At 36.8% G+C, this 72,089-nt stretch overlaps 3 protein-coding genes, 1 long non-coding RNA gene and 1 pseudogene across 5 annotated transcripts; 3 read left to right on the top strand and 2 right to left on the bottom strand.

Annotated features, from left to right (window-relative positions):
* Positions 1–11,615: 11,615 nt before the first annotated feature.
* LOC132302884 (uncharacterized) lies at positions 11,616–21,306 on the bottom strand. Its single transcript, XM_059799876.1, has 3 exons — positions 20,801–21,306; positions 14,113–14,319; positions 11,616–11,988 (listed from the first exon to the last, which is right to left on the bottom strand). Exons 1-3 carry the CDS (start codon positions 21,278–21,280, stop codon positions 11,845–11,847), a joined length of 831 nt encoding a protein of 276 aa, XP_059655859.1. The 5' UTR covers positions 21,281–21,306; the 3' UTR covers positions 11,616–11,844.
* A 2,475-nt stretch (positions 21,307–23,781) lies between these two features.
* Positions 23,782–34,956, bottom strand: LOC132302870 (guanosine nucleotide diphosphate dissociation inhibitor 2). Of its 2 annotated transcripts, XM_059799868.1 has the most exons (14): positions 34,803–34,956; positions 34,564–34,686; positions 31,698–31,760; positions 31,521–31,604; positions 31,294–31,401; positions 31,000–31,172; positions 27,559–27,670; positions 27,363–27,443; positions 27,115–27,177; positions 26,896–26,997; positions 26,541–26,665; positions 25,220–25,430; positions 25,051–25,125; positions 23,782–24,023 (listed from the first exon to the last, which is right to left on the bottom strand). In XM_059799868.1, the coding sequence occupies exons 2-14, from the start codon at positions 34,648–34,650 to the stop codon at positions 23,973–23,975; spliced, it is 1,335 nt and encodes a 444-aa protein (XP_059655851.1). In that variant the 5' UTR covers positions 34,651–34,686; positions 34,803–34,956; the 3' UTR covers positions 23,782–23,972. The 2 variants fall into 2 exon arrangements, with proteins under 2 accessions (XP_059655851.1, XP_059655845.1); XM_059799862.1 differs by lacking the exon at positions 34,803–34,956 and having other exon boundaries at positions 34,564–34,795.
* Positions 34,957–52,732: 17,776 nt separating this feature from the next.
* Positions 52,733–56,597, top strand: LOC132302858 (TATA box-binding protein-associated factor RNA polymerase I subunit B). The gene is made up of 4 exons (XM_059799847.1): positions 52,733–53,605; positions 54,222–55,052; positions 55,214–55,347; positions 55,885–56,597. The coding sequence occupies exons 1-4, from the start codon at positions 53,032–53,034 to the stop codon at positions 56,503–56,505; spliced, it is 2,160 nt and encodes a 719-aa protein (XP_059655830.1). The 5' UTR covers positions 52,733–53,031; the 3' UTR covers positions 56,506–56,597.
* An 858-nt stretch (positions 56,598–57,455) lies between these two features.
* Positions 57,456–60,913, top strand: LOC132276092 (myosin-binding protein 1-like; annotated as a pseudogene).
* Positions 60,914–61,856: 943 nt separating this feature from the next.
* Positions 61,857–67,583, top strand: LOC132302866 (uncharacterized). The gene is made up of 4 exons (XR_009480948.1): positions 61,857–62,469; positions 63,999–65,147; positions 66,502–66,607; positions 66,741–67,583. It is a non-coding gene; the product is annotated as an uncharacterized LOC132302866 (long non-coding RNA).
* The last annotated feature ends 4,506 nt before the right edge of the window (positions 67,584–72,089 follow it).

Here is a 72,089-nt window from a genome sequence, read left to right as displayed (position 1 = left end):
ATTTATGTGTATCTACAAAATCCTATGACCGTATGCTCACAAATTTAGCGTAAATAGCGTTATGACTCCATGTTATTAAAACAATAATTGGTTGATCACACACTTATGTCCCAACTAAACCACATACCAAATCCCGAATAATTAAAAAAAATAAAAATAAAACACGTATGATAAACACAATAAAATAAAATATACTCCTACTTAGGACATCGTTCTTTCTAGAAAAGAGAGTCTCCTTTGAAATCAACCTTACTAGATTGTTTCAAAATTTCCTTTTATAGTTTCGTAAATAATCATTCAATCTTGAAACATATCCTTTAAAACATCGCTTAAAAGCACAAATATTTTCCTAAGCAAATACCAAATGTTTAACCCTCATCCTCCTTATATGCGGAATGTAAACTGTCTTACTTGACTTTATAAATCGAATTAGAACGTCACAACATAATACCAATGCCTTTTTGTATGTGATCTAAAAATTATGTATTTCGTTCTGATAAGAACACATCCGATCCCCAAACTCCTGAACAATACTTCTTATATACCTCTTTTAGAGATGATAAGAAAGATTTAATTATTTGTAAATTGATCAACCCCAATTTTACTAATAACATTCGCTATACTACTAGCAATTCAGATCACCTCGTACAATCATCCGTCTTCAAGATTTAGTACCCTCTCTATTAGATACACATAAATCTCCTCCATTAGGATCCTCTTCGGCTCCTACTCCTTACTTGTCTCCTTTTTGAGATCAACTGAAGTCGTGTTGGTCCCGATATGCGGTGACCTATCACGTACACCTAAATCCTTCCTTGGCTTATACTTTTAAAGTAACGCCAAACGAACCTAAACCGTCAATCCTTAACTCTGCCTTCTGGCAACGAAATCGATAACATACTCTTCTACTCCTTTGGGTCTTTATTGCTTTCGCCTTGAACCCATCCTTTTTTCTAGTGCCAACCATTCTATGACTACAGAATATAATTGACATCAGCAGTCCTAACAAACCGTAAATAGAGTACAACGAATCCTAATACGGGCTCTAAGTTTTAAAAGACGCAACGCGGAAGTCACATAACGAAAGACACTTCTAAGGACACTTGAACCTGGAGTGCTCTGATACCAACTCTGATACCCCCAAATTTCCGAATGCGGGTTGGCCAGGCCCACGCCCGAATACCCGAGGATATCAAAACAAATTGATAATAAACGAACACAGAGTACAAAAGAATAAAGAAGAATAAATAAAATGCTGACAAGAAACTAAAATGATAATCTAATAATAAACCTCATAATATATTTCCATTAATTAATAAACTCTTCTGATACAACTGATCCTCCAAAATACAACTCGGGAATCCATACTGTGTGGACCCCTAAAAAATCCAAACTAAACAAATGACAGTAATCTAAAACAGGAAACTGAATCATAAAGGAACTCCTATGTAGCATCGGAAGAATGAAGTAGACTGATCCCCGCTCAGCACGAACAACCTCTACTCGTGACGAACACCTGAAAAATAATGGTGGGTCAGGCCCACAAACAAGTTCTACTCTACTATAGTCCAAGCAGAGATCCGATACACGTATACATCCTAGTCAATCCAACAGTAACTAGTAGTCCGTATATATATATATACACACTATAGGAACCTCACTAGACTATAGGGTTGTCTCAAGCTGAATAGTAGGCAACATGCAAAACGCACATATAGTGGGCATGAGTACCTAGACCTACCAGGGTACACAACTACACTATATCTAGGTACACATCCCTGGCGATATACGCGCCCTAACCATTGATCCTGAGACTCAAGCTCATATCATGGCACCATACTTATATATATAAAATCTAGTAACCATCCTATCCAGTATAAATTAATCCTCCATAAGTCATTCAACTTGTTCAGCTGATCTGACTTGAATATAAGTAGGACTTAACATTTTAGTTAATCCATTCCCTTATATAATAAATTAATCCTCCATAAGTCATTCAACTTGTTCAACTGACCTGACTTAAATATAAGTAGGACTTAACATTTTGGTTAATCCATTCCCTTATATAAAATAGGTAGGACTTAACTGATAAGTTAATCCATCCCTAAAATGCCACCGTCCCATACCGGTGCATTAAACCACACAATCCAACAATTGATGTAACAATTAAGGAAATACATCAAACATTCCATAAATAACTATGATAAATATGATATCAAGTTATCACATAATAGGAATGACTTATTATTTTTTTAAATTTCCTATATCATATGTACTACACAAACTGAATCTTATACATGATGATATTTTATTATACCGTTAAATAAGGATTCTCTATATCCAATTCATCCTACACATTTAATCTCAATTGCTAAAATATTTTAAAAGATTAAATCCATTCGTTTGTTTAAAACATTCAAATAGCAAGCATCATTATGATTGAGTCTATTTAAATTTATTAAAACCCAAACCTAGTCCCTATTTAATGTTCAGGAATCCTAGGCATGTTTCTATGTTCCATCATTCCACATATATGAAAAATACATAATTTAAACATGTAAAAATTCACATAAGAAATTAAATCAAAATCATGCATTTTATCATTCATAACACAAGAACAGATATGAACCAATTTCATAAAACATATGTTCTAACCCAATTAAACATGCATAATTATTTAATTTTATGTGTTTAATAAATCCTAGAATTTCCTAGGCATGTACAGAAACACGAATCAAAGGGAAAGAGATAGAAGAAGAACTTGCCTTAAACTTTCAGATTGAAAGTTAAACTTCTTCTTCCTTGATCTTCTCTCTAAAGGGTTTTCTCCTCCTTCCTTCCTCTTTCTCCTTCTCTCTCTAACTCTCTCTCTCTAGAATATATTACGTGATATATTTTCACTCCTTTTTCAACCTATAGTTGTGTATTTATAGGCTAAATAATAACCCTATTCCTTTTTCCCAATCCAAGTCAACTTAATAAAGAAAAATAAAAAATAAAAATATTAAAAAGGTAACTTAAAATATGTTACGTATATAATCTATGTATATCCTCATTAAATAAATAAAATATATACATCAGATTATTTATTTATACTAAAGTTACCATAATATTAAAAAAAAAGTAACTTAAAACATGTTACGTATCCTTATTATATAAATATATAAAATATATACATCAGATTATTTATTAATACTAAAGTTACTATAATATTAATAAATTACTTTTCTTTTTATATATATGTATATACATATATATCTATATATATACATATAGAACTATCTATGGGTAATTATCCATACCCATCCAACCTTCTATCCAAGTAGTCCATGGGACCCAATTAGTTAGCCCATTACCACTAATCATAACCATAAAATAAAATAAAATAAAACTTTTAATCATTTAATTTACAATTAATTACAATTAATCAAATACATCATTTAAGCATACAATCTAATTAAACAAATAATATAAATAACACCTAGACAAAATACAAATAACACATAAATAAGTAGCCAATTAATCAAGTAACACTTAATTCAATTAAACACATAAACAATTAGTCAAATAATCAATTAAACAATTAAAAGAATACAATAAAAATAAATAAATAAATACCGAAACTATCCTTTTAAAATTAGGGGTATTGCAGGCACTATGAGCCGAACGCCAAACACTTGCTAAGAAAAATAAAAGGCCAAGTGGCAAATGGCATTCTAGCCAAGCGCCAGGCACCTAAGCAAATAAGTGGCAGTTGGCACTATGAGCCAAATGTCAAACACTTGCTAAGAAAAATAAAGGCCAAGTGGCAAGAGGCATTCCGGCCGAGCGCCAGGCACCTAAACAAATAAGTGGCAGCTGGCACTATGAGTCGAACGCCAAACACTTGCTGAAGAAAATTAGAGGGCCAAGTGGTAAGTGGCATTCTAGCCGAACGCCAGGCACCTGAGCAAAGTAAGCGGCAGTTGACACAATGAGCCGAACGCCAAACACTTAAAAAAAGAAAAAAGAAAAGAAGGAAATTGACACAAAAAGTTTGATCAGAAGTCGGCCATCTCATTAATAAGGTACAGAGTGTTACAAAAAATGAGGTGTAAAGATGGCGAATATGCCAAAGTCAGTACATTTAAAAAAAAAAATAAAAAAAAAAAAGTTCTAACTAAGAGGCGTTTGCTTCGTCGGCCTCTTGGTGATGTTAGGCTACCTCCTCGTTGTTGGTGATGTCGCCATCCTCACAAGGTGGAGAGTCGAGGTGAATGACAGAATCGTTCTGTTGAGTCCTACCCTCAACAGCGTTGGAAGAATCATTCTGTTGGGGGTTATCTTCAGCAGTAACGGCAGATGGAGTCAGAGTGGACAAAGGAAGAATGTCCAAAGTCAGAGCGGCATGAGGAGTAGGAGTAATCCGAGAAGACGCAATCTCCTGACATTCATCAAATATGCCCTCGACAGCGGTGGAGTCTGGATCGGTATAAACACCAGGAGGGTCAATATCCAGGTCCTTATCAACATCATCAGGGGTAGAGCCAGTCTGACCCTCATCCGGGACGCGATCGGCGTAACCCTCACGGAACCCCTGAGCATATCTGAGAGCTCCAACTCTAGAGAACCGAGCATGCAGAGCCAGCATACCACCATTTACCTGCTGATGGTATCAAATAAAGCGTTGCGCTCGTCCAAGGCCCTTTTCTCAAAGGCCATCCGAGCGGATTGCTCCTCACTCAGAAGGCGCAGCAGTTCTTCCTTCTCGGCCCTAAGGGATTCCCGCTCGGTCTGCCAGACGCTCTTTTCAAGCTGCAGAGCATTCCTCTCATCCTGAAGAGAGTCAGTCTCCTTCCTCAGCAAATCCCTCTCTTTTTCAGTTTTACCAAGTTGAACCATCAACCCTGTCTTCTGAGCAGCTAAATTATCATTCTCCTTGTTCGCCGCGCTAAGGTTGTCAGAAAGCGCGCGGACCTTGGCATTCACCTGCTCAACTTGCTTCTGCATAGCCATCATCCTGTACAAGGTGTTAGAGATATACAGGACAACTGGTTAAGCCGAGCAGATAGTTAAAAGAAAAAAAGTGTCAAGAGTATGTAAAGATTTATTGACTAAGGGGTCGAAATTACCTCCATGGCGGACAAGGGGAATCGGCTGAACACCTCCCTCTGAGACAGACCTTTGGCTACCTCGATGTCCTTGGTAGTCCACATACTCCTGTAGTAAGCCATTGCGGTCTGACCATCTTTGAACATGGTCTCAGTCGGTTTCACAGACGATCCGTCTGTTCGAATGAAGCGAGGGCTCCATGGCGCCGTTCCAGAAGCGGAGGCATGCCCAGAAGGGGTGGGGGGCCTAGCTTGGGGAGGTCTCGCCAGGGATATCACGTTCAGCCCAGAGGGCCTAACCCTCTGAGACAAAGGAATATCATCAACGCTGAGGGCACTGTCAGGTTGATGCCTCTTTCCTCTGGCCTTTTCCCGTGCGGAAGCAGCAGTGGAACCAGGAGGATTGTTGACAAAAGGGGCAACGTTCGGACTGGCAGTCGCCGTGTTGGCGATCGGGTCAGCAGCCGTGTAACACCCCCACATTTTCCACACATAAGTTGATCAGGCTTATACACGAAAAACGAGGGATATCAAAAACAACTGGCAATATACAAGCATGGAATACAAAATGATGATAATAAAAGAATTTAGACAGGAAAGGAACACTAAATAATACAACATCCATCCATCCTTTATTTAATACAGTACTTCATTACAACTTGGAAATCCTATGTCAAGGATCCCTAAATATAACCCTGAGAGTTCAACGTCAAAAGTAAATAAAAACTGAAACTGAAGTAATACATAAAACTTCTACCCTGAACTGGATCGTAAGAGTAGATGAGTTCGGATGGTGGTCCCACACTGCTAACCTCAACCTTGGAACGGGTACTGACCGTATCCTAAAATAACAACAATGGTGGGTCAACCCCACGAGCAAGTCCTCTCTACTATGACCCAAATCAGAGAATCAAATAAATTAATCATTATGAATCGGTTGAGTACTATATCTGTATACATCCTAAGGGAACTATCCAATGTATAACATGACCTCAACCAGAATAAACGGTGATCACTTAGACTCACACTAGGTGGTTAAGTGTCGTCTTTCCCTACCCGGGAAATCAGCTATTATACATGGTGCACGGTACTGATAACACGGACTATAACGAACTACACAGTGTTAATACCTCTCAAAGTACTGATGAATATACTGAGCATACAAATTAGGCAACACATGCCAGTAATATTAATAAATATACCGAGTATGTCAATTAGGCAACACATGCCAATAATATTAAACCACATACCCCGACAGCCACACATCTGTCTATAGCAACGAATGCATAAGGTATAAATGAGTCTAAACTTATTAGCCAGCTCACATGGTTCTATATGGCAACACATCCATATAATATAAATGCGACATTATTTGAACAGTCCATTTATTCTCTGAAATGCACACAGCATAATAATCATGGTTTATGTACGATTAACAGTATAAATATTCCATAATATATAATGGGTTATTTATATGAATAAAACAAAGCACTAATTAATTTAACATTAATGGTTATTACAGTTTAATAAAATAATACCATTAATAGTCGTTAAATTAATTACATATGTTTACTAGCGATTCGCACTTTAACTGATACAATTAATATTTAGAAATATTAATCGGACAATTATAATAGTTAACGAGAAATAAAATAATAATATAATGTCCCGTTAATTCTAAAAATGCCAACCCGAGGCCCCAAAATGTATAGTGAAGGTCCTGGTAATGACAAAACAGTCCCTAAGGGTATTCTGGACTTTTCCAGCAGCTGCAGAGGCTCTTCACGCGCCCCCACGCGCCTCCCAGAGCTCCTCACACGCGCCGCCAAGCTTTCCCACTCTCCCACGCGCGTCTGGCATCAGCCACGCGCGCGCACGCTCTCCCACGCGCGTCTGGAGAGTCCCACGCGCGCGTTGATGGCTTCCTGCTGACGTGGCGTCCTCCGGTTGGTTGGCTGCATCACCTTTCCTACATGCGCGCCACACCGGATCAATCCACCTATGCTCCTTTCATCCTACGGCTGATGATTAGCGCGCACCATCATATGGTGTCCCGCGCTACACCGAATCAATCTAAGGATTCACAACCCATCTAACGGCTGCTGATCCATGCGCATGCTTGTTACAATACACCGCAACACACCAGATAACTCCGGTCACCTTCCTCACTGCCGGTGGCCGGAAAACTCGCCAGAGTCTCGCCGGAAATTACAGAAAACTCCCGAAAAATTCTAGAAAATTCTAGAAAAATCCTTAAAGCCTTATTTAATTATTTTTAGCCATTATTATTTTCATAGGACATTAAATAAATATATACCATCCTATATAATTAAAATTTCACAAATTTAATAAACTAAAATTCCTAATTTATTAAACTCCTTACATGGTCTCTTTGCTCTAAAATAATATAAATAAACTAAGCAATTAATTTATTTATTCAAAGGGGAAAAATAGATAATAACTTACCTTTCTGGATTTAAAATAAATCCGCCGGTTGCGCGTAGTCGGGTAAATTCCCTACACCGGTCCAAGCTCCTTTCTTTCTCTCTCTTCCTTTCCACACTTTTACAATGGCTCACTAGAATTTTGCTCTTCTACTTACGTGAGTTTCTTTCAAATTGTAACTAACTAACTAATATATACTAATTTATATAATATATATAATACAAATATCTAACTTAAACATTAACTTTCAACATTCCCACCTATATGGCTTTAAGACAATGCAATCTTAATCAAGATATTTGATCCACTATTCTACCATAGTAAATGAAATTCTATCCTAATATTTAATTTTCCACCATTACATTGATTTAATACTATTATTATTATTATAACTATTATTATTATTAATAAAATTTTATAATTATTATTATTATATTATTATTATTATTATATTATTAAACTATTATTATTATTATTATTATTATTATTATTACATAAGAATACATTATATCATTATAATACTTTATAACACAAATATAATATTTTAATTAACTAATAATGATTAATATAAGCATAACCAACAAATAAAATTATTAATAATAATACATGCATAATTAAATGAATAAATTTACTATTTTAACATACATAATTAATGTACATGCACCATTAAATGAACTTAATATAACAATGTAGCATGCACAATAATAGGTAAAGGAATCCACACATAATTGAATTTAAATAAACTAAACTCTTTAATTAATTACGGGGTATTACAAGCCGTCACGGATGGATCGGTGGAAGGAGTGGTATCAGAAAGGGTAGCGGAGGAAGATGCTGAAGCCGGTGAGGAATTTGATGCAGGGGTGGTAACAGGCCTGGGGGCAGTTTTCTTCCTGCCGAAGGAAGGGATCTGGAGTTGGCTCATTGTCTTGCCGAGGACTGAGATGTCGAGGAGATTATCTGAGGTGAGAAGGTCCGAGCAAGAGGGAACGTTGGTCAGAACGTACCGCTTCAAGTAGTTATCCCTATCCCTGCACACACTGTAGCTCAAGTCATCACAAGGAATGCCTAAGGAATGGCACAAGAAAGAACAAAAACGAGGAATGCAAATCTCGCAAGGATTGTCACTCTTATGGTTTTTATATTTCTTGTAAAAAGAGACAGAGCACTCTCCAAAAGCGCTCGGGATAGGGAAATCCTCCGCAGCTGGAGAGAACCAGGCTCCCCTAACCCCAATAATGTTTTTCCTCCAACCTTTCTCAGATTTGATCTTATCCGTGCAGATAGACCTCTTCTCAATGGGGAAAAAGTGGTAAAACGGTTCGTCAGTTCTGATCTTGCTGACCTTGTGACAGAGGAGGAGATCTACGAGGTCCAGATCCAGACCTCTGTCACGAATAAGGAGTAGCATAACGGATAAAATCCTAAGGAAGTTGGGGTTTACTTGTAAAGGGGAAAGATTAAGCTTGTTAAAAACATAGCAAAAGAAAGGATGTAAAGGAAATCTAAAGAGATTGAGGTGGAGAAGTGAAAACAAGGCCTCGCCGGGAAGAAGGCCAGCACCGGTTCTAATATTCACTTCCCGGGGGCAGTTTCTAATTTCTACATCGTCAGGAAGTTGAAGTTTCATACGAAGAACGTCTAGATCTACTGTCATGGTGAGAGTGGATGAGGATTCCGGGGAGAAGAAAGAAGTCTTCCAAAAGAAAAATGCAAATGAAACTAACCTTAGAGAGTGAAAACGGCAGAGAGTATTGCAAAGCCACTGGAAGGAAGATCTTTCGCAAGAGATCGTCGGAGAGGATTCAAGCAGCAAAAGGTGATATGGAGACGGTAAAGAGGATCGATAGATAATCAATGGAGCTTATAAAGACGAGATGAGCCCAAGAGCCGAGGAGTCAGGAAAGCGATAGGTTGTCTTTTTGAATCTCGAAGCGCCGACCCCTAGATCTAACCGTCCATTCTCCCACACGATCTCCTCGAGCCGTCAGGTCATCATTAGCAGCCTCTAATAATTACCCCCTAATCAATAAGGGGTAATTATGGGGACAGTTGAGGATGCGGCAAGTGGCATGGGCCGGATATGGATCGCGGAAACGAGATCAGGTCGAATGATTGAAGTAGGATCCATGCCAAAGCACCCTGGAATGGGCCCAACGTGGGGGGTCCACCGAGGAAGGTCAAGCCCATTGCAAGACCCAGCCCAGAAGGAAAAGAGCTTTTGGATATAAGCCCAATGTAATTGGTTAACTGCAAAAAAAGTCATGGCCTATAAATAGACCATGACGAGTGGAAAGTGGGGAGAGGCTAGAGAGAGAGAGAGAGAGAGAAGAAACGAAATCTTGTATCTTCGTAACCAGATTAATATATAAATCACTTTTATCATCGTTTTCAATAATAAATACTAGTTTAAATGGTAGGATTTCTTTTCTAACATCTCTTTTCTATGAAAAATATAACATTTATAGTAATATTCTTTCACTGGCCTCGTATATGGGTAATAATGACTTCTTGAGCTTGAAGATGATGGCACGTTTGGAAAAAATGAATAAAATTTTTGACACAAACAAATAAAATATATAATGCCACAGAAAATAAAAAAGGAAAATCATAAGTTATGGAGATGGTGGGGTATGCACATTCTGTTATGGGCAAAATAGGAATAAAAAGGGTAAAATCGGAATTTCATATTTACTTTTTGTCAAAAAGTGGTCATGGGTTGGATCACGGGTCTTCGAATGATGGATAGAGAAACTATTATGAGTCTCTTTACTTAAGATATATATTGACTAAAGCATGGACTTTAACACCAGGTACAGTGACCACAGAAGCGAAGCGAGCAGCAAGATCGGAATAATAAGCTGTGTAAGGGTAAGGGCGGCTAGTAGTGTTACGCTTTCTCGATAGAGAATATCTTACTTAAACGAATAAAGTAAGAAGAGCTTATTTGCACATTTTTAAAATTTATGGAATGAAATGTTCCTTTTAAAAAAAGAGGGATATATTGTGCACATAACCTATATTATATGGGGTTTCTACACTTAAGCTATTTTCTTTACCATTAGGGCTCCATTTGTTTGGATATAAAATATTTTTTTATTTTCTAGTGTTTGGTTATCGTAAATACTTTACGAAGATAAAAAATAATGAACTCTTACATTTTTGATAAATTATTTTACATGTCTCGTCCAATGAACTCAATTTCGACTTTAATTTTTGTCAAACATCAAAATATAACTATATATATATATATATATATATATATATATATATATATATATATTACCTGAAAAAAAAAAAAAAAAAATTTAAAAATATTTTACGTCAAAACAAACTGAGTAAAATTACGAATGAAATCACAAGTGGCTTCTATCCTCTTCCTCTGTGAGACTACTCCAATCACATCTATTAGTGCCTTTGGTTGAGTCTGCACATGTTTTGGAAGCCACACCTCTAAATTTAGTGGTTTGTAAGCTAGGAATGTCGTAAGATCTAAAAGGGTAGTCTGAAAGTATTTTGGTGAAAGTAGTTTGCTGCCTAATATGCTTTACGTGATTTTAAGACTAAGAAGACAGTTGCCAATTTGAGGAATCTATAAGAATACATGTGGACGTCAAATTCACAGCTACTATTGAGATTGAAATAATGGATGCTGGAAAAATAACTAATTTAAGAAGAGTAGGGGGACAATTGTATTTTCAATCAGTTACATGAAAGAATGACAGTCCCATAATAAAAGTTCAGTCTACCAAATATACCAAATATGAGTTTGAGTCTAGGATAGCCACTTAATGCTAATAGTCGGAATGTACCCAATCTACCCCTCCCAACGAGAAGATATTCAACTGTCCATATCCGCGTGTACGACACAAACAGCTGTGATGTGCCTAGTGCACCGGGCACATTAAATATCTTTTCCCTCCCAAGACCCCCAATTAAATGAGCGCCAAACTAGATAATGGCTGTTTGTGAAATTGGATAGGTAAGAGATCCAATGGATAAATAATCCACAATGAGAGAATGAGGAAGACTAAATAAAGCTGTTCTAATGAAGTGCTAGGTGATTGTAGAATACACAAATTTATAAGAAAACTTGAAAAGTCATCGATAAAATCGGTTATCTTAATCACACATGTTTAGAAAACCGTAGCTAAAAATGTTGAAATCAAGGTGACAATATTAAGAAAAGATAGAATAAGAAATTAATGCACTAATAGAAAGTTAGACATGATGTCAATTGGAGATAAAAAGAAGAGAATTTTGTCTGACGAGGTACAAAGTCGCAAAAATAGCATGAAGTTCAGTTTGATCACGATATATTTGCATTCTTCAAGGATCCGGATACCACCACACCTGCAGATGTTCGCATGAAATGCATGTTAAGTGCAGCAGCACAAGAATCATCTGTTTTTAGATGAGGCTGCACCAATTCCCAGATCTTTTTCTTCTGAATCTGCAAATTATCAAACAGAAGACCAATTAACCAAGCAGGGCAATAGGATGACCAAAACGTCTAATACATCGCGAAATAAAACATAAATTATTTGAGACCAGTTTTATTCCCCTAATATTTTCATCAAATTTAGGCCTTTTTTATCACAGGCAGAACAACTAAATAAATCTACACAAAACTGTAAGCCAGATTCTTATGAGACAGAACCTTTAGTTGACAAAAATCAACATTTGCATAAGTTGATTACTTATTTAGGAGACTAAACGAAAGATATAGAGAGAAGAAGAGAAATCTACAAATGGGTTTTAATAATTTCAAGAAAGCCTATGATATGGTACCTAGAGATCTAACATGGAGGGTTTTAGAAAAGAAAGGAGTCATGAAGGGATATATTGACACGATAAAGGAAATGTATAATGGTAGTTAGAACACCTTAGGGAAAACAAGTGAATTCTCGATCACTGTAGGATTACGTGAAGGGTCAACATTAAGCTCGTACCTTTTTGCCTTCTGACAAGACACATCAAAGATGAGATTCATGGTGTATGCTATTAGCAGATGATATTGTTTTAGCCGTTGAGACTAGAGGAGTTAATGCCAAATTGGACGTTTGGAGAGAAGCTTTAGAATTAAAAGGTTTCATATAAGTAGAAGTAAGATTGAATACATGAGGTGTAACTTCAGTAAATCTAGAAATACAAATGAGGATGTAGTGGGGATTGAGAATCAAGGGGTACAAGAGAAGTGAACATTTTTGTTACTTAGGTTCAATTATTCATAATGAAGAGAAACTGCAGATGAAGTTAATCATAGAATCAAGGAAACAACATATGCATTAAGTGAGTGTAGCGGAAATGAGAATGTTGAGATGGGTTTGTGGTAAGACTATAAAGGATAGAATTAGAAATGACCACATTCGGGAGATGGTTGGAGTAGCCAAAATTGGAGATAAAATGAGAAAATCGGTTAAGATGGTTTGGACATGTGCAAGGAAGACCTTTAAATGCACGAGTTAAGAAGAGTGACATAATCAACATTGATGGTAATAGCGTAATACTAGGGGAAGAGGAAGACCAAAGTTAACATAGGTAGGGTTAGTAAAGAAGGATATGATAGCATGTGGTTTGACTGAGGCTATGGCCTTAGATAGAGGGGAACGGAAACATAGGATTCATGCAGCCGACCCCAAGAAGTTGGGAAAAAAGGCTTTCTTATTGTTGTTGTACTAAGTAGTAAGTAGTACGTAATAAGTTTGATATTCAGGGAAATTTCACACATAGTAATCCAATGTTTTCGTAGTTATTTAAAAGCATCTTTAAAGTTTGAGGATGATATTTGGGAAAGTGGAATCAACCTTTTCTTTAATCAGTGATTTAGGGATAGACCAACTATATAACAAGGCCTAATGGAGTCATATCAAGGAAGGCAACAATAGAAAAGGTGGCATTATATGTTAACAAAGTTCACCAGCTTATTTCAATCCAGCATGCCACATCTCATCATTAGCTTCGAGTACTAATTCTAGGTATTTAAATCAACAAATAAAGCAGCTACTCAGATGAGTAGCATGAGAATTATGTAGAAGAATAAATAACAAGTTTCATAAGCATGCATAGTAAACTCAAAGTCAAATGTCTGATAGTGATACAGGGGCTTCCATATGTAATCAAACTTCATATAGGAATGTATCAATTTAATTTGATGCAGAAAAAAAAAAATAAGTAAATTGAGACAATGATACCAAAAAATCTCAGGAAATATTAATATCCAGTTTCTGTACTCAAAAGGTTTTTTATCTAGGATACCTACAAGAATACAGACACAAACTTTGCTATCTGACAAAGAAATAGGAATAGGGCCCAACACAAAGCATTCACTTGTTGAACACATAACAGAAGGACTAAACTTGATTTCTTTGTTACATGACAATAAAAATGAAAATGACAATCGCCAATTTTGCATAACCATAACCATTAGTACTGTTATTTGTCTAACAATAAGTATATGTCAACCCAAGGCCTTTTTTTTTTTTCTTTTTGAATAGCTTCTAGTTTATTAGCACGCGCCCTCTTATTTTTTCTGTTTTCATTGAGCAGTCAAAATTTGAATTCATTGTAGTCTTACCTGGTTAGGTGAGGCAGCCTCAGGTAGATTCTCTTTTTCATCTTCAGAACCAAACCATACTCTTTCACCTGTAACTGAACCTTCAGGAGGCACTAGAAGCTCAACATTCTCATGTGAAGCATCAGAAGCAGCCATAAGCATTCCGTATGACTTGATACCACGCATATTTCTTGGCTTCAAATTAGCAAGAACGATTACCTTCTTGTCCTGCAAGTTGATATTTGTATCAACACCATCACATGAATCATTATCTCAAGATTTCAAGTTAGAAACAGTTAACAGCTAAAGATTTACAAAATATTAGCCTTCTCAATATCTCAAACCCAAAACTTAACTTCAAATCCAAACATCTCATAGGGAACAAAAAAATCTTTACAAAATAAAAATAAATAAAGGTAAACAGGTTGAGCAACCACACGTGGAAAATTCCAGAAAAAGAGCCATTGATGCCCAAAGCAAAACAACCCAAGAACCTATATCAAGGATGTAAAGATGATCTAACACACTCAAGGGATCCAGGACCCTCTTAGCCAAGAAGTTCACTTCCCCATTGCTTAACCTACAGATCCAAGCAAAGTAAACACACATGGCAGGCAACATTTCAAACTCACCCGATCAAGTAATCATAACGGCAAGGATCCCTTTCTTTCTTCTTTGCTCAGCCTGTAATAATAATGATCCCTCCACCAAGAGATGGCTCACTTCAAAAGAGATGCTCTGTTAAAGAACTTTAAGCATAAATAAGATGCAAGAACTTTGCGTAAATGAGATCTTCTTGACCAGTTGGCTTCAAATAGATTAAGTTAACTACTCTGTCACGATCCCTGCAAATGCCATCTCCAATTTGCCTAGATTTCCAACTGAACAATAATCAAAATTAGATCCAACCACCCGATAGGAGATGGTTTCCATACAATTAAGAGCTTAGACTTACAGTAAGAACTCATGATCATCTCTCTTTGAGAAACATCCTCAAACTCCTTTGTAAGAGGAGTCCACAAGGAAGCCAAAAAAGTCACTCCATCTCACATATGATTTGATCTGACATATGATTCATACGTGAGACTACTTTTAAAACATACAATCATTCTCTCCATCTAAATAATCCAGAGTTCATATGTTAAAGGCGGTGACAATCTATGTGGAAGCATATATATATTTAAATTGCACCAAATTTTTTATTTTATTTTTCTTAAATCATCCCAATGATGGAAAATAAAATTTGCCATTTTATATTTAATATAGATATATATACGGTATCAAGCTCATGTTAGATTGAGTTGCCTAAGACCTCTGCCTAAGCATAGCCCAGTTTAGGTCAGTCTGAGGTTTTTTGGCCCACGCCTGACCCGAGGTTTAAGAAAATCTGTACAAACCCAATCAAAATTCAAGTCGGTGTCAGGTTGAGCCCGACCGACTTATTATCCTTAGTTTTGACTATCTCAAACTGTGTATTACCCAAAGCATCTCCACTAGTGTTATGAGAAGAATCATCTTGTTGAAGCAAACCACTACCTCATCCGAATAATCTGTGATGTTGTCGCCCAAATATGGTGCCGGGTAGCGTTGCGACCCGACGAACTGTTGGATGGAAAAATTTTGACCCCTTTTTTGCTCATGGGCCGTGGACCCTAATTAGTCTCTTGTAGCCCAATAAGGACGCTTAGGGTTTGGAGTGGGGGAGAGGGAAACTCTGAAATTCGTACAGAAACAGAGTGAGGGGCTGAAACTTATAATCTCCGATTTTACACATAGTGAAAACTTTCGCCGGATCCCAACCGTGGACGTAGGTTGTTGCCGAACCTCATATAAATCTTTGTGTTCTTTTTTTGGGGTGTTTACTTTTCTGTCATGATTCTTAGTTTTATCTTGAGTTCATTGCATTTGTCATAACATAATAAAATCCAGACTTCATCTTCCATAATCCTCTAAAATATCGCATCAGCATACTCTCCCGCAGTCTGCTAGGAATTGTTAATCAGATTAAATGGTTTCATGTACAACGTAAAACACAACTATAAATGAAAGGAACCATGTCCTGATGGAAAATTTTTGACCCCCTTTTTGCTCATGGGCCGTGGACCCTAATTAGTCTCTTGTAGCCCAATAAGGACGCTTAGGGTTTGGAGTGGGGGAGAGGGAAACTCTGAAATTCGTACAGAAACAGAGTGAGGGGCTGAAACTTATAATCTCCGATTTTACACATAGTGAAAACTTTCGCCAGATCCCAACCGTGGACGTAGGTTGTTGCCAAACCACATATAAATCTTTGTGTTCTTTGTTTGGTGTGTTTACTTTTCTGTCGTGATTCTTGGTTTTATCTTGAGTTCATTGCATTTGTCATAACATAATAAAATCCAGACTTCGTCTTCCATAATCCTCTAAAATATCGCATCAGCATACTCTCCCACGGTCTGCTAGGAATTGTTAATCAGATTAAATGGTTTCATGTACAACGCAAAACACAACTATAAATGAAAGGAGCCATGTCCTGCTAGACCTTTGGATAATAAAGAGGTTAGACCTTTGGATAATAAAGAGGTTCAACAATCTCTTCCGAACTCCAACGTGCTCAACAAACGCATAAATGAGCCTTCTAAATCACCCAATTCCCTAGCTTCTTAGGCACATAAATTGTGCACCCTTATATAACAATCCATTTTTCAAGCTAAATTTTGTACGACTGTACACTATATGTTCCTTAAATTTCTCAATCTTAGCTTTGAAATCCACATCTTTCTCGTATGACTCTATAATCTACATAGTCGATGTGACATAATGGTTGCTACCAATGTGCAAGTAGCAAATTGCTAACAACTTTAGGATGGGAAGAAAAGCCAGATTACTCTAGTATGTTTTTAAATTGTCTAAACATTTTAATTATTTATAACCAAAAAAAAAAAATCGAGAGATTAATTTATATTGAAATGAGGCTTACAGTTTGCCTTCTAGGTAGGGGCGGAGCCAGAAATTCAATTCAGGGGGGGGCACAATGTAAAAAGAAAAAAAATTCAATGAATATGAAATTACAGATTCTTCAAATCATTAGGGAAAGAAGAAAAAAATTTACTACAAAATAATATGTCAATCAATGAGTAATATAAGATAGATAAATAGGAAAGAAAAATGAGAGAACTTTGAAAGGAAAAAATTAAAGTTTGATTCAAAAGGGAAATTTAAAGAAAATAAAAAGTTAAGAGAGTAAAAGAAATTAAACGAATTTAGAAAATAAAAAGAGAAAATAAATAAATAGTTAAGAGATAATTTTAGAAAATAAAAATTTTAGGGGGGGCATTATATACAATTTTTTCATAAATATATGTAAAAAAAAAAAAATCAAAATTTACTATATTAGCCGGGCATATACTGGCTTTGCCCCTGCTTCTAGTGTAAAAGAGCCCTTGCCTAACTTTCACCCGTACAACCATGGAGTATAGACATGAAAGACCTCATCCAGTGTTCAGTAATTGGTTATGATCCAATGCACATGTATACTTATTATTGTTTTTCTATAATAATAAAAATGAATAAAAAATATGATCCAGTGTACAGATATAATTTGACTCTTCATGAGGCGTGATGATCCACATTAAGGGATGCATGAAAAAGGAAAGCTTTGTTACCATACACTGAATTCTAGTACAGCTATGACACATGATCTACATCATACTCCCCCAATTGAAAAAGGCCATCCTCAAGTTGGTGCGCCTTGAGGAATCCCAAGGGTTTGGTTAGGAGGAAACAAACTATAATAAACTTTTCCAAACAAGTTAGTCAAATGACATGAGTAAAGCAATCCAAAAAAAAAAAAAACACCGTTTGTCTGTTGTGATGCAAGGCATGTAACAAAGCACATAAGATTTGAGCTCTGAGAAATTGATAAGAGTTTAGGCCCAAATCTAGGGGTTAAAATCCAACAAAAATGAGAAAAGAACTCACACCAATAGCCAACATACTCTTGATTATCACATCAAGATATGGTGGAAGAAAACTCAACATGACGCGAACACATTGACATGGTACTTTGAAATAAGTCACAAACATGGCAAGGAAATGACACAAATTTGTCTGTATATGTGCCTATAAGTATGTGCAAAGTGCATATATTTTCGTACACATTATTATGATGGCTCCTCTCCTATTCCATCTCATCCCTCTGACAAAATCTTCATGTACCTTCCTTACCAATGGAAGAACCAGGATTTCACATGAAGGAAAGGAAATCAAGGCTTGATGAATAACAAGTCAATGAACTTTTTCAATTGGAATTATTAGAAAAAAATAATGAAACAAATAATATTATTGTGCAAAAAAAATTGTATTAGTAGTGAATGAATTACCAAATTTACCCCTAGTGGGTCCACAATGATGCGATGGTTTACTTTTTATAGGTTCAATGTAAGAAGAATACATTGGTAAGATTACAAAGACAGTACATTGACTTTTCGAATGGGACACTTATTTTGGGACGGATAAAAATGGAAAGATGGACACTTATTTTGGGACAGAGGGAATATATATTTATGCGCATATACATGTAAGGGTTATGATGGGAAAAGAATAGGTCAATTTGCATCGTTTTCCTTAACAAGGCTAAACAAAACTAAAACTATCTAGGGATAACAATAAGCATAAGTGACTTATATCATCAAGATTGAACAGAGAGACAAAAACAAGCCAACAAGATCCAAATACTGTGTTTCACCTTGCACACATGATACCCTGGTGTGATAAGATCAGACTACAATGATAATCATACTTTAACAAGACTTCAGCTTCACTCGATGTAAAGTAGTCCACTGTATAACAGGCTAGTTCAAGGTGCAAATGTTTGTCTTCAAAGAAGATAGGCAATTTCTCCACAAAAGGGTGAAATTTCATTAAACAGTGTTAAATCCTGCACTGCGTAGTGGCACCATATTTTAGAATATTTTAATAATTTGTGTCGCTAGCCACATTTACAATCCTACAAAGCATATGACAAATCAGTCCATTCTATGATTCTATCACTATAACCAAGAGACACATTTCCACCATGAAAGGACCAGTTTTCACATAAATTAATCATACCAAACAGATAGTGGGTCCACAATGATGCGATGGTTTACTTTTTATAGGTTCAATGTAAGAAGAATACATTGGTAAGATTACAAAGACAGTACATTGACTTTTCGAATGGGACACTTATTTTGGGACGGATAAAAATGGAAAGATGGACACTTATTTTGGGACAGAGGGAATATATATTTATGCGCATATACATGTAAGGGTTATGATGGGAAAAGAATAGGTCAATTTGCATCGTTTTCCTTAACAAGGCTAAACAAAACTAAAACTATCTAGGGATAACAATAAGCATAAGTGACTTATATCATCAAGATTGAACAGAGAGACAAAAACAAGCCAACAAGATCCAAATACTGTGTTTCACCTTGCACACATGATACCCTGGTGTGATAAGATCAGACTACAATGATAATCATACTTTAACAAGACTTCAGCTTCACTCGATGTAAAGTAGTCCACTGTATAACAGGCTAGTTCAAGGTGCAAATGTTTGTCTTCAAAGAAGATAGGCAATTTCTCCACAAAAGGGTGAAATTTCATTAAACAGTGTTAAATCCTGCACTGCGTAGTGGCACCATATTTTAGAATATTTTAATAATTTGTGTCGCTAGCCACATTTACAATCCTACAAAGCATATGACAAATCAGTCCATTCTATGATTCTATCACTATAACCAAGAGACACATTTCCACCATGAAAGGACCAGTTTTCACATAAATTAATCATACCAAACAGATAGTGGGTCCACAATGATGCGATGGTTTACTTTTTATAGGTTCAATGTAAGAAGAATACATTGGTAAGATTACAAAGACAGTACATTGACTTTTCGAATGGGACACTTATTTTGGGACGGATAAAAATGGAAAGATGGACACTTATTTTGGGACAGAGGGAATATATATTTATGCGCATATACATGTAAGGGTTATGATGGGAAAAGAATAGGTCAATTTGCATCTTTTTCCTTAACAAGGCTAAACAAAACTAAAACTATCTAGGGATAACAATAAGCATAAGTGACTTATATCATCAAGATTGAACAGAGAGACAAAAACAAGCCAACAAGATCCAAATACTGTGTTTCACCTTGCACACATGATACCCTGGTGTGATAAGATCAGACTACAATGATAATCATACTTTAACAAGACTTCAGCTTCACTCGATGTAAAGTAGTCCACTGTATAACAGGCTAGTTCAAGGTGCAAATGTTTGTCTTCAAAGAAGATAGGCAATTTCTCCACAAAAGGGTGAAATTTCATTAAACAGTGTTAAATCCTGCACTGCGTAGTGGCACCATATTTTAGAATATTTTAATAATTTGTGTCGCTATCCACATTTACAATCCTACAAAGCATATGACAAATCAGTCCATTCTATGATTCTATCACTATAACCAAGAGACACATTTCCACCATGAAAGGACCAGTTTTCACATAAATTAATCATACCAAGCAGATAATGCGAATCGAATAACATATAGTTTGCAGATACATTTTACCCAAAGAAAATACACAAAATCTCAAAATTTGAAACCCATAACGATTAAAAGCCACAGATATATTTAAAAGAAGTTCTGCAATACAAAATTACATATATATATATATACACACGCACCTGGAGATGGTCAAGAGGGATATAATTGACAAGGCCACTGCAGATGATTCTGGGTTGGGGCTCACCCACATCCACCTCTTCGACGTAGAGGGAATCAGCTTCCGGATGTCTCCAGGCTTTGAGAATGTGTCCAACCCTAATGTCCAGACTGTTCGCCGCATCCTTAATCATTCCTATATCATCACCATCACCAACACTAGAAGATGAAGACGACGACGTTTCTGGGACAGATGAAGAATCAACTGCAACATTCTGAGAGGTCGTACAAAACACTCTTCTTGGCAAAGAAGGGGAATGCGAAAGCGAGAGTACCATCGAAATCCCAACCCCATTCCAGTTAACTGCCTTTACGCGGGAATAACAAGAGAGAAAGGAGGCAGGAAGCGGCGGACGATGGCCACCGGAACCACCACCGGCGCCACGACTGCAGCGGGAAAGGAGGAGCGCGCCACCACCTTTGAGAACGTTGGTTGACACCATCGCTCTGCAAATTAGATGGTACCAAAATGATGATGCCTCTTTCTTAACACGGGATTTGGGATGTGAGGATATTGCCACGTCAGCACTTAGATTTTTACATTTTTAAAAATAAAAAATATATATTTAAAGATTTCCAAATTTTCATATGGATATTATTAAAGTTAATTAGGTATTAATCCATGATGTTACATTGATACATGACAAATTTCTTTTTAAAAATAAATAACATAATTTCAGCATCTTATTTGTTTTCCAAAATTTGAAGGTTGAGATTCAAATTTTTACTAGTCTATTTATTTGTGTAATATTACTTTTAAAAATAAATTAAGGATAAAATTTAAGTCTTTTCGCAGGTGCAAGAGTAAAATTTAAGAGCGTGTGAAAGTAGCAAAATTTAAATTTGGTCACGGTGGAAGCACCTTTAGAGTGATGTACACTTCAATGCTATTATGTGTATAAAATGTTTTCAATATTTTTACATATAATAAAAGGTCATTATGTAATTTGTGAAAGAATAAAAATACAATTTATAAGCACTATAAAATGTGTTTGAGCTATTAATAAGCTTATTTCTTTTATGTTAGGAGATGCATAATATTAGTAATAATTAAAATACAAAAATTGTAGCATATTTTTTAATTTTAAAGAAATGAAACCTCGAATCTATATATTTATTCTCGATTCTTAAAGAAATATTGTTTAAAATTTCATACATGATGAAATAAATACTTTTAAGAATTATAAAATAATAAATGTCTTACATAAAAATACATTAAAAATAAAAATATATGTATAATTTGTTTACAAATATATATGTGTCTATACATTGTACATAAATATTTAATATATTTAACTAATAAGTGATCATAATAAAGCAAACAATAATATGACATAGAACTTTTTATTCTTTTTACGTAGGTCGTTTTTATTCAGTATTAGGTATATTTTAGCAATTGTCTTTTATAATAAATGTCACATGTAATTGTCTATAATTGAATGAATAAGAATTTGTTGTGAATTCAATAATTCACAAATTGAATTTGTGAATTGGTCAAATTGAATCCGCAAATTATGAAAGGATTTGCTCTCAGAGTGCCTATTTGCATGTAGAGCATGAGAGCGGCACTTCTCCAAAGAAAACACCTCATTTGATTTTTTCAGTCACAATTGTTTAAAATGGAGTACATTTTTAAGATAATTGTTAATGGCGATGTAATTTTCTTTTTTTAGAATTTAAAAACTGAAAAGAAATTTTCTAGAGCATGAATATACAAATAACTAGTAATCCAACAAATGGGCAAGTAAAAAAGCAAATTCATGGAACTTAAAAAAAAAAAAAAAAAAAAAAAAAAAAAAAAAAAAAAAAAAAAAAAAACCCAAGAAAAAAATTAAATGAAAAATGAGGGGTCGGAGGCTTTTCTTTTCTTTTCTTTTCTTTTGGTAAAGGGAAACGGCAAACAAAAGCATGGAGGAGATAGAACTTATGTCCCAAAAAATTTCTTCCCAGTATGGGAGGAAAGAAAGCAAAAGTATTCTCTTCTCATTTTCTTACATTTTTGTCTACCAAAAACCAATTTAAACTATGGATGAGTTTAGTAATCAAATCATGCAATATCATGTTCCTTTCGGACCAAATCTATTTTTTGCTGGTGATACAACAAAAAAGCTGAACTCGAAAACTAGAATTCCTCAACACAAAGGAAAAGGCTCCTTCAATTTAAAACTTACCCTTTCAATTTTCCATTACCTAGTTCCAGACGGAGCATAATTCCCATTTCACATGGTGGAATTTTGGTATGGAGCAATGTCTTGCTTAGTTTGTCAATCTTCTCAAAAACTCAAAACACGTGCCTTTTTTAAACTCAAGACGGTTCTCCCAAAACAGACCCTTCTAAGACTTAATTTTCATTAAAAAAAAAAAAATTCTCATCAACCAAAAATTTTTATACAACTTTTTAGGTTGCATCTAGGCGTTGAATTCCCATCCACCATCCATTACTTGCAGCATGTCATGCCAAATGACCTCAAAAAAGCAATGCGACAAATAAATTCCTGAGGCAATACTTGCATTCCAAAATGAGCCTCAAAATTTACTCTACTAATTTTATTTTTATTTTTATTTTTTTTTGTATCTTCTTGTTATTATAAGAGAGTACAAGAAGATTTTCTTGGAGTGCGAAACACAAATTTCCTAATTTAAAAGCTTAAAGTCCACTATCTTTCAAACTATTAATTTTTTAAACACTTGGCAAACCAGACTAGAGGAACAGTAACACACTTAACACCCACTACTACTTCTAAGCCAAACATCCAAACAGGGCAGGTATTGCAACCCAAAACCCTTAAGACATTCCTCTCAAGAGAGTGCTGGCTCAGATTCCTTCAGCTTAGATATTATTTTGAATTTCTAGTTCCTGTCATGGTGGAATGACGCATGCCCTAGCCAGCCTACATGGTAACAATGTGCATGCATATGCATTTCCAAATACTACACTTAAAAGTTAACAAACAAGCAGCATTCGAAGACCATTTTTTATTACATTATGATATGATAATATATATGATTAAAAGAGAAAATCAAGTCAAATCCAAGCGCTTTTTGATTAGGTAAATCACACAGAAATATGTGATGTTTTACTGAATTTGGCAAGAAGGAAGCACAGGTACGTGCAAGCACACCCCATGCAACTTCTCATTCTTCAGCAGCACTGGCAGCACTTAGATCCACACTGAGGTCAAGAACCTGCACGTTAACACGTAATCAACCTTAATAATCTGAATAACCATAGAAACAATATTTATAGGAACTGCCTTTGTTGATTGACATGTTTACTCGAAAGCAACTCAACAAAATTTTGACCTATCATGGCCTCAATATAACTTTTAGGCACTTCTTATTAAATGCCTTTTTTACAGGAAAAATAAAATGCAATAGGTAAGTTGAAGATAATAGTTTTCTAGAAACTAATTCTTTCTTCTCAAAGTCAACTCTCCCACTAACTTCTCTTTGAAAGAGCTTCTTTTGCAATTGCAGAAAAATGATTTTAATTCTTTATTTTAGAATACTACATACAATACACAAATCTAAATGTTTTACAGGGAAGCTTATTCTCAATGAACAAAAAGAACTCGAAGCTGTCTTGATGTTTTCAAAAACAATGTTCTGGATCTAGTCTCATAGATCGCATTTTACAAGTTAAACTATGCATGAAACCAATGATCCAATATATCACACATAAGACAATTGCATCATCCCATCTTACTAGTTAAACTATGTCTGAAATAAGAGTTCACTGGACATTGAAATTGTACATCCATGATGCATGCTTAGAATGTATAATATAAAATCAGACAACCAGATTGAAGCTACGGGTCGTACTACTGACTTCTTCCTATGTTAAGTGGTTGTTTGGCTGTTATTTACTGTTATACTTGTGTCTATCACTTATTTCACTAATAAAACTGTACCGTATGTTCCTGTTGTTTCATTTTCTATTTTATCATTTATGATGTTCCAAAGCGTTTAGAACATTAACATTTTTAAATTTAAAAGTCAACACCAGCAGATATAGCAGTGAACGATATATTGATATGGCTCCTCCCCCTTATAATGCAATGCTGTTGAGGTGCTTTCACGTACTCATCAAACGTTATAACAGCACAATAATTTACGTTATCAAAAACATGAATCAAGCCACAAAGCTAGTTGAAAGAATGTTTGAAGTATTGAACCAGGGTAACAAATTTCAAATGCAAAACACAATTTATACCTTCCCAGTTATCAAGGAATACATATTGAGCACATCGATGACAGTTGACTCAAAGTGAGTTGTGGCATCATAGCTCTGTTGAACATAATAAAGGAGGTATTACTCATCAACAAAGTGAAAGCTTCAAGGTAGATACAGCATTCAATAATGGCATTTAAGAGAAACTCACATTTGATATAAAACAATTATCCAGAGAAGGCTCATTAACCGGTTCATATCTGTCATAGATATCAAAGAATATCTCGTCCACGGGCCCTAGAAGATCAATTCCCGGCTTTAGTTCAGTCTCTGGATGATCAGTCTCCGCCTCCGTTGATACAAATGCAATGAATTTCCCCTTTGGGGCAACATTGTGTGAATAAGAACAACAAAAGAGATACCTGCAGAAAGGCCAGAACCTCAGAGGTATCACATAAGATAAATGACTAGTTGACATCTAAAACCTCAAATGTTAGAAATTAGTCACTTGTACACCAAGTTAAGACAATTAAGAAAAGTACGAGGAGAGGCACGTACTATGCCTATGCTTCTTAATTTATAGTATTTTTTCCTCCATTTGCCATTTTATCCATTTTTAATATATTCCTAATGGGGAACTATTCTATTATTAGATTTTAGTTTTACTGAAATTGATGATGCCATAGACTGTCATACAAGGGTATAGGGTGGCTATTACCTAATGCTGGTCTTCCCTGTGTTTACATTGTGAAGGGGAAAAAACTACAAAATAAACGAAAGCCATTAAATAAAACACCTCTCTCTCTCTCTCTCTCTCTCTCTCTCTCTCTCTCTCTCTCTCTTCCACTGTTACAAAATATGTGAAATGACCACAAAGCCATTTAGAAGTGTCTCTGTCACCCACCCAATAGAAAGGTTGGACATAAGAACTAAAACCATCATCATGATCACGAAAATACCAAAACTGAATAAAAAGGTCATTCGAATTTTAAATATTTTTTTTACAATTATAAAACAAATATAAATGGATGAGATCACTAATGCCACAACAAAGACACTATGAACTCAATTCAAAAACTATGCATGACATGTTCCAATTGCCATGAGAAACCTAGACACTACATTAGTGAACTGATTTTAAAAATTGGACAGTTGTTTAATCATTTTATGGGTCATAACAACCATAAACCTTGTCTTTCTACACTCTGGCTACAAGTGAATATCTTTTGAATACTTTCTTAGCATTTGGCAGGTAAACTTTTTTTTTTTTTTTTTTAAAAAAAAAAAAACAATTGTAATGCGGATCCCCATTCCAAATAAATATAAGAAACCCAGAGAATAATGGAGTTATTCCTCTTGACTGGTTGGCTTTGCCTCAGATCTCAATGTCTCCCAACAAGAAGATTCAGATTAAATCCTACTGGGAAATCTCCCAGCTAATCTGAACCAAAAAGCATAAAGAAAATATGTATTCCTGTAACTCAAGAAACCAGAGAGATGGAATCTCTCGAAGATGTTGGATGAGAACTCACATATCTGACTTGCGACCCAACTGCTTCTGCGGCAGAATAACCTGCACTGAGTGAGAATCATTGGTGTTTGGAATTGGGTGGCTCATAATGCAAATTGCTCTTGCGACCCTGCCAACCTTCCTGACCTGTCATACACCATACTTCGCATGTTCAGATTACATATTCTTCTCTAATTTTAAAAGCGTTGAATAACTACAAACTCAGTAGGCTTCTGAAGATGTATTATATACATAACATATTTTCAGTTCAGGCATAAATACTATGACCGAACCAAAACCCAGAAGCTCCACCAAGCATAAAGTCAACCACCAACTGCAATCTGAAATGAATCTAAAAGGCTAAGAGAAATAAGTACCTTGTTGGGCAAGTAGGAAGGATCACAAACAACTTTCTTGCACTTAGCAGTTTCCCCTTCTGATGTGACACCAATAACCTTGCCTTCCTCGTCGAACTCTACCTGGAATTTGAGCAAGCATCAAGCCTCATGATAAGAATTTATGTATTCCCCTATCCAATTGAAAGATCAATATAAGGAAAATGACCTTTAAAACTGAGACACAAAACAAAGAAGTACCTTGCACTCAGGTTTATTCAACATGTAAGTCCCACCATAAACAGCACTGAGCCGAGCAAAAGCCTAAATGAAACAAATCAACATAGTCAAACTAAAGAGCCAAACTTTCATATCAGAAACAGGTCATGAAAAAGATCAAATAACACGAAAGAACGAACAAAAAAACAAAGGTGAAAAGGAGGACGAGGAGAGAGAGAGAGAGAAAAAAAAATAGAGAGGGTAGTGGATAAAAATAGAAAAGACAGAACCTGAGGGAGCTCTCCTAATCCGTACAAGGGGTAAATGTACGGAGATCCTCCTTGAAACCGTGCAAGAGACTCTGCATATAGCTATGGCACAATAAGAAGCAAATGTTTTCAGACAAGTTCACACGAAATTTAAACCTTATAAGAGAACAAAACCAAGTAAAAAGGGAATAAAATATGGATCCTGTGCATTTTTCACCTTCATTCTCTTCACAGTATCTAATGCAGGTTCATCTAAATAGCGGTCGTCTCTGTGAAGCGCCAATGCATGACCAATAAAGTCCACAGTGTTGTCATCAAGACCATATTTTCTGTCAAAAAATTGAAGGTACAGAATTAGCTTGATTGCTGGATAAATTCACAGCAATTAATACTAGTGACAGGGCAAAAGCAGCAGAGGCTATTGTTAGTTATACTTGATTAGATAATAATAATTAATAAATAAATAAACAAGAGATGCAAATATTACTATGGAGAACTCAAGCAGAATCAGTAATTAATACTATTATTAGTTAAACACGCTTGAGGATATGTAAAACAGTTGTGCATATTCCACGCAATAAGCATGTTGTACAGCTTACTCCTAATGATAACCACATAGAGTTTCACATGCAATAGCATCCTAACACAAGTACAAATCACTTGCACAGGAATAGTCATCTGCTACAAACACCAAATTTAACGGAGATGAACACTCAATTTCCAATTCAAACAGCCAAGGCAACATCACGGCTGTCTTCACTTGAGGGAAAACCCTGTAGACATCATATCACAGGCATGTTATTGTAAAAAATTGGAAAATAGTGCCCTTCCAACTTGATAGTTTCTTTTAACTGCTATAAAATGAAACGAAGTCCCTTAATCAAGTTCTTAGAACTAGCATTCCCAGAGTACACAGTTCTTTTGTATCTTCCTTGAAAATTAGTCCATGCATCTTTCCCATTATAGACTTTCATATTGAGCTATCCTAATCAACTCAACGGAGTAGCAATTCACCAAATGATCATGAGACAGATTACAACATGTTTTGCTCAGACATCAATGTTGAGGTTGTTTTGAAAAGTACAGACACCATCTGCATCACATAATTTCTAGTCCAAATGCAATAAATTATGTATGGACTATTTTAACGCACCTTTTCACTTCAAGAATGCGAAGGAGACATCAAGAGGGAAATGAACTAGGAGTTTAGCCAACAGTTTGGAGGTCCAGCGCCATCATAAATTGTTGTAAATTTATTTCGTCTTTCCACAACATTCAGGCAACCAAAAGGATAATATGATTCTGTCTTTGTTCTTTCCTTATCTTTTACTATCCTTCCTCCAGTTAACTACCTATATTTCCCATACCATATGAAGGGCCAGGGTAGAGCTTCTTGATTACCATTAAAAATTCACACTTAACACAGAAACAGCAAAGCAAAATAATAACATCTCATAACTCACATGGAAATTTTCAAATTAATTCTCACTTATCATATTCAGTGAGAAGCCAGATTATGAACCAGAGAGTAAAATATTACAGTTCGCTGGAACATTGGCCCTTAGAGGGCTTTTAGAACTATAGTCGCTGTCCAGTTTTCCTTACTAAAATTAACCACAAGTTCTCAAAGATCAAAAACCGCAATAGAGCCCCAAAATTTTTTATCAAATAAAACACCCTAAACCTTTGCAGGGTTGACAAGTTACAGGGGACATTTTATTTCGTCTAAAGACCTCTAATTTCACTAATTTAATATTGATAACCAACCTTTAACTCTAAGCATCAAACTATTTTACTTACAACACAAGAAAGGGTCATCGATGGTACTTATCCACAAAAAACAAAAAACAAAAAAAAGACCACGTTGAGTAGAATGGTGAGAAAGAAAAAATTATAAGCATTCCCTGACAAAGGATAAGACCCTGGTTGAGTAGAAATAGCAGCTTCTGAAAATGGATGAGATCTAGTTATCCAGGTGAATATAAACCCAAATTCAAAGTTTAATACATAGGTTCAAATATGAAATCCAATCAAAACATGATTTGGACACGTAGTGCATACCAAATTTACCCAAATCAGAGTAGTTTTTAAACATAAGTAAATATCCATATTATATCACATCTTGCTTGGGGTAAAACAAAATACAAATTTAACGTAACACTTCTAGCTTGAGCATTTTAAAGGGCGACATCAAATTTTTGTAACAAGGATCAGTATGTTGATGGAACAAAAGCCATATTCTGGTATCATTTGTGCAGACTAAGAAGCAGAAACACTTCTATCAAGATGTTGTGTCAGTGTCGGGCACGTACAAGATACAAACACTTCATTGACAATCTTAGACACATGTTAGACATTTCATAGATGTGTCCACAAATTTAAAATATACTTAGTCATGTAAAAACCTACCAAGAATACGGGCAAACTAGTGCCACCTACTCTTTCATAAGAAATGTTGTCAAAATGGCTATATCATCTTACATTGATTATTGATCATTGAATGGATGAATCCCCCTTTCCAACTATCAGCTATTTTTTTCAAAACTTTCTAGTATATTCCATCAGGACCAGCATTGTTTTGCGAGGACAGCAATTATGAATATAAATTATTAACTGAAATAATAATAATAAAATAAAAAAACTGCCCATACAGGCACAGCAAAGAATCATTTTTTTTTTTTAATTTTTTTGATAAGTAGCACAGAATCAAATTTTAAGTCCATCAATGGTGTGATCCAAAGTCCTTTCTTATCTTCAAATTGGGTCATCCTAATGGGGATGATTTGGACGAACTTGGATTATGCCCAAATCATTGAGGATTATAGTAGTGGGACAAGCTGCAAGGCTTAAGAATCTATTAATCTGTTTGGTAGGAGGGGAGAGTGAAGCAGGAAAAATGAATGGAAGTGGATGAGGTGGCAGGAATGTGTTCAACAAGTGAACTATATAAATAGGCATACAAAGAAGCTTTCCACACAGCTTGGTATAACATACTGTTGAAGGGCAAATTATTCATCTACATCACCCCTCTGCATGATTCTTTTGTAATGTATGAGCTGTACCTGTCTATGCACTCTTAACGGATATCACTTTAAAAAGTTCTCGAATATCTCCTCGTCGATGCTAAATCCTTAAGGTCCTGTAATATTTCGAATTCAAGAGCTATAGATACAAACCAAAATATAATAATTCTAACCTTACAAATCAAAATAATTTGATCTACCTGCAAGCTAACTCTAAAGGAATCTAATAATTTTAGTATTATTTGAGTCTAATAACTAGCACATATTACTATAGATGAATAAAGCAAATTTGTAGATTTTACATGTCTTTTGAGTATATTAACCAGTTTGTATAACTACAGTTTTTAACCATAATGACCTGTTTAGGTATCAATGTAACATACGTGCTCCTTCACAAGTATTGGGTGTACTAAACTAATCTAATCTTGCATATATTGAGCTTCAAGTCACGCTCTATTTTTCAAACTTAATGAGACCCCAATGTGCCACCACACCTATGAAATACATGCCAACAAAAAAGTAACCAGTGAAAAGCCCAAACCGACAAACAAAAACAAAAATACGTAGACTGTCTTTTCACTGAATCTCCTTGAGAGATATCTGGAGCAAAACAAAAGTAAAGATCAAGAGCGTACGCAATAAGCTCTCTCGTTTTCACTCTAGTAAGATCCATTCCCTCGTGTGTTTTGGGATCACTTTCATCATAATCTTGGACGTATATAAAGAATTTGCGAGCACGGCGCTTCTCAAAGATGCCCATTAGAGGAGATTTTAGTGCCTCCATGTCAGTTGCCGGCACCTTGTGTACCTATTGCATAAAGTTTATTACAAGAGATGATAAATTATGAATATAACATCTGGGTAACAAGCTGAAAACAACTTCTAGTACCGAGTAAAAAAAAAAACTAAAATATAAAAATTTATTATACCTTTCCTTTATTGTAGACATAGCCGCCATCTACTGCTTTGAAGGACAAATATTTTGTAACATCAGTGTGAATGAGGACGCGTACAAGGGTACCATTTGCCATCATAAACTATATATATATATAAGTTGGAAAATCATGAAAGTCAAGAAACAAACAAACAAACAAACAAAAAAAACCGCAAAGATGGTCCATCGTAAAGGATGCAATAGAGTAGAAAAGATAGAAACCTTCGGGATCATGTCCACATTATAATCCCTGCTAGAACCCAAATGTGCTGGAGGTTTATCATTTCCCTTAAACTTCTTCCAGAGCTGTAAATTAATAGATTTGTCAAGACAAATAGAACATTAATAAGAAATTGAAATAGTTGTCACATATCTTGTATAAAAGTTAAGGTTATAAACCTGAATGAGATTGAGTGAAGTCGACTCTCCTCCATAATAGTCATTCCTATCCATGTGCAGAACCTGGTTCACCACACGGGCAGTATTAGTGATCCAATAGCTGATCGGATAAGGTTCTTGGGTTATTTAAATATATTCTTTATACCAAAAACAAAACAAAAACAAAACAAAAAACAAAAAACCAAAACAAATATATGTAATGTGTTTAGCATGTTGAATAAGAAAAAAACTTAAACATAATTTGGGTTGTAGCAATAGATCATATTGCATAGATGACATACTCGTGGCCCCAAATTAAAAAGAGAAGAAAATAGAAGACAAAGTAACAAGTTTTTGGTTAATTTTTATAACTCCCTCTAAACATGTAGAAGGTCCACCCAAATCCAACACCAAATGCAACATACAAACTAAAATTTAGATTGAGAAATAGCATCTAATAGATTAAATAGAAGGGTAAGATCAAAAAGGCAACCATAAGAACGAGGCCAACAGAAGCAAAGAATAGAATGAAATTTTTGTAATGAGAAATTATCAGCCCAACCAGACAAGGAAAGAAAGGGAGCTACTAAGCAAAAAGAACCAGAGGACAACGCAAGCCAGTGTTGAAAGGAGCTTAATGACAGAGGCACAGAGCTCCAACTCTATCAGACAACTTTGCCATAATGATAGACCACCCTCAAAGGGAGGAGCTGACGATTGGAAACAAAGATCCTCTCAGCAGAGCTCATGAGCTACCACATCAAAAATAACAGTAAGCTAAATGAATCTTTCCATAACTCCTAAATTCTAAGGATAACATCTGATGGCCTCAATCTCCTTTCATCAATCCAAAATTAATATTCAAACTCAAAATGACAGGACAAAAAGTTCTGCTACATAACAAGCACTCTGGGAAAAATCCATATAACTTGAGATTTTGAACTCAGTTCCTTCATTTAGCATTTGTGAACCTAAGGCAGACATTAACCTATGTCTGGGTTCTCACTCTTTCTTTGCAAGTTCTCCAGTATACTTGAAGATGATTTTTTGACATCCATAAACTTTAATCCTTGTAGCACCTAAGGACGATAGGAAAGTATGAGCCGATAGATATAATCACACTGGGTAAGATGTTTAGAAGGCTTCTCCAAACATATGAACGCAAATCAGAAGCAATCGGTCCTAAAGAAGGTACCAATACGCATACATTACCACATGGAACCGCCGACTCCAATTATCATCCATGTACGATCCATACTAGATCTGACCAACTGCCCAACCTACTTCCTCTACGTTATCGATAGCCCATCCTTGTCTCAATAGAGTCTTTCAATGGCAGCTTCCACTACGACATTTGCACATTTAGATGCTACTATTGTACTATCAAGAGGATTAGCTGCCAAAGGTATCCATCTAGTAATAGATCCTTTAGATTCAACGTCAACTATTCTTCAATCCTATCAACTTGTCCAGACCTAGGATCATGTAAAAGAATGAACCAACTCAACAACAAATAAATTAACAATTCCTAATTAATAACCTAGAGATTCATGCTTGATATTAGATCATCATTTAGCACCATTTGCCACCTCGTTGATCTATACCAGTTATCATGTTTGTTTGTAAAATCATTACATGGTGCAGAGTCATATGTGAAGAACTACACAACCAAGAAAAGACTGCCCGCTTCCGGAACCTCTCTTGCTCACTCTTCAACAGGAAATTACTTCATAATTTACAACTCTACCACCATTTTGGTTCTTGTGAATAGTGGAAGAAAACCATTCCTTCTCTCAAATATCATCTGTTGAGCTCTCTCCAACACGCAATAAATTGTGAAAATGATTCATTTGCAGAATCATATCCAAAACTTTTGATCCCTATCCGGCACATTATATAATGTGAAAACGAAATCAGTTTCAAAATTGTGCCATGGAAAGATAGAGTCATGCTAAATCTCACTTAATAATATACGACTTTTACCTGTTTCAATTAACCTCTTCGTCGTCATTAAAGTATAAAATCCTGAAACCGTGATAAGTATTTATAGATATCTAAACATACACCATTTTCCTTAGAAAATGGGAAATATATTCTTATGAAGAAAAAAGATAAATTACACGTGCACTTGCCCACAAGCAATATACACAGATCATACGTGCATAAATACGTGTGTGAGTGTGTGGTGTTAGCCAATACATCATCAAATCAAAAGTGGCCAGAATGGAACAAGTGTTGTTGACCTATTTCGTTGCTTAGCATATTCCAATACATTTAGTACCAAACTGCTGATTTAGCTAAATTAATTATATCCAAATATTGATGAGAAGACCTAGCTTCCCAAGTCCCAAAACTTTACTTCACATGCATATACACATACATAGAAGTATATAATTTGCTAATCTAAATCACCGGATGCGAGTGTGTGTGTGGAGGTTGTGCAGACAGTGGGGTGCGAATCATTCAGTATATTGCTGACTGTCAAATCAAAAAATAACCCACTTTAAGCTTATTAACCAAAAATTAAAAATAAATAAATAAATAAGACAAGTAACCCACTTTAAAATTCAGAATAAAATGCAGAATTGCAATATCAATTTGGAAAAATCTTAGGTATACAATAGAGCAATAAATAATAAAAAATCATAATTAAAAAAAAACGAATCTTTGATTATAAAAATTTTCATTATACAGAAGATGATTTTGATTTTGAGCATTCCAGATCCATCAAGATCGAAAGAAGTAGTAACAGAAACCAATCTCAATCTGGAAATAATAACCGTATAAGAATCATTGTCCGATTCAAGCAAGATATTAACAAGAAGAAGAGGCAAAATTTTGAACAATAAATTATTATTTATCACGTTCCGAAAACAAGAAGCAAGACCTTGAGACCGTCAACGGAGAGAAGCCCACTGAGGATGCATTCTTTGAGACCCGTGCCCAGCACTACCACGTCGTATTCTTCATCCATGGCTGAATCGGCGAGGACTCACACACACAGACGCACCTAGAGAGAGAAAGCAGATCGAATGAGAGAGACAATGAGTGGGAGAAATATGGGGTTTTAGGGTTAAGTCAAATTATATATAGATATATATAGAGAGAGAAGGGTGTGAATAATACACAGAGAGATGCTTTGTTTGTTGATTGAGGAAAGCTAAAGTGGGTCTTTAATTTTTTTTATTTTTAATGCTATTACTATTTTGATGAATACATAGATTAGACGGAGAGTGTTTGATTTGAAGACAAAAGAAAATGTTTTTCAAGGCGAGACATATGGCTGGGATTGTAGTTGACGCAATTAAGATGTCGCACCAGTCCAGGCCCTAATCATCGTCCATCATGTGGACTTTAAGGAACAAGATACTCCGTACTATGTAACGTTGTATCTATGTTTAGGTGTATCTACTGCCTTTTTATTTTAAAGAATTGTGTTTATATGTTTTACAAATTATTAAAAATATTTTAAGCTAAAATTCGGTAAAGCTTTTGAATTGTTTAAAATTATATTCTGAGTAGAGATATTTTCAGTAAATTTTTTTTCTTGAATAATTTTATCTTTTCTTATTTTTTATTTTGTCACTTTTATAAAGTTTTTACTATCATAACAAATTCTATTAAAAGATGTTATTATAAAATTAGTAATAAAAGTGTTTTAAATTAACATGTATTATATTTAAGAACCCTGATAATGCCAAGCATTGTAATAGTACTTATTCATATTATTAGTAGAATATTGGAGATTCTAAAAGACCAGATGCATGAGTTTATTGCCAGTATGCAAAGAAAAGAAAAACATAAAAATGACGTGTACTCACAAATAACCTCTTAAACTTCAAAAACTTTACTAAATTGGTAAAGGTTTAGTATCATTTTGTCCCCCTTTTTTTCTTTTTCTTTTTTCTTTCTTTTTCAAATATCTTAGATTAGTAGATGGAGAGGGCAAGTTTCATGGCACTAATCATTTTGTCCATTCAGCAAATATATTTTTTTACATAATTACTCTGTGAAACATTAAAAATTGGGAAAATTACACCTGCACAGAGTTAGGAGCCTTAACTTAAAAATGGTATATTTTAAAATTTTATTTTTCACTTTGGTTCAATCAAGTAAAATAATTACATGTACATCAATAATTATTGTTTAAGTACAAAATATCTTCCAAACAGTTATTCAAAAATACTAAAAATTATTTTCCTTAAATCAAGTACTTTCTTAAAATAATTTTTTTACCTTAAAATTTTAGGAAAACAAGATTTTTCCTTTAACTTTGAACCATATTGTTGCAACTTTCATATATACACACGATAATACAAATAATAAAAAAAGATTTAATATAGAAAAAAATGGGGCGATCAAAGGTAAGTCCCCAAATAGAAAAATATAATTAAACTCAATAATATATAAATCTTCTTTGCTATGGTACACGTCTTGAGATGATCATCAATAATTTTGCTCAATTAATTACACTTATTTTATAAATAAATAAAAAAATAATTACCGATGTACCATTTATTGAAGCAAGTTTTTTCATAATCTCCCTCTCCCGCGTGTATACTGTATGCGTTTATGTATTATCTATATATATTTTTATAGAAAAGTTTTTCACATTTGCAAGTTTATATTGGTATGAATTATGAGATATTATTAAAGTTATGTGCACATAAAATTATATATATATATATATATATATATATATATATATATGATGAATTTCCACTTACCCAAAAAAAATTTATATATATAATGAATTTTCACAAAATTATTTGTATATTTCTAAGTTGACATTTACTAGTTTGAGCAATATAGATTAAGAGATACATTCAAGTTTTTTTTTTTTTTACAAAATTTATATAATATATATATGTTATTTTTTATTTTATTTATATACACCATATGCAAAAATGCCAAGTTAAACGTCAACTAAAAAATATTGTTTTTCTAAATGTCATGAATAAAATAATTATTTGATTTAGGAATGCTATTTTGGTATGAGTTAAGTGCAAAAAACTCCCTTGCTATACAAAAAATGTGCAAAAAACACCCCCACTAAAAATTAAGTGCATATAATCCCTGTATTATTAATATTTTGAGCAAATTATCCCCTAACTATCTATTTTGACCAGTTTTTTTATAAAACCCCCATAATGCCCTTATTGTCACATGTGCCAAACAAGTAATGTGTATTTAAATGTATTATACCGAAAATACCCCTTGTAATAGTAAAAACACACCCACAGTGTCATCGTTTTAGTTCATCTTCTCTCCTCCATTAGTCTAGGATGAGGTAGCTGGTTATGGGTTCAGTCATGGGTTTAGGATGTCCGCGAAATCCATTTCAGTCCGGTGCATTTCTTTTCCGCGAAACCCACTTCAGTCCGACAATGTGCATGTCCACGCTACCTTGGCCCACCATTGCAAAAACCCAACAGCGAGCTCCTAAAACTGAAACGACGGTGAAGGTGACGGCGACACAACAGAGTTCCAAGACTTGCACGGTTCTACATTGACCAAAGCTGAGTTCGTGAGATTGAAGCCTTCTTCATGGCCGTGGAGTGCTGCACCGTCATGGCGACTATATTGTAGCAATGGAGCGTCGCACCGTCGTCGCAGTTACGCATGCTCACCGGTGAAGTTGGTTGCAGTCACCGGAACTATTCGGTGAAATTTTGGAGCTTGCTGCTGAAAAGTTCGCGGGTATCTCGAAGCTCGATGAAACTGTTTCGAGGTTTGCTGAAAATTTCTGGTTAGTTTGATTATGTATATTATATGAACTCTGCTCTTTTGAGTATATATTGAACTTGATTTCAAAGGATTAGTTTTTGTTTTTCTAATGATGTGCCTTATTCGTGTTGTTGGTTGCTGTTATTATTAATTGTTTGTTAATATGATCTAGCTTGCCCTGAAGTTATCATGGTTTTCATTCGATTTGACTATTAAGTCTAGTAGCAAAGATCTAGAAGATCTGATGAAACAATCTTTTCTAGTGAAATTGCATGTTAGAAATTAAGAATCAATGTTTTCCTATAGTTAATGGCGAATATTTGTCACATAGTAGCTATTGCTTGGTGTAGTAGTGGTAATAATTCGAGATGGCAAGTGAAAATGTGGGCTTTTGAGTCTCTCATGGTTTGAATACGAAGGCAGCTAATAAGTGCAAAGGTTTAGCAGGAGAATGGCTATCACATACATGTTAGGTTTCCAGTCATTCGATACAGTATTGATTTAGGTGGTTGGCTATCTATATAGATATTGATTTCTATGTGGATCTTCCATAGGGTAGCAGTGGAAACCATCATCATGAAACACCAATTATATTAAATATATTGTAGGAGTGGAAGACATTGTTTATTTCAAATGAGTGCGGCAAAAGGTTGGCTTCTTAGTTCTCGTTAGTTTCTACAGGAATAATTTTCTTATTTTGTCAGCTATGAAACTGTAATCATGTAACTAGGAGATGAACCAGAAACAGCTCCCTCCTTCCTGGATGTCGAACTTTCTACTCCTCTAAAACTGGCAGAAATAGAAGAGAGATATTTGTTCTAATTTATGGTTCCCACTGAGATTTTAATTAAATTAACCACATTTTGACTGACAAATTGTTTTTATCAAGGACTTTATGGGGGAAAGAGTGGAATTGTCAAGCAATTTGATCTACTGATTACCATCTGACAGATTGATGATACCTTGATGCAACTGTATACAATCAATAGATTTATGTAATGGGAACATTATGGCTATGAACACAGTGGTGAGATAAAAATCGTTACTTCAAGAAATTAAATATATCATAACTCTTTGCTAATTTTAAGAATCTATAGCAAATTTCTGGTTAGTTTGATTATGTATAAGGAGGGTGGGGGGGTTGGAGGAGGTGGTGGCGGTGTCGGCGATGGTGGCGGGGTCGTCGAAGAAGGAAGAGGGAGTGATGTGGGTGACGTGGCCGAAGAGGTTGCCATCCCCATCAAAAATATGATTTTTTTGATTTTTAAATAAAAGGGAATATAATAAGGGTAATTTAGTCATTTCACATACCTTTAAAATGATAAAGTTATTATATTGTTGGGAGTTTTTAAAACTGTTTGGGGTTTTATGATCACTTTTTAATAGTTTTGGGGGTTTTGAGAAATTTGCCCTAAATATAAAGGGTTAAGTGCAAAAAATTTCTCTCTACTATTGATATAGTGCATATCGGTCTTTGTGTAATAAAAAACTCTCTCATACTATCAATTTGGCACAAATAGGTCCCTTTGTGATATAAAAAGACGATAATACCCTCTTGAATAGATTAATGATTATAAATACAGGCTATGTAAAATGACTCTTTTATCCCTTATTAAAAAAAAGAAAAAAAAAGCCACCCATTAACATGAATGGATTCTCTCTCTCTCCTTTCTTTCTTTCTCTAAACATTCTCTCCTCCTCTCTCTAACATTGTCTTTTGGTTTTTTTTTTTTTTTTCGTTATTTAACTTAATTTTTTTTTCTATTTCTGATATTATTTGAGGGTTTAATTCGTTGAACATCACAGGGCTCTGTATTGCTCTCTCTCTCCAGGTGCATATCCATAGGGTTTGTAGAGAGAGAAATAAAGGTGTAGCCTTTTTGGGTAGAGAGATAAACCCAACTCGACCAACGACTAGATGAGATTGAATGGAATGGAGAAGATGAAACGGAGTTGAATTGAAGAAGGATGATGATGATGTAACCATTAAAGATCTAAAGAAATATAGAAAGAAAGAAATCTCTCTCCAGATTACAGGCTAAAATAAATATATGGATATAGAGTCTAGAGAGAGAGAATAATGGTCAGGCAGGAGAAACGAATGAGAGGACTCAAATTGAGAAGAAGTAAATGGGGGTTTTGATGCTGCGAAAGGGTATTATTCAAATTGGTGGCTTGGAATCTTCGGCGTTGAAGGAAATTGTAGTATAGCTGTGATGAGTTTAGTGCATAAACCCTACATATTTTTTTTACTTAACCCTACATATAATAATACTCTTACCATTTTCTCTCAAAACAATCAAGTTGTAGGGATTGTTTAGGGCTGCAAATGAGCCGAGCCGAGCCGAGCCGAGCCGAGCTTAAGGCTGTTCGGGCTCGGCTCGTTTGTTTATGGGATCAGCTCGGGCTCGAGCTTGTCTTGATTTTAAAAGCTCGGGCTCGGCTCGGGCTCAGCTCGTTTAACAAAAAAATTATATTAAAATTCAAAATTAATTAGTATTCTACAAGCCACATACACACTATCATGCAAAAAAACACAACAATAACAACAAATTGCTATATTTGTGTCATTACAATATTCATTGTGTTTGCCAGAGAGGTCTCAGGAAACCTATAAAGTACAAACTAGAAACAAGCTATAAAAATAGGAAAAAATTATCCATATATAATATAATAACAAGAAATCATTGCGAATTCGGGAAGTAAAAAATTTAATCAATAAATTAGGAAAAAATTCTCTCTCACAGTTCGCACTTGGAGGGTGAAAAATTGAAATAGATATTTTCCCACTAATCTGTAAAGAACTAATTCACGAGAACAGAATGGTTGAATCCACACCCAAAAAAAATAAAGAATAATAAAATAAATAAATTATGATTTCTTACCAAAGGCAAAGATTCAGCCTCAATTTCCTCTGATGTCTGAAACACCAAGAGATTAGCTTATTTGATCTGTTCCAAAATTCGCAGTAACTTATCTTGCGGCAGTCTAGATCGAGACGAGATTGTCAACCTTCAGGCAAGGTAACCAGTTAGCCCCAAAGGACTTTCGAAGAAGAGGCCTCACAATTTGCTCACTCCAGAGTCTAGAAGACGGAACTGAGGAACTGAAGAACAGGCCTCACAAGTCACAATAAATCATCTTCGTTGGAGAATGAATAAGGGAAGATGCCAAATGGAGATAAAATTAACCCGGTCAAGAGATTCGTGAGATTTCCCAACAGTAACAGATAAGATTTGAGATTTCAAAGAGATAAGGTAAGTTTTGATCAATTGACAGGTGTGCAATAGTTTATAATTTAATCTATTTTCTTTTGGGTACTTATGCTATAAATTATAATAAAATCATATATATATATATATATATATATATATATATTATATAATATAATATATATTACGTATATAAATATTACGAGCTTTGTTCACGAATATTAACGAGCCTAAACGAGCTCATGTTCACGAGCCTAAGCGAGCCGAGCCCACCGTTGCTTAAGCTCGGCTCGTTTACTAAACGAGCCTAAATATTGGGCTCAAGCTCGGCTCGTTTGCTTAATGAACGAGTCCGAGCCGAGCCCGAGCTGTTCATGAACAGCTCGGCTCATTTGCAGCCCTAGGATTGTTCATTTTCCACAAATCATGACCTTTCTCACTACCTAGTATCACAACCCCGTTGAAAACTCAAACTTTCCCACCCGTTTTCCCACACTTTCTCGAGAATTTTCCATTCCTATGATCAAATAAGTATCTGGGTGACCTTCATTTCCTTACATTGATTCAAATATGTCGTCTTTTCAAGACCATGAGATCGACAAAGACAATGACTCCGGCAATATTTCCGATCTCAGCCACAGTGCCGATTGAGCTCAGAAGCGATAAAAATGGACTGTCGATCAGCGATGATTCCACCCGTTTTGAAGGAAGAACCGATTGTATCCGATCCGGATTATCCGGATCAGAATCCTAACAATCGAGAAGGACAGGCACATGTGAATCAAAATGGGTGGGTGCTTATATGCATATATGGGTGAGGGGGCAAAGTGGGTATTAAAAGGGTAAAATAGGATTTTTAATTTGACTTTTTGTAAAATAATGATAAGAGGGACTAGTTCTGTACTTTTTTTGAATTTAATGAATTAATATGTACATTTAAAAAAAATAGGGAATAATCCTGCACAAATACTATACATCCGGATTTTTTTTGCACTTAACCCAAATATAAATGAAACTAACACCACAAAATTTTAATAATGAAGGTGTTTATTTTTCAGAACTTGAAATATACATATTATTGATATTTTTTAAAGATGGGTAATTTTCAAAATGTCCTCAATTTATATACAGAATTTTACAATAAGTTAAATGTTGTGTTGATTTTTGCATTGTTTCAATTTGCTTCAGTTTTCGGCAATGACTGACCATGTAGCCTGAGATTCACAAGCTCAATTGTCCTCGTTGTTCATCTATGTTATCTTGATTAGGCCACAAGACCATTTTGATACTTCATAGCAGCATTTACATTCCAAAAACCAAATGAAATTAAATTACATACACATGTTATATATATCCCTACAACAACCCCTACCCCGGTCTGTTCAAGCTGGTTCCTAGCTTTTTGGTCATGATTTGAACAACAAATTGTTTCAGAGAAAAATAATGATTTTGCTTTTAAAACCAGAGTTACTATGTGAAGATGCAAGAAATTCATACTCTATTTCTCTCTCTAGAATTCTTACATTTCAACAAAAAGATCTCCCTATTCTTTCCATTCCTTCTCCTATTTATAGATATTTACAAATATTGACGGATTGCTGGATCTGGGCCTGTTCCTCCATAAGTCCTGGTCACCTTTGATGGGCTTATTCGCGTTCGGCCCATATGGCAGTGTCTTTTTATGGGCCGACCCAGCTATACGGACCGGATGTCATGCTTACAAGTCAGATCCGGCCCATGTCATCCTGGGCCTCCTCAACTGCCCCCATAATTGCCCCTTATTTAATAAGGGGGTAATTATTGATGGCGTCTCATCATGACATTGACGGCTCGAGAAAACCATGTGGGGGAACGGACGGTCAGATCCAGAATCAATGTTCCGGGGCTCGATGAATTTCTCGCCTTCCTGACGCTTCAGCCCTCGGGTCCCCCTCGCCTTTATAAGGCTCTAGAATACCACTTCACGCCTTTTTACCGTCTCCATCATTAGTCAAATCTCTCTCTTTTTAGAACAGTGCTAAGCTTTTTCTGGTGAAATCCTTCAAGAGTCATTCTTCCAGCGATCTTGCAGTCCTCAGAGGTTAGTTTTGTTCCTTTTTACTTTCGGCAGGCTTCTTTTTACCCCCTTTTAGATCCTTCAAGCACTTCCACCATGGTTGTAGATCTAGATGTTCTTCGTATGAGACTTAGACTTCCTGACGACATCGAAGTTAGGGTTTGCCCTAAGGATGTTAATATTATGACCGGTGCCGGCCTCCTGCCCGGCGAAGTTTTATTTACAAACCTTCAACTGAATGTCGTTAGGTTCCCTCTGCACCCCTTCTTTAGTTATGTCTTCAATAGACTGGGGATATCCCCCCTGCAGGTAAACCCCAATTTCTTTAGAATCATATCTGTTATGCTTCTGTTGATTCGTGACAGAAGTCTGGACCTTGACCTCATAGATCTTCTTCTGTGTTATAAGGTCAGTAAGATCCGAACTAACGAGCCCTTCTACCACCTCTACCCGTTCGAGAAGATGTCCATATGTACGGACACAATAAAATCTGAAAAGGGTTGGAGGGATAACATCGTGGGCATTAGTGGGGCTTAGTCTTCGCCGGCTGCAGAGGGTTACCCAATCCCAAGCGCCTTTGGCGTCTGTTCTGTTTCCTCATACAAGAAATTCAAATCTCACAAACATGATTGCCCCTGCGAAACATGCGTTCCCCGCTTTTGTACTTTCTTATGCCGCTCCTTAGGAATACCTTGTGATGACTTGAGCTACAGTGTTTGCAGGGATAGGAGTAATTACTTGAAGAAATACGTTCTGAACGATATTCCTTCCTGCTCAGACCTCCTCACTTCAGACAACCTCCTAGCGCTCTCATCACTCGGCTACAACATGAGCAGGCTTCAGATTCCTTCTTTTGGCAGGAAGAAAAATACTCCCCCAGCCACTCCTGCTGCTGGGGCAACCTCCTCTCCTGCATCAGCCTCTTCCTCAGCCACCATCTCTGACACTATCCCGAGCACGGTGGCTACTGACTCTGTTGTTAGCACCCCTGCTGCCAACCCGAGCGCGTCTCCCCAAATTACCACAGCCCCTGTTGCCGCGGGGGGCGCTCGGGACAAAGAACGAGGCAAAAGGCCTCATCCTGACAGTGGAGTCGATCCTGAGGAGGAACCTCTCATAAGAAGGACCCGGGTCTCCGGGCCGGGTGCTCTCTTGCATCGCCCGGTCAGGGCTCCTGCCCCCTTCGGGCCTATTGCAGCTGGTGCCTCTGCTTCTGCTTCAGGCTCCTCTTCTCTGCCCACTTTACCACCATGGGCCCCTCGGTACACCCGAACGGATGGGACGTTCATGAAACCGAACGAGACCATGCTGAAGGATGGCCAGACCGCCATGGCGTACTATAGGAGCATGTGGACTCCGAAAGATCTTGAGGCGGCGAAAGGCCTATCCCAGAAGGATGTGTTCAGCCGCTTTCCCCAATCTGCCATGGAGGTGACTTTTATTTTCCAACTTATGAATTCTCTCATATTATTTGGTCTTGTCTTCGCCCGACCCGACTATTGGCTTAACCGTTATTAATGTACATCTATGCAGACTTTGTTCGGAATAATGGCTATGCAGAAGCAGGTAGAGATGGGGAACGCCAGGGCTCGTAAGTTTTTTGATAGCCTGGAGGTGGCCAATAAAGAAAACGACCTTCTCGCCAGCAAGAATACCGAGGTACTAGCTCGGCTTGAAAAAACTGAACAAGAAAGAGATGTCCTGAAGAAGGAGAACGACTCCCTTCAGGATGAGAATGATGCCCTCCAGCTGGAAAAGAGCGCCTGGCAGACTGAGCGTGACTCAATCAGAGACGAAAAGGCAGAGCTCCAGCGCCTTCTGGCTGATGAACAGTCTGCTCGGATGGCTTTTGAGAAGAGAACTCTGGATGAGCGTACCGCTCTGATTGATACAATCAGCAGAGTGAACGGTGGGATGCTGGCTCTTCATGCTTGGTTCTCAAGGGTCGGCGCTCTTAGATATGCTCAAGGATTCCGAGAAGGTTTCTCCGACCGAGTTCCGGATGAGGGACAGACCAGCTCCACTCCAGATGAGGTCGACAAGGATTTAGGGATCGACCCTCTGGGGGTCTATGTTGACCCAGAACCCACCGAAGCGGAGCGCATATTTGATGAGTGCCAAGACATTGCTTCCTCAAGGATCATTACAGCTCCTCCTACCGCTCTGTCTCTAACCGCTCCTCAATCGTCAACTGTGGTACCTCCCATAGCCACTGCTGACGTTGAACCCCAGCAGAATGATTCTGTCATTCATCTTGATTCCCCACCTCGTGAGGGTGAGACGGCTGATGGGACCGAGGAGGCGGGTCGGCACAACCAGGATGCTGTCGGTACTGAGGCAGCTAGCTAGGACTCCTCCGGACTCTTCGATTCCATACTTTTTTGTAACAATGTGACTTGAATATCTCATTTTTTGTAAACTCAAAGCTTATTATGAATGAAATGACAGAACTCTTTTTCCCTTTTCCCTTTGTGTCGTGCTCTGTTCAACCTATTTTCAATACATATATACCTTTTCTCTCTTTTCTTTTATATTAACTCTGTCGTGTGCTTGTCTATGGCAAGTGCTTGGCGTTCGGCTTGCGGTGCCAGCTGTCACTCTTCTTGCTCAAGTGCCTGGCGCTCGGCTAGAATGCCACTTGCCACTTGGCTTTTCATTTTATATCAAGTGTCTGGCGTTCGGCTTGTGGTGCCAGCTGCCACTTATCTTGCTTAAGTGCCTGGCGTTCGGCTAGAATGCCACTTGCCACTTGGCTTTAAATTTTTAGCAAGTGTCTGGCGTTCGGCTTGTGGTGCCAGCTGCCACTTATCTTGCTTAAGGGCCTGGCGCTCGGCTAGAATGCCACTTGCCACTTGGCTTTAAATTTTTAGCAAGTGTCTGGCGTTCAGCTGGCACTTATCTTGCTTAAGTGCCTGGCGCTCGGCTAGAATGCCACTTGCCACTTGGCTTTAAATTTTTAGCAAGTGTCTAGCGTTCGGCTTGTGGTGCCAGCTGCCACTTATCTTGCTTAAGTGCCTGGCGCTCGGCTAGAATGCCACTTGCCACTTGGCTTTAAATTTTTAGCAAGTGTCTGGCGTTCGGCTTGTGGTGCCAGCTGCCACTTATCTTGCTTAAGTGCCTGGCGCTCGGCTAGAATGCCACTTGCCACTTGGCTTTTTTTTTTTTAAATCTTTTATTATATATATATTTCTTTTTTTTTTTAGCAACCCATTGAAGAAGAAAGTTATTTTTGTAAACTTCAGTAATTTGCACATTCATACGTACTTGATTGACAACAAACAATATCCAATTAAAGCAGAAACTTAGCTTTTATTGGTAGTACCTCTTTAGAGACGTGGCGTTCCAGGGCTTGCTGACCAACCTTCCCGCCATGGTTTCCAATGTATATGCTCCCTTGCCTATGACTTCTGCGATTCTGTATGGGCCTTCCCAGGGTGGCATCATTTTTTTGACTATCCCCACCTTTCTTTTCAGAACCAGATCGCCAGGGGCAAAATCCCTGTGTTTCACTCTTTTGTTGTGACTATTCGCCAATACTTGTTGATACGATGCTAACCTTATGGCTGCAGCGTCCCTCCTTTCGTCTATCATATCGAGGTTCAATCTTAACACCTTGTCGTTCTGATCTCGACTCCATGCTAAGCTTCTGATAGTGGGGACCAAGTGCTCAACCGGTATAACTGCCTCGGTACCATATGCCATTGCAAACGGGCTCTCCCCAGTCGGCCGCCTTGGGGTGGTTCTGTAAGCCCATAGAACGTTCGGGAGCTCATCCAACCACTTCCCTTTATGGTCTTCCAGCTTCTTCTTAATGCAGGCGAAAATGGTTCTGTTTGTGATTTCTGCTTGCCCGTTGGCCTGAGGATGACTTACTGCAGCCAACTTCTGGTTGATTCCATACTCCTCCAGCAGCTCTCTTACTTGCCTGCTGTTGAGGTTTGTGCCATTGTCCATGACTATTGATCTTGGAACGCCGAAACGGCAGATAATATTGTTCCAAATAAATCGTCTCACATGAGTCTGAGTCACGCTAGGATATGGTTCTGCTTCCACCCATTTAGTGAAGTAATCCATGGCCAGTAACACATACTTGTTCTGAGCTCTTGCAGTTGGCAGAGGACCGACCACATCCATCCCCCATTGCGCGAAAGGCCATGGCGAGGCCATTACGTGCAATTCCTCAGGTGGTTGGTGGATCAATGGTCCATATCGTTGGCATTTATCGCACCTTCGAGAGAACTCCTCCGCATCTCTTGACATGTTTGGCCAGAAATACCCTTGTGTCATTGCTTTATGCGCTAACGATCGCCCCCCAGAATGATTGCCACACACACCCTCATGAATAGCTCGCAATACCTGCTGCGACTCCGCGGGGGTGACACAGTTCAAGTATGGGCCAGAGTAGGACCTTCTGTACAGCTGGTTACGCACGATGGCGTACTTTGCAGCATTCTTTTTGAGTCTCCTAGCTTCATCCCTCTGCATAGGCAAAACGCCATCTCGAATATAAGTAATGATGGGGTCAATCCAACTCGGTTCATACGGTATGACGTTGACTTGCCAAGGGTCAGAGTCTAAGGGTTCTTCGAAAATAGATGGCTGGGTCAATATTCCTACTGGAATCACCCTCGCCAATGTTTCACCGCAACTCGAAGCACTGCATGCTAACCGGTCCGCATCTGCATTCTGTTCCCTCGGTAACTGTATGAATTCAATCTTTGCAAAGTCCTTGGCTTTATGCAGAACGGCAGAACGATATGCCCCCATCGTGTCATCCTTGGTCGCGTACTCACCATTTACCTGCCGAACAATCAACTGCGAGTCACTATACACAGTCAAACTTTTGACCTGTAGCTCTCTGGCCAACTTTAACCCATTTAGCAACGCCTCGTATTTCGCTTCATTATTGGTGGCTCGGAACTCAAGTTTGAGTGCTTGACTTAAAGAAGTACCCTCTGGGGTTTGCAGTTTGACCCCAATTCCAGCCCCCATCTGGTTAGAGGAGCCATCCACAAAAAGTTTCCAAGACCCGCATCTAAGGTCTTCTTCCGTATCCTCGGGATCACATTCTAGCAGGAAATCGGCTACCGCTTGCCCTTTGACAGCTGTTCTCGGCTCATACGTTATGTCAAATGAACTCAACTCTATGGCCCACTTTGTCATTCTGCCCGAGAGCTCTGGCTTGTGCATAAGCGTTCTGATTGGAAAAGTTGTTAGAACAGCTATAGGGTGGGATTCGAAATAATGCCTCAACTTTCTTTTTGCATTTACAAGTGCAAGTATCACCCGTTCGGCCTTTGAGTATCTTTGTTCTGCCTTTGTCATTGTTTTGCTTACATAAAATACCGGGTATTGCACCTCTTCCTTGCAACGAATCAGAACGGCACTTGTCGCGACACCAGATACTCCAAGATATAGAAATAACTTTTCTTCTGGATCCGGGGCTGACAGGACTAGTGGATTCTGCATATATTCCTTCAAATGAGTTAATGTTTGTCGTTGCTCATCCCCCCAGACCTGCCTTCCATGGCTCCGAATCGTGTCAAAGAACGGCTTGCAGTGATCTGACAATTTTGAAATTAATCGACTTAATGCAGCTATTCGTCCTGTGAGGGCTTGCACCTCTCTGATCGTCTTTGGCTCGGCATTCTTAATCAAAGCCTCTGCTTGAGCGGGGCTAACTTCGATGCCTCTGCGGTTGACCACGTGTCCCAAAAACTGACCGGAACTCACACCGAACGAGCACTTGGTTGGATTGAGCCTCATCCCATATCGCTTCAGTACATCAAATACATCTTGCAGATGCTTCAAATGATCATCCTTCTTCCTACTCTTTACCACCATATCATCAATATAGGCTTCCACAATCTTTCCCATTTGATTCTTAAAAATTTTGCTAACAAGTCTTTGATAAGTTGCTCCCGCATTCTTTAGTCCGAAAGGCATAACTTTGTAGCAGTATGTTCCTCGCTCGGTTACAAAAGAAGTTTTTTCTTCATCTGCGGGGTCTATAGGGATCTGATTATAACCTGAATAAGCGTCCAGAAAGGTTAAACGCTCATACCCGGTGGTGGCATCCACCATTTGATCAATCTTAGGCAGCGGGAAGCTGTCCTTCGGACAGGCTTTGTTCAAATTGGTGAAATCAATGCATACTCGCCATCTCCCATTCTTCTTCTGCACGACAACGACGTTGGACAACCAATCAGGGTAGTGTACTTCTCTGATAAATCCCGCATCAAGCAGCCTATCGACTTCTTCCGCTATGATTTGATTGCGTTCTGGAGCAAATCTTCGCTGCTTCTGTTTCACTGGTTTGAAATTGGGATTGACATTCAGGGAATGGCAGGATACGGAGGGATTAATTCCAGGCATGTCTAGGTGACTCCATGCAAATACGTCGGCATTGTTGGACAAGAAATCCGCTAGCTCTTGCTGCTCTTCTCGGGTCAGTCTTATACCTACTCTGGTAGTTCGTTCTGGCCTGGACTGATCGATCTGCACATCCAGAAGGGGCTCTTCGGTCAAGTCAACTAACTCCTCCACCCTGTTCTGCTCGGGCGGAGGTTCCTGTAATTGCTATCTGGGGCTTGCCGATCGGACGGACGCCTTCCCTTTCCCAGCATACTTTAGTGTGACGGAATAACACTCTTTGGCTGCAACCTGATCCCCCCGAATGTCTATCACTTTATCTCCATCGGGTCCGAGGCACCTCATGACCTGATGCAGAGTTGAGGGCACACCTTGGACTCTGTGAATCCATCATCTTCCCATCAGGAGATTAAACGAGGGGTGAATTTCTACAACCACAAAAGTTTCCATAAGAGCTCGTTCTGCAGCTTGAACTTCTACTTCCACCATCCCGACGGGCTCCACCCTCTTGCCATCGAACCCTAACAGGGGATTTCCAGTGGGCTTGAGCCTCTCTGGTTTAATCTCGAGCCGATCAAATGTGTCCCTCGGCATGACATTCGCACTGCTCCCGGGATCGATCAGAACTCTGCGCACCAAGCAGTCCGCCACTGTTAAACTGACTACCAACGGGTCTTCATGGGGGACTTGAACACGCTGCAGGTCTGTCCTGTCGAACTTTATCTGCATCGACGTGATCTGCTGGTGTAGAGTATTCACACTGCTGACCCTTTTCTTCATCTGCGCCTGCCGTAGGCGCGCTCGGAGTAGCTCATCTGACTCTTCGCTAGGCTCGGGTCGACCGTGGATAGCATTGATTATACGAACTGGTTGTGAATTGTGGGAGCTTTGTTTGTGACTCCTTTTTATTTGTTCCGCCGGTCGATTCTGCTCTATCGCCGAGCCTTGAACATAACTCGCGAACTCCCCTCTAGCTATCAACATCTCCACTTGCCTTCTCAAATTCCTGCACTCGTTAGTCTGATGACCGAAATCGGAATGGAAAGCACAATGTTTAGTCTGATCCCTCTGTTCGAGGGGTTGCCTAATTGGCAGTGGTGGATGAAACTTATCTTTGTTCTCCTGATATAGCCTCGCCAGAGTGACCTTCAGCGGAGTAATCAGCTCTTCCTCCCTGGACCTCTTTTCTGCCTTCCAGGAGGTCTGACGCTGCGGCTGAGTTTGCTTCTGCCTGATCTTTGCCTTGGACTTCTCCTCGGTCGACACGAGCGACGCTGTCCGAGCATTGGCTGCCTCCTCTTCTTCTAGGCGCACAAAGCCGTCGGCTCTTTCATTAAGTTCATCCATAGTTGTCGGCGTGTTCACTACCAGACTGGTATGGAACAGAGTGCCACGTGTCATAGTCAACTTGAAGGCTTGAACCGCTGTAGAAGGGTGGCATTCGATCACCATACTCTTAGTGAGATTAAACCTGGTGAGAAAAGCCTGGAGACGTTCATCTTTGTGCTGTCTCATTGTGAATAGGCTTGAGATGTCCTTTGGCGGGCGCTTGTTCCCATAGTATTGACTTATGAACCGATCGCACAGATCTCGGAAGCTACCAATGGAGCTCTTAGGCAAGTTCTTGAACCAGCTGAGCGCCGGTCCAGCTAGGCTTGTAGGGAAACATTTGCACATTAAAGCATCGTTTTCCGTATTCAGGGCCATCTTCAACTGGATATGGTACACATGATCGATCGGATCGGTTGTTCCGTCAAACTGAATAAACACTGGCATAGCGAACTTCCTTGGATGAGGGGCATTCAGGATCTCGTCAGTGAATGGTGAATCAACCGTTCGAGCTGCGGATCGGAGCGCTTCATTCTCTCTTTGGCGCCCAGTGGTAGCTCTGTGGGCTACGGTTCTGCTCTCCGAACCGCGATGAGTGATTGTAGCCATGGAAGGCCGGTAGGACGGATCGAACGACCGTTCCTCTATGAGCTCTCTTTGCCAAGGCGACGTAACTCGGCGGCGATCAACCTCTGTCACCTCCTCTTGGTTGAACCTTTCCTGATGTGGATCTAAGGTCATGGCTTCATTCTGTCTGATCTGCTCATGTCGCGGATCAACGTGAGTCGATCCTTCGTGATCCTCAACTCGACGAACATTTGGCGGCAAATTGTCCATCATCCTTTCATCACGGTGATGAGCTGACTGATTGTTCTCGTCCTGCTCGCCCTGATGCGCGATATTAGATTGAACACCTCCTTCACCGACCGGAAGTGGATGCGAAACCGCAGGTATTTGCTGATGTTGCATTCCAACTTTCAATTCTGCATTCTCTTTTTTGAGAGCTTCGATCAAGTTCATCAACTCCTCAAGCTTCGTTTGCTGGATAGCCTCCATCGGATTGGAGCTTTCACCTATCATTATTCCTGAACGGAGTAAAGGCATTAATCTCAGGTTCGCGAGTAGATCTGAGCTTCGTGAGTGCGAATTTTTCAGATCTGGTTTCGAATTCTTCGAATTATGCTTACGGTTGACGAGATCTGAATTGTCCGAATTCTAAATCTGTCAGATCCTGCTACAATCGAGTAACTCGTTGTTGCGTTGTTCCGAAGCCACTTCCGCCAAAGCAGCAGGAACTAAGATTCTTCCAGAGTAGGTCACAATCGCTCAGATCTGGATTCAACTCCCAAAGGTTGAGTTTCGTTTTCACGAATTGGTCTGAATCCACACGATATTGATCAGTTGATCAATCAATCTTTAACGCTTCCCACAGACGGCGCCAATTGAAGATACAAGAAATTCATACTCTCTTTCTCTCTCTAGAATTCTTACATTTCAACAAAAAGATCTCCCTATTCTTTCCATTCCTTCTCCTATTTATAGATATTTACAAATATTGACGGATTGCTGGATCTGGGCCTGTTCCTCCATAAGTCCTGGTCACCTTTGATGGGCTTATTCGCGTTCGGCCCATATGGCAGTGTCTTTTTATGGGCCGACCCAGTTATACGGACCGGATGTCGTGCTTGCAAGTCAGATCCGGCCCATGCCATCCTGGGCCTCCTCACTATGGGTTAATTGCATCTTTGTTACTGGCAACGTAAAGAAAGAAGGAAAGATTTTTTGAGGAAGATTTTGATAATAGTTTTTAGCGTATATGTAATTATTTTACTTAATTTGATCAACTTAAAAAATTAACTTTAAAAATAAACTGATTTATTATTTAAAATTCCTAAATTTCTAATTTTTCTATAAAAAAATAAAATAATTTATTTGTCAAATTAATGGCCTAGGGGTTACTTTTACAAATTGAAGAAAGTTGAAGGTTTTATGCATTTTGTCCAATTAATTTATGCATTTGTTGTATAACAATTTCAAGGTTTAAGTTGCCAATTTTTTTTTGAACAAAACACAAAACACTTGTAACTTCAAAATTTGCTCACTATAACATTACATATATTTATTATTAATCAGCAGTCCTTTAATTGTCAAAAAGAAAATTAAATCATTTCATTATAGAACAATTAACAGATTCATTCTAACGAATTTTTGTGCACCCCATTATTACTAACCATTTGTTATTGAAAAAAAAAACCTGTGAGATTAGCCTTCCACGGAACTAAATTAAAATGTTAATACAGACCCTTTCATAGGGATTTTTAGTGTTTCAAAGAGCAACATCAGAAATTAAATTGAGTGGTAACTAATAGTTATATCCACCCCTGGGTGATGAACAAATACAAACAATTTCGATTTCGGATTCAGACCCATTCATTGGGGTTTAGGGTTTTAGAAACTACTGTCAGTTTGCATTCTCCACCGTAATTAGTAGTCCACTCATCTCTCTCTAGACTACTTCCACATTCTCTCTGTAACCAAAAAGAAGTAAACTTTACATCCTCAAGCGGAGCTTTACCAAGACAAAGAAGCAAAAGCCTTCAGCCACAGACACAGCCACCGCCACCATCGCCGCCCCGAGTATTGACCAACAGGCAGGTCAATGGCTAATCGATTGGATTGGCCGTGTCATGCCTGTGGCAACGTGGGATTCGAAGATGGCTCCGACGGCTTCTTCTACTGCACCCGTTGCGGCTCCCAAGCCGAAGGCATCATCGACACCGACGTCGCCGACGAAGACATGCTGGACCGAGGGGACGGCCATGGCGCACTCTACTCGGCCAATCACCGCCGCCAGATTAAAACCCCCCAGCCGATCTCTCTGTCCGAAGTGCAGTCCCAGACACAGTCCCAATTTTGGGACTCACTCAATGCCCTAGACGACGACATCGCGAAGACACAGGAGAGTAATGAGCCAACTGGACCGACTGATTTCGGGTTGGGTCCGAGGACTCTGAGCTACGAGGACTACTATTCGGAGGTCAGGATGAGGTATGTGATGGGTATTCAGATAATGATTCAGTTGCAATGTAAGGCTCTGGTTGAGAAATTCAAGGTGAATTCGATGATTTGTGGGCTGGCAGGCACAATTTGGTTGCGATTGGTTGCGTTGACTAGGGTTTTTGATGATAACTGGGCGGACGAGAAGTTCCATGATTCTGAATCACAGAAAGAAGGTATTACCATCAATTCCTATGTCTGATTTACACTGTGTGACTCTAAATATATTCATGTATGTATGTTTTTTTTTATTGTTGTACGATGATTAAGGGATTAATGGCTTGTGGGGAGGACTATATAATTTAAAGAGTTAAAAGCTTTGATTGTTTTCTGATGTTTTTGTGTACTCGAGGTAATAAGTGGTGAACTTATGGTTATGCACATCGACATTTTCACATGGATAACTGTGTTTTATTCTTTGCATATATCTTTTAATGTTGTATGATGATTAAGGATTATGGGGAGGACTACATATTTGCGAAAAATTAGAGCAGATAGTGCACCGTCAATGCCTGGAATTTGATTGTTGTATGACGATGACGGGTTTATTAAAAGGACTATGTATTTATGGGTAATGTACTTTCAATGTTTCAGAACGGAAAATGTTGTAATATTGTCTTTTTCTTTGCATGTTTTCTTTTGTTGTTCATCATCTATTGACAGACTGGCACACGCGTGCAATCAACTGGCTTCACCCTATCTATACATGCCACATGTGTGTATATTTAAGTGATTTTATTACGTCTAGTTTCATGGCTTTAGTTATCTTTTACTTCTCATGTTTGGTTTCAGAACAGCCAGGTGATTCTAAGCCTCAAGCTAAATATCGTGCGGAACCCCACAACCTATATGGACAGCGAGCAGTAATGATATGGCATAAATCATTGAGCAAGACAATACCCTTATCTTGTTCTTTAGTGATTTCATATCTGGCATGTCACATTGCGAGGGAGGCAGTCCTGCCAACAGATATATTGAAGTGGTCTCTTGAAGGGAAGCTTCCTTATTTTGCTGCTTTTGTTGAAATTGAGAAACAAATTGGACCTCCTTCACGTGCATGTCCATTAAGTTCAAGTCTAATGTTCAGACCAACACATCCTGTTCCATCACAGAAGTTGGAATCACTGGCTGCATCTATTGCTCAGAAAATTGGCTTAGAATTGCCTCCAGTGAACTTCTATCCTATAGCTTCTCGCTACCTCAGGCAGTTGTCCATTCCTATTGGAAAAATTATTCCACATGCTTGCCGCATATACGAGTGGTCAATGCCTTCAGAGTTATGGTTGTCAGCTAATGAGTTTAGGCTTCCTTCTCGTGTCTATGTAATGTCAATATTGATCGTGGCAATAAGGATCCTGTATAATATAAATGGTTTTGGTAAATGGGAAATGAGTTTGTCTAGTTCCACTAATCATTCTTCACCGGCTCACGAGAAAGAAAAGTTGGAAACCATGTGTGATTCCGATGCAACGGATGATGCTAAGCAGGACTCTTCTGATGATTTAGAAGATTCAGGTCCAGATGCTTCAATAAACGAATTACATGTTGAGAATTCCGAGCTGGATGCTGCGGAGCTTCTGCTCAATCTTGAAGCAAGATATGATGAGCTGGGTGACGCATACGGTAAGTATTTTGTATATATTATTTATATTTATGTACGTTATGCCAAGCCTTGCTAAAACATTTATTACTTTCTCCTAATAGCTGGCCATGGTTTTGTGATTTTTCTTTTGTTTTATATTTTAAAAATATAGTGCTTTCTACTTATTTTTCCCCATGGACAGACTTTTCCAAGGACTTGCCATCATATCTTCAATACTGTAAGGATGTGGTCTTTGCCGGTTTAGAACCATCATTTGAGGATCATGAGGAGGCGAAATTAATTGATGAATTTTGGGATTTTTATCAGAATCAAAAGGTGATTATGTTTCTCAATTGTATGTGTTAATTATTTATTTGTTTTTGTATTTGCAGCCTAAGAATGGGATATGGTGCTTGTATATATTGATATAATTCATTACTTCTCTTGGGAAAAAAAAATTTAGCTGGTTGTTTAACTTGAAATTTCTCAAAGTTTTACTTTCAAACATTTACTGTTCATGTTGTCAGGGCACTAGAAGAGGTTTGATGTTTATTTGATCATTTCTTGGCGCTGTTAGCACAAACATAATTTGAGCACTTTCAAGAAATTTTTTTTTTTCACTTGTTGGATGCACATTTATCTCTTTGGTGCTTTTTGAGGGTTGATTGTTGTTCTGTTGATCTCTTTAATATATTTTGAGGCCGGTGGGAGTGTGGTCTCTTTTATTTTTATTTTATTACTACACCTCAGTTTGCATAATCTGTAGGGCAATTTTGGGGGGGGTTTTGGCTGTAAAGGATATTGTTTGCTCCTCTATTTTTTTAGGCTGAGGTTTACAAAGTCACCAGAATAATATGAATTTGTTGATTTCAGGATTTTGAATCATCAGATGAACAGAGAATGGGCAGTAGTGGTTTGCAGAACAAGAGATCAAGAATTGACATTAGGAGCACGGGAAAAGAGAACAAGAAAATGAGGGAAGAAGGGTCTGCGAGCATTTCATCCACAGATGGTGTAAGCTATTATGATGATGAATGCCTGCAACAGACCATGAATCATGACAATAGCTCTATGGGAGATGAGGATTCTGTGCCTGGTGGCCAAGCTTTCTCAGAGTCCCAAAAATCTAGAGCCATTAGAAAATTGAAGTCAAACATGGAGGAGAATAGGTTTTGTTACATTCCACCAAGAGTCAATGTCAAGAGATATGATTACCTTCACTATGTTAGGAAGAGGGATAAAGGTGCCTTCACCTATGCTGCCCATGCCGATTATTACATTTTGCTTCGTTCTTGTGCAAAGGTAGTCCAAGTTGACATCAGGAGTATGCACACTGGAGTTTTGAGTTTCGAAAGGAGACTGGCTTGGCTGGAAAAGAGAATTGACCACTGCTTGCATTTGAATCCTCCAAATAGATCTTGTGAGTTTTGTAGTGATGAGATGCAACAAAATGCTGCAGATGATTCCATTGGTTTCTCAGAGTTGAATTTGTGACACAATCTAAGCTTTAATTTAGAAAGAGTTTCTTTTGTTGAATTACAAATGTATAATTTGGAAATGAGAGTTCATTATGCTTTTTTGGTGTCCGTATTATCCTATCCCATTTTGACCACTTCGATATATAGTAAGCTGATAACTTGAGCGTCTTTGTTTCATGTTTAATATATTTTCTTGAAGTGACAAATCATACAATGCAAAGAGCAGCGGCCAGGCCAAACACGGTCTTGCACTTGCAGCGTTGATGACTGATTTTAGTCAGATTCTAGCATGAATTGTGTCACGTCATCTGTTTACTAAAATTGATACTGAATTAGTACATTGAAGATAAATATAGTGAAGTGTGTACCAGTACGTTATTAAGCAAACAAGCTGAGCTCAAACTTATTTTCTAAGCTTGTTTGATAAGTGAGTGGAGCCGGAACAATTCATGGCTCGGCTGGTTAGGCTCATGAACATGTTCGCGAACATGTGTTCATGAACAAGGTTGGTAAAAGGCTGGTAAACGGTACTCGTTCACTAGGGACTGTTTGGATTTTTAGTTATTTTTTCCCCTTAACAATCTTGATCTCAAGCTCATAAGTGTATAGAGCCAAAAGTATAATATTTGTCAGCGCATGCTAATTACAAGGTCGGTGGGCTTTTAGCTTCTGATTTGGGTGTGTAGAGTTTTATGAGTAGTGATTGTCTATGAGGAATTTTTTCTTTTTCTTTTTAGGCATGTAGGGGTGTTAGGATCATGGGTTTTGTTTATAGTTTTGTTTTTTTTTTTATTTTTTATCTTTGATTGGCGGTACACATTAAGTTTAGTATGGGTTTTGATCCTTCATGAGAAATGGGTTTGTCTGTTTTTTTTTTGCTCTTTTATATTTATTAAAATTTGTTTTAGTAGCTTGTGTTAAAACTTATAGGGTATATCTCAGGGGTTTTATGAGTATCAGTTCTATATGAGGATTGGGTTTGCTGAAGATTTTGTTTTGTTAACTTATTATGGTACATATTAGGATTTTATGAATATTTATCGCACAAGACAATTGAGTTCATATTTTAATCTATATTGGCTTTTTATTAGGTTCAGCTTTGGGGTATATGTGTGTGTTTATTGAGTATTGATCTTTTGTGAGAATAACGTTGATTTTCTTAGCTTCTGTTTCAGGGTACTTGTTAGTGTATATCAGTTATTTATCATAGTAGAAACAAGTTATTTTTATCGGCGCAATCTACTCCTATTTGGTTACAAAATTTGCCCATTACTCTGAACTGCAAATTATGGACGCTTTGCTCAAGACTTGATCATGTTTTTGGCAACAAAATGGATGGATATTTTTGGGATTTGTTCTGCGGCAGTCATTTATTGGAGATCTCATCTTAGTTCTTTGTCCCGTTCACAATAAACTTATTGATGCTCATAGAATGTGTGAAAGTTGCCTCTTCTCGTTTGCCAAAACAAATGAGTTTTATTCCTAATCATATAACCATTGGTAGGTAAAATTGACTTTGATCCTCATCTTGGGTTTGATCAGGACCCGTTACTTCACTATAATGATCTTGGTTCTTCAGGGATAAGAAATTGTTCTTGTTGCAGTGAGCAATGGATTTCAGGAGGTTATGCCCAAAAAGTGCTTCAGGCTAAATCAGTTGGGTTGGAGGCTACTGAACTTGGTGTACCTCTATCAACCACTCTTGCGCATAATTGTGATGACCTGAAGAAGATAAAGGAGGAACCATCTGGTTCACTTAGAACTTCTGATATGAAAAAGGATGGTATTGATCCATTTTCTCATATAGAATACATGCAGGTCAACATTACTTCTGATTCTGAATCAGAAATACCACTTTTTCGTGACGTGGAGTTGATGATGCTACTGCTCTAATTCCTGAAATTGATGATCGCAATGAAGTTTTTGTGGTTCAATATGCACATCTGAACCTCTCATTATTGATACCTCTAGTTTCCATTCCAGAGCCCTCACATTTTGAGTCACAGGTGCAGATGGACGCAAGTGTGCCGGTTAGGAAAAGTGACATAGTCCACACTGAGGGTAATGCGAGGGGAAGAGGAAGACCAAAGCTAACGTGGGTAGAGTTAGTAAAGAAAGATATGTTAACATGTGGATTGACTGAGACTATCGTCTTAAATGGAACAGAATGAAAACATAGGATTCATTGAGCCGACCCCAAGTAATTGGGAAAAGGCTTGATGGTGGTGGTGGTTGTTGTGTAGGTGCAGATGGACATTGTTGACCCCCACCATCCGCTGCCACTATCAGGCATGGGTTGGAGGAACTAAACGGGCAACAAGTTGAGTACAAGGCTGATCCTTCTGCTGCATCTGAGAGCGGTTTTTTGATGAGGTCCCTTCAACATCCAAAATCATGGAAACTCCTGTTGAAGTATCAAGAGGCACCTGTAAGTTCGAAGTTTCTGGGATATTGCTTTTACATTTTATTCATCTTTCTTTTCAAAATGAGCCTATGGACTCCAAATCACCAAATAAAATCAAGGCCACAAAATCTTTTTCATCACCTTTCTTTTTGGGATAAGTTCATGTGGCTTGTCCATAGCATTGACAGTGAATATAAAATTCCCCTATTCCCCCATCTTTCAATGCTTACTAAAAGATGCGGTCATTTTTTAGTATCCTAAAATTCGTTTCATCTTAAATGTTTAAGTATGTTTTGGGATTCTGGTATTAAATCCAGTTGACATGATAATCATGTGCTAAAATATTATGAGAATCATTTTTTCCCCCAATGTTCATATGCTATCTTAACATAATATAAAAGAAAATAATGTGAAGTCTGAATTTGTCGTTATTTGTTGCAGTTATAATTGACTTTGTTCTGTTCTCTTGTATTTATTGGTTTCTTGCAGTTGATGCTCAAGCAACAGGTGAGTTTGGGCAAAACGTTTTTACTGAGAGTGGATAAATCTTTAAGGCGGGAAGGGGCCAATTATGGCAAGTAAAACATGCATATAATTGAACTGTGTTCTTAGCGGTGCTGGTTCACAGATGCCTAATTACTTGGGTCTCGGGGTGCTTATAAGCTAGCTGTTGGCAATAGGGGAGGACATTTATCTGGAGTGCTTTCAGAGCAAGGGTCTATGAAGAATCCGATAAGAGTACTGAAGATTTGAAGCTCTTGTTGTCACAAATATCTGTTGCTCGAGGAATTGAATTATTATTGAATGATACAGTGTCTGGAAATAATGACGAGTTAAAAATCTCTGATGCTTCTAGCTCTGTCAGAATGCAGATACTTCAAAAAAAGGATTAAACTTGGAAGAAATGAGTGGTTTGTCTCTAGATGGAAGCTTTGTCGGTGAAATCGAAGGTGAAAGTGTGGTTGAGCGGTTAAACCACCAGATTGAGCACAATAGAAAGGTAATAAGTGCTTTGAATAAGGAATTAGAGGAAGAAAGAAGTGCTTCTGCAGTCGCTGTAAATCAAGCAATGGCCATGATTACTAGATTACAGGAGGAGAAAGTGACACTCCATATGGAAACTTTGCAATGCCTAAGGCTAATGGAAGAGTAAACTGAATATGATGGGGAAGCACTGCAGAAATCAATGACGTTCTTGAAGAGAAGGAGAAAGAAATAAGAGATTTAGAAGCTGAACTTGATTTGTATAGGAAGAAATTTGGAGAATCAGTGTTGGAAAACATATTGGAACCACTTGTGATTGGAAGGCAGAAGATGTGAGAGAGAAATGTTCTGATGCAATTCGCATTAATAATAGTGCGAGTGTTCCTGGCAATTCAGATACCAAGAAATAATGTATCTGCAATAGAATTGAAGGAACGGTAATGTCATTTGGGGATAAGAGTGCAGATACTGCAAATAATTCAGTGTTAGAGTTTGAAGAAACTGAAGAAAAGGTTTCATCTATTTTCTCATAATGGAATTGTCCAGAACGTGACTAATGGTGAATATTTTGGAAAAGAAGAAGATGGGTTGTGTCATTTATTGGAAAGAGCTTAACTCTAAAGGGGGTTCTGCAGTAAAACATTGAAGTGAAAAGAATGATTTGTCAATGCAAAAAGATGCTACTGTACTTGAAGAAAACCCTTGTGCTCAAGAAGGATTTATTTCACCATTTGAGAACCCCCACTTTGGTAGCAATAATATTGAATCTGATTGTGGTGGGGAAGACTCGTCCTTGGTCCATAAAGCGTCTGATCTTGATTCTCTTGTAAATGAAGTTTCTAATCAAAGTGGCAGGTTGGAAGCACTTGAGACAGATCATAATTTTGTTGAGCATTCCTTTAACGCACTAAAAAATGGAGACGAGGGTCTTAAATTCATTTAAGAGATAGCTTGACACCTGGGAGAACTACTAAGGATTGGGATTAACGGAAAAAAATTAACCTCTTGCTTGGGATTTATGTCAATACCATGATAAAGGTGAACATTCTGACCCGCATTCTACTCATTTCAACATATATGCATAGTTCCTATTGAGATGTTTGATTTATATCTGATACGCTTGAATAGAAATTCTTTGAAATTGATCTGTATTTGTACTTTCATGTAAGTGGCCTTCAAGAAGTGATAGGTCAGTTTAGAGAATCAGCTAACATGTGCGTGCACATCATTGGGCCACTTGCTATTTTGAAGTTAAATAGCATGCCTTATTTTCTTGTATCGATATGTGAGTTTGCTTTGCATGCATATGGCAAGATTGATGCGACTTCCAAATTCAAACGAGTTGCGTTCTTTTCTTGTAAATTCTTGCAATGCCAATCATCCATCTCAACATCTTCATTTCAGCTTCGCTCATAGTCTCAATTTCAAAACATGTTTCTCAATTGTCAAACATTATCTATATGGAGATATCTTGAAAATTTTATTTAGAACACAAATGCAGTAATGCAAAAAAATTTTGGACGGTCAAGCATGACCTAACTATATAGTGCTGTCGAATGGTGGGAAAAAGTTGTTAAATGAATTAGAAAAGGCTGTCATACAAAAGGAAGTTGATAAATTGTCGATTTCTACTATTTTCCTACATTTTTTCATAAACCAAATGTGGGCGTCAATTAAACATTGAATTTGATTTGTGAAATGATCTGTGTTTTGTAACAGGAGAGACCCTTTTACAGTGAAGATGGTGAGGATTTCAATTTCAGTAATTTGGGTTATGTTGTTATGGTGTTATTGGACTGCAATGGCAGAGGAGGCAGAGTACATGATGTACAAAGACCCAAATCAGCCCGTGGAGGTTCGAATCGAGGACTTTATGAGTCAAATGACTTTGGAAGAGAAGATTGGTCAAATGGTGCAGATTGACAGGACTGTTGCTACTGTTGAGATAGTGAGGGACTACTCTATTGGTAATAAATCTATAAATGCATGAATTTATAAAAAAAAATTTACTGCATTCTTCATTTTAAACAAGGAAGCGCAAAAATTCCTTTTCTTTTCTCTGTTCACACACGCTTTTGATGCATTCATACGTCCCAAATGCATTGGGGAATTCAATGGGGAAACTTACTTTCTTTAATATGCCCCTTAATAATACTAGTGTCTAAAAAGCTATAAGCTTTATTCATTTATTAAACTTTCTATCATCTTCTTGTTTTTATATGCAAGAGTAAGTCCATTTATTTATGAAATGAACTTGTTCCTAAAATTCATTGAAGTTACAGTTCATAATGATTGAATTTACCTTTTGAATTTAATAGAATAAGAAAGAAAAAGAGCAATGAATCAATGGAGAACATTATGGAATGGAGATACACTTGGTGTTAGTGCAGGGAGCGTATTGAGTGAAGGTGGTAGTAGTGTTGCAGATTGTGAGGTTGGGTTAATATGGTGAATGACTTTCAGAAAGGGTCATTATCTAGCCGCTTGGGAATCCCAATGTTGTATGGAATTGATGCTGCTTACGGGCACAACAATGTCTATAAAGGCTAAAGCTACAATATTCCCACAAAATATTGGGCTCGGACCTACAAGGTAAGTAAAAATGTCTTGAGTTCTTTGGGGGAACATTGTTCTAATCATCGTAGCCATTCTCTTTTTTCTTTTTTTCTTTTTTTTTTTTTTTTTTTTTTTTTTTTTAAAGGAAAAAAAAAAATTGTCATTCATGGAATCCTAAATTTTTAACATATAAAAATATAATATATTATTGCTATTACTTTCGTTTTTTTCTTTTTTTCTTTTTTTTTTTTAACTTTTTTTCCCCTGATATATCATCTAAAATCAAGTTATAAGATTTACAAACACTTTTATGAAGATGATGTATCAATGTCAGATAAATTTTGGACACCAATAACATCTTATAAATGTGTCCATGATTTTGAAAGTAAATTTTATTATTATGGACACCTGGGGAGACATCTTAGACACTTTAATATGACTTATGTTGCACAAACATATTCTACTAGGAACCGTGTTCAATTATCTTTGAAACAAGATGATCAAACCCTGGAATATACAATCTCTCTTTTTTAAGAAAATTTCACATTGTACATATGACCATCACAAGTTAAACATGCAATGGAACTTATTATTATTATTTTCATAAATAATGGAACTTGTTATTATAAGACAAGAATTTAATTATAATGGTAAAAATATAATTAGAGAATAGCAGTGGTATATTTAATGTATAAGGTTTATGGACATTAAAGAGTATATAAATTCGAAAATTAATCAAAGTTATATAATTGCGATATCCACACCTTATCATATTCTATTCTTTTTAGTATTGAGTCGGTGTCATATTGTGTCCATGCCCCATGTCCGTGTTTATGCTACTTAAACCAAGGTTTCATTCTTGCATCTCCTCCTACTTATTTTTGAGTTTCCAATAGAAAACTTGATATTGTTTGCCAAAAGATGTCATCTATTCATTCTTAAGTCTTAATGCATTTGGTGAGCAACCCTGTCAGTTCAATTAAAGCCTTTTAAAATTGCAATATATTAATTATCCATTACATTTCTGCTGTTACCATTGCATATTTTTTATTCTTAAGCTTCTCTTGGACGATGAAATGTATCTTTTTTTTTTTTATAATTGGGTTGCATACTTTGACCGAATTATAAACCTTTCATGACAAGGAACTTTCTGCTCACCTAAACACTATCTATTGGTGCTTTATTTTATGGCACAAGTATATGCTGTATGATCGGTCTGTTACAAAATTGTAATACAACTAAATATAGATATTCTACTAAGTTTCACTTTTGAGGAGGATTGGAGAAGTCAGAGTTACAGGGATTCCCTACATATTTTCTTAACAAATTCATAATTAATAAGTGGCTAATCTGATATCATATTGGTTATGTGATCAAATGTTTTACATTAAATCTCCTCCGTGCCATCATTATTAGACCAAACTTTGATTATGAATTTAGGTACAATTACCCAATAGCTAAAAAATCCTCAATTACCTGAACCTCATTTCTTAACGTTCTCTTTTTCTCCCGATGAGCTCATATATTTAGATATATTTATTTATTTATTTATTAATTTTCGGCAGGAACAAGGTTGCAGCTTGAGCAAAGCACTTTGTGGGCGATGGTGGGACAACAAAGGGCATCAATGAGAACCACACATTGACTGAAATGCATGGAATGTTTAGCATCCACATGCCCACATACAACGACTCCATCAATAAAGGTATTATAACAATCATTGTTTCCTACTCTATCTGGAACGGTGAAAATGTGCATGCCAATCGCGATCTATTTACCGGATTCCTCAGGGATACACTTGAAGTTTTAGGTAAAGTTCACTTGGTAACATCCACACTACGAGTCTGTAATTATCTCTCAGATATTTAATTTAGGAGCTTGTTACATGGAACAATACAGCTGAACCATGTCCTTTTTGTTGAACTGGTCTATGTCCATCTGTATTTGCCTCTTTGCTAATGTCAAAAATATTCTCACGTGTTGGGGATTTATGTTTCAAAATCTATTCACATTGTCTGGTCATATACCTCTGGTCTGAACTTCTACTTATCTCCTAGCTAATTTCTGAGTTCAATGTGTTTTTCTTTCTGGTCTAAGTGCTGCATATTCCTGTGCTAATTAGTCTATGCATAAAGGCTTGTTTGGCTTTGTCACTCAGCTAGTATTAATCTCATGTAATCTGGAGGAGCACCTGTATCAAATGCAGGTCAGTCATGTACTTCTCACGTGCCTCACAGCTGGTACATTGCTAAAAGTGCTGTGTCTGCAAAAAGTATGTGCTGTCCTTTAGTCGTGCCTGCAGAATTCATTTTCAGAGGGCATTTCAGTCTATGCTCTCTATATAACAGAATTGCAGAGAGATTCAGTAACATTCTCTCTGAAATAAAGTGGTGAATATCCTCTCCCTATGACTCAGCTACAGCAGTCATTCCTATCCACAGTGTTGTGTCAGCTGCTTCTTTAGATGAGGCCCAAGGCTGCTAATGTGGGGGTGCAGAGAAATTGAGAGAGTGTGTCTTACGAGCTGAAGCAATTCTCTGAGATAAAAAATCAGTCCTGAAAACTCTTCCTAGATCATCAGAGTGTATTGTTCTACCATGGGATAGACAACAGTCTCTGCATACTATATGCTGCTGTCACTGTATGAAGCTGATGGACTGCCAATCTGATGTTTAGAAGATTCTATCTTCAGTGCTCACTGGTTTTGATCTGAGGTATATCTCATTCACATTTTAAGCTCATTTCAGCTAGTAATCATCAAAGACACATTCAGATTTCACTCTTATCACATATATGCTTTCTGTGTGCTGAAACATACTGCTGCTGTTCTAAGGTTTTCAGTTTCTGTATCTCAAGTTATAATAGTTGTATCTCTTATCTTGTAATAGCTTGAGAGCTGTATTTTCTGATTGTATTCATCTGTTGAGAAGTGTTGTGATCATGTATAGTCCAAGCAGTGGGTGCTTTGGACAGGGGGAGTGCTGAGTGCACTTGTATTGATGGTGGTGAGTGATCGAATGTGAGAACCTGAGTGTGTACTCTCCTAATCATTCATAGTGGACAGTTTGGGTGAGCTCCCATAGATCCAAGGTTTTGAACTCCATTTTGGAGTTATTTTCCTTGTAAAAATTCTCAGTGTATGGATGACTCTGACTGGTGCATTTTTACAAACACTCAAGTAATTAGGGTTTCATTACAAAGTGGTACATAATTCTCTGAGTGCTGTGAGTGAACCAAAATTGATTCAAGAAAAAGAATCATTGAACCAATTTGCCCCTCCCCTTTTGGTTCAACACTTTTAAGGGAACTCATATTAGCACAGATCTGCAGTCAAACAACTATGTGCTTGGAGACAATTGCTTACCATAAATGAGAGGGAACTTTTAGCTCCCTTGTCAAATTGGAATTTGATAAATCTTTTTTTTATTATTTTAAATATGTAATGTTATGTTTAATTTATTTTCTTTCGTTACGTCTTAGTGTGTCTTGGATGTTCCTTAGATTTGAAGGTACCATTTTACTTTCAGTGGCATTTGAAGTAGAAGTTAGTCTAAGATGGGACTTATCATGGAAAATAGGAACTTTATCCTAGTTCATGGAATGTGATCATTCTTGGGTCATTTTTTTTTTTTTTTTTTGATGAGTACATTCTTGGCTCTTCTTGAAATAGCAAAATTTAAAACTTCTATCATTATTTGTGATATGACTTCAGTCTTGTTAAATGGCTTTCCAAATTGAAATGCTGTGTGAAATCAAAATGTAAATGGTGCCACTCAAATGAGATTGAAATGCTGTGTGAAATCAAAATGTAAATGGTGCCACTCAAATGAGTTATGTTCAAACACCCTATATTATTAATGTATACGGAGTAAACTTTATTAAGCTATATCAAAAAAATTAAAAAGGAAAAATCACATATTTTACATATTCACGTTCTTCAAATCCTGTTTTTTGTTGTATGCCAAATCTAACAATCTGTACCTTTGATCGTCATTTGTTCATAATTCTATGTCACCTAGACCTGAAGTACCTTTGGCAACTGTACTAATTGTTAGAATGAATTGTCAGGGTTTTGTTATCTCAGATTGGGAGGGCATTGACAGGATTTCTTCTCCACCACATTCAAACTAACACTAGCTCCGTCCAATTTAGTATTCTAGTTGGCATCAACATGGTTAGTGGCTCTCTTTATGGGCGAATGTCAGTTTAAAACTGAATTGAAGAAAAAACCCTGGCTCCCCCTGTATAGTTGATGCAGCCGTATGGGAGTGATTTAAAACTGAGTCACTGCTGTGGGTGTTTTTCAGGTCATTTTCCTATACAACTATACCGAGTTCATTGACGATCTCATCTTCCTGATTATATAAATAAGGGTATCCCAATGGACCGTATTGATGATGCTGATCTTGATCAGCCTAGTTCATGAGGTTGTAAGCCAGGTTAGTAGATCGTTCCATTATTGGGTTTCAAATTTCTAACCTTTCAAACTTATCACTCTTCTAGTTAGTTTTGGCTATATATATATATTTCCAAGATGGCTTCCTTATATTGGCCATTTTATTTCTTTGGGTAAAGCTACTTTAATGCATGCATATTTTGTATTTGGATAGTGAAAACTCGGGATATGCAAAGACTACAGGTGAAATCTTTTTGGAATGTGAAAATATTGTGGGAATTGGGAAGATATCGTAGATTCATAATCTAATAACATAGTGGAACGAACTGAAAGCATTGCTTGCTAGCAAAGGAAATAGGGGAAACTACTTTTTATCATTTTTTATATTAATCAAAATTTTTTTTTTGTTTTTTGTTTTTGTTGCACAATTCTCAGCTGTTTTACTCGAAGATTCATATTCATTCAAGTTGAAACCTTTTTAATGATAACAAATGAGCATTATTAAGGAGATTCTTCGGAAGAGAATGTTGTTTCCATGAGTTGGACATGTCAACCTCCTTGGATGATTTGGCTATTCCTATGGGGTACCTTAGCTTGTATTAAGAAGAAGAAAAAAGAGAGTTATATATAGTCTCTACGCATATAGACTCTGTATTACTACCATGATCTTATCATTTCCAGTTTTATTTTTTATTAGTACTTTGAGTAATGTTTTCAATCCCAGCATCTTGACTGAATGTCCTATTAACATTATTCAACAGACATGGTTCCTTTTTTTCTTTTCTTTTTTCTTTCATCAACAGGAACCACTATTCTTAATGCCATAAAACCTACAGTTCACAAGAGCACAGTAGTTGTCTACCTTGAGAACCCTAACAGCAACTATGCGAAGTCCAGCAACTTCAATTATGCTATTGCATGTGGTTGCTGGTGAGCATCCTTATGCTGAGAGTGCAGGAGACAGCCAAACACTCACAATGGCAGATCCTGGCCCGAGTGTCATCTGCAACATCTGCAGGGCTGTCAAGTGTAGTGTTGGTGTCATATCCGGTCCACCTTTTGTGATCGAACCCTATATTTCCTCAATTGATGCACTCGTAGCAGCCTGTTTACCGGGCAGTGAAGAACAAGGCGGCGTAACTGATGCCCTTTTCGGAGACTGAATTTACAGGTCAACTTTCACAAACTTGGTTCAAAACTGTAGATCAGCTCCCAATGAATCTTCCATGCATAGTCTATAGTGTTTTCACTTTATTTCATAGTGTCATAATAGAAAGGTGGTTTGACATGTGTCCATATGTATCTCACTCCATTTGAAAGTTGAAAACAAAATCGTTCCTTATTATACAATTGTTTTATTTTTAAAATTCAAGAAATAACACAACTTAAAACAATTTTTACTCATGTCACAATTAAATTTTCAAGTTGAATATGTCCATATTTTCATACTCTATTGTTAACTAGTTACTTCGATTACTTGTATTTAATGAAAGAAAAAACTTGATTATGGACTTTATTTTGTTTCCAGTAGGTCTCTAGCTGTTGTTGATGGAAGGCCATATATTTATACTGTTTGCATATTAGACGACAAATATATTACTTGCAGGATGAAGAGACCTCAATTTTCTATATTGCTTTGTTTGTTTTTATTTTATTTTATTTTATTTTTTAATTATTACAAAACTAACAGTACTTTCTTAGTAAAGGAAACTAAATTTCCAGTATCTTATAAAAAGAGAGGCACTAATTTAAAGTTTTCAGCATTCTTTGTTCAATGATTGGGCTACAATTAATACACCAATTATCGTCACAATTAAATTTTAAATTTTAAATTCTAAATTGAGCTAATGATTTAGGCTATTCTAATGCTTGTGGGCTGGTGATATTTCCTTTACTTTCAATATTAAAGATAGAGGGTTCGAGTTTCTCACATGTCTCGTTTGGTGAATTAATTAAATCCAGACTCTGGGATTGAGGAAATAGCCTAACAAGAGTGTATTAATATATAACTAATAAATCCCAACAACAATTTGAATTGAACTGCTTCACAATGTGTTAAATGGCTAAAAACCATCTAATAGTTTTTCCTATTGTGAAGTTCATTGTTGGAAGATAATATGTATATATATATATATATATATATAAATAAATAAATAAGTAAAGATTGGGCTATGTTTTTAGCTGGGCATCTAAAGCCGGACTTGCTTTTATAAAGAACTACGTTTGAGATAGATCACCTTGACTTGCTTGGTGTTTGGGAAAAGAGATCTGAAAAATCTAATTTTAAAAAAGAAAATCCCATAAAGAAACCTATATTTAGTGACTACATCACCATAATTACAAAGTCACTTGTCAACAGTTCCAAATGGTTCCAACAGTTCAATTATTGTGCAGTTTTTTTCAATTCTCATTTATAATTAAGAAAAAAGAGCCTGTCTTAACTGACCACATGCCAGAACAATGAAGGAATAATCAACTGAACTTAACTCCGCAAATCCTTTAGGCCCAGTTTGGTTGGAGGGTAAAGGAAGGAAAAGAAAAGAAAGGTAATGAAGGGAAATGAAATAATGTGTTTGGTATAGATTTTTTAAAGAAAAGGAAAGGAAATTGAGGGGTTTGGAAGGATACATGTTAGGCTTGAAGGGTTGGTTTTGTAATCTCCCAAAAATGAAAGGAAATGGAGGGAAAGGGAAGGAAAGACTAACATTTTAAATGAAATTTTATTAATACCAAATTTGCCCTTACTTTTATAAAATACAAAATATATAAAAAAGGGTATGATAGTAAATTTATTTAAATAGTTTCATTCTTTTCTTTCTCCAAACATGATTACTATCGTTTCATTTCTTTTTTTATTTTTTTATTTTATCATTTAAAAGGTACAAAGGCCAAGCCAAAGTAACAGTACAAAGACATAAGCCAAGCCAGATAAAGGCATACAAAGAAACAAAACAATGAAATGAATAACAGACCCCAGATTTGTTGAGAAAAAGCCATCGCTCAAGAACGAAAACGCCAAGGGAGAAGAATAGAAACTAGAGTGACCAAATGTCAGATCATTTTTTCCCTTTATTAACGAACCAAACACGATGAGTGATTAACAATGTCATCTCCTTTCTTTTCTTTTATTTTCTCTCCTAACTAATGTTATCCTTTCAAAATTCAAATACTATGTCATTGTTTTAAAATCAATATATATATATGTATATAGTATAAATGTTTTAAAAATATAAAATACAAATTTTTATTTTTATTTTTTCTGAAAGGTGATACAATAAGAACATCAAGCTCATAAAATTAGTGTGAAATTTAAAAAAACAAGAGAAGAAAAAAATATAAGAAGAGAGAAAAGGGTTTATTGCACATGCATCATACTACATATGAGTGGAAGAATATATATATATATATATATATATATATATATATATATATATATATATATATAAGAAGGAAAAAAAAAAAAAAAAAAAAAAGAAGAAGAAGAAAAAGAAAAGAACAATGAAAGACTTTGAAGGTTTAATTGAAGAAAGTGAATGAAATTTTTTTTAAAGGTATCAAAAATAAATTAAAAAAAAAAGTAAAAAGAGAAAAAAGAATACGGAGAATTTTAGAGGTACATTACTTATATATAAGAGCCACATTTGGGTACAAAGGGACAACTTTATAAATGAGAATTTTAGGAGTGGCATTTTATATAAGTTTTAAAAATTACATACCCTAAAATTAAAATATTTATATGTAAGCAACCACATTGGGCTCACATCTATATGTTGCAAATATGTAATACGAGCATCTACATTAATATTTTATGAGTGGCTTACAAGAATATTGGGCCCTTGAGAGACCCAATGTTCATCCGCTGTTGTGAATTGCACCTCAAAGTACTCCATATGTATTATATGAGAGTATTTACACGAATATTGTATGAGCGTTGATTCTTCCACTCTTAGACATAATGTTTCGCATTGATCATTCAAATTGTATAGTAGAATATATATATATATATATATGAAAGATAAGAAGTGACAAACAGTGTCTCAGAAGTTTTTAGCCTCTTGTCTATTAAGTAGAAATATATTTCAAGCTATTATATTTGGATCATTGATATAAAAAGAAACATATATGGAAGCTTAGAAACTGACTACGTCTCAATCTCATCAGCATTGAGTAGTAACAAATTATGGGCAAAATATTTTATTTTTTTGGGTAATATATATATATATATATATATATATATATTTCAAGGATTGACAAAGGTTTAGATTTAAGTTTAGGTTTAGGTTTAGGTTAAACCCATCTGATGAAGCATATGAAATAACTTGCTTAAAATTGATGAATAAATTAAATTTAAGTTGCATTTGGGGTCAAAATGTAATAGAGAGAGACAATTACATAAATTGCATATACGTGGATAAATTATATGCACAAAGTAAGTTTCATTTGGGGTCAAAATATAATAGAGACAAATACGATTGCATATACTCTCTAATGGATTAAGGATATGTAAGTTATAAGAGTCACAAAAAAATAAGATTTATAACATATTGACTACTGATGTGGACCAATAATAAATGGATACATTATATTTTAATTACCAAATCATAAATAGTAATTAAATCACAGTAAGTGGGGATCTCTCCCACCATGAAAGAATAGTGTACATCCTCACTCGCGAAAACTTAAATATTGTCCAAAAAATTAGTTATAATATATATATGGACAATATACTTAGGTCTCTCACATACTATTATTGATGTAGACCAATAATAAATGGACATGTCATATTTAAATTACCAAATAAAAAGATGGTGTCCGGTGGTAAATACTCACTTATCAAAATTAGAGATAGTAATTTCATTACCATATATAATTTGGTAATTAAAATAAGATGTGTATATTTATTGGTCCAGTTCAATATGTTATAGATATTCACAAATAAAGATCTAAATATTATCTTTTTTATTTAACTACATCAAGGGTGGGACCGTGTACATTCACACTCTTAAGTACCCAAGTTTTTTCTATAACCTTTTGTATACTCCTAACAACAATGCTAATATTATAAACTAATTAACAAGCCAAAATACATAGTTAAGTTACTTAAAATTAGTTTTCGGTAACTCCCAAAATACACAATAGAATTATTGAACGCCATTCTCTAAACTCTCCTATTTCTCACTTCAAATTTTCGAATTTTTTTTTAATAAAAGATGTTGATTAAAAAAAAAATTAATATTCTTAAAAATCACACGCAAATCAT

This window comes from Cornus florida, unplaced genomic scaffold (genome assembly GCF_030987335.1).
Source record: "Cornus florida cultivar Cherokee Brave unplaced genomic scaffold, ASM3098733v1 CherokeeBrave_3.0.0_Hap2_Chr01, whole genome shotgun sequence".
In the NCBI taxonomy this organism is placed as follows: Eukaryota; Viridiplantae; Streptophyta; class Magnoliopsida; order Cornales; family Cornaceae; genus Cornus; species Cornus florida.
This window is presented reverse-complemented; position numbering and strand designations above follow the sequence as displayed.

Excerpts from the sequence above, each read along its gene's own strand:
- LOC132302870 (XM_059799868.1), bottom strand. The coding sequence starts at position 34,650 with ATGGATGAAGAATACGACGTGGTAGTGCTGGGCACGGGTCTCAAAGAA. Across the intron at positions 27,671-30,999 it reads AAAACGAGAGAGCTTATTGC|AAAATATGGTCTTGATGACA; the intron begins GTACGCTCTTGA and ends ATTTTTTGACAG. Across the intron at positions 24,024-25,050 it reads ATTCCTTGATAACTGGGAAG|GTTCTTGACCTCAGTGTGGA; the intron begins GTATAAATTGTG and ends GTTAACGTGCAG.
- LOC132302858 (XM_059799847.1), top strand. The coding sequence starts at position 53,032 with ATGGCTAATCGATTGGATTGGCCGTGTCATGCCTGTGGCAACGTGGGA. Across the intron at positions 53,606-54,221 it reads TTCTGAATCACAGAAAGAAG|AACAGCCAGGTGATTCTAAG; the intron begins GTATTACCATCA and ends GTTTGGTTTCAG. Across the intron at positions 55,348-55,884 it reads ATTTTTATCAGAATCAAAAG|GATTTTGAATCATCAGATGA; the intron begins GTGATTATGTTT and ends TGTTGATTTCAG.
- LOC132302884 (XM_059799876.1), bottom strand. The coding sequence starts at position 21,280 with ATGGTGTCAACCAACGTTCTCAAAGGTGGTGGCGCGCTCCTCCTTTCC. Across the intron at positions 14,320-20,800 it reads TCCCTCTTGACCATCTCCAG|GACAAGAAGGTAATCGTTCT; the intron begins GTGCGTGTGTAT and ends ATCAACTTGCAG. Across the intron at positions 11,989-14,112 it reads AGGCTGCCTCACCTAACCAG|ATTCAGAAGAAAAAGATCTG; the intron begins GTAAGACTACAA and ends GATAATTTGCAG.